At 35.3% G+C, this 72,089-nt stretch overlaps 1 protein-coding gene and 3 long non-coding RNA genes across 5 annotated transcripts; 2 read left to right on the top strand and 2 right to left on the bottom strand.

Moving 5' to 3' along the window:
* The first annotated feature begins 12,605 nt into the window (after positions 1-12,605).
* On the top strand, positions 12,606-14,938 carry LOC125280682. Its single transcript, XR_007187694.1, has 4 exons — positions 12,606-13,080; positions 13,553-13,624; positions 13,962-14,066; positions 14,854-14,938. It is a non-coding gene; the product is annotated as an uncharacterized LOC125280682 (long non-coding RNA).
* A 25,042-nt stretch (positions 14,939-39,980) lies between these two features.
* On the top strand, positions 39,981-40,980 carry LOC125280240. Its single transcript, XR_007187561.1, has 2 exons — positions 39,981-40,117; positions 40,814-40,980. It is a non-coding gene; the product is annotated as an uncharacterized LOC125280240 (long non-coding RNA).
* Positions 40,209-42,553, bottom strand: LOC125280239. Of its 2 annotated transcripts, none has more exons than XM_048210627.1 (2): positions 41,322-42,553; positions 40,209-40,915 (listed from the first exon to the last, which is right to left on the bottom strand). In XM_048210627.1, exon 1 carries the CDS (start codon positions 42,510-42,512, stop codon positions 41,847-41,849), a length of 666 nt encoding a protein of 221 aa, XP_048066584.1. In that variant the 5' UTR covers positions 42,513-42,553; the 3' UTR covers positions 40,209-40,915; positions 41,322-41,846. The 2 variants fall into 2 exon arrangements, with proteins under 2 accessions (XP_048066584.1, XP_048066585.1); XM_048210628.1 differs by having other exon boundaries at positions 40,209-40,891.
* Positions 42,554-48,761: 6,208 nt separating this feature from the next.
* Positions 48,762-50,357, bottom strand: LOC125280237. Its single transcript, XR_007187560.1, has 2 exons — positions 49,875-50,357; positions 48,762-49,468 (listed from the first exon to the last, which is right to left on the bottom strand). It is a non-coding gene; the product is annotated as an uncharacterized LOC125280237 (long non-coding RNA).
* Positions 50,358-72,089: the final 21,732 nt, after the last annotated feature.

Genomic DNA, 72,089 nt, shown 5'->3' with positions numbered 1-72,089 from the left:
ATGCCGACTAAACTACTGAAAGAAATGCTTCCAGAGGTCGTAGGTCCACTTCTTGATATAATTAATTCATCCTTAACACTAGGATACGTGCCAAAAACCTTTAAGCAGGCTATTATTAAACCTCTTATTAAAAAAACCTCAACTAGATCCGAGAGATTTAGTAAATTACAGGCCAATCTCGAATCTACCTTTTCTGTCAAAGATACTAGAAAAGGCAGTTTCAACACAACTGTGCTCCTTTTTAGAAAGAAATGGAATCTGTGAGGATTTCCAGTCAGGATTTAGACCATACCATAGTACTGAGACTGCTCTCGTTAGAGTTACAAACGATCTACTCTTATCATCCGATCGTGGCTGTATTTCTCTATTAGTGTTATTAGATCTCAGTGCTGCTTTTGACACTATCGATCACAACATTCTTTTAAAAAGACTTGAAAACTATATTGGCATTAGTGGAATTGCTTTGGCATGGTTCAAATCGTACTTATCTGACCGTTATCAGTCTGTAGTAGTTAATGAAGAGATGTCGTATCGATCACAAGTTCAATATGGAGTACCACAAGGCTCAGTACTAGGACCGTTGCTTTTCACTCTGTACATGCTGCCCTTAGGAGAGATAATTAGGAAGCATGGTGTTAGTTTTCACTGCTACGCTGATGATACTCAGCTCTATATTTCCTCGCGCCCTGACGAAACCTACAAATTCACAAAACTAACAGAATGCATAGCTGACATTAAAAACTGGATGACAAGAAATTTCTTATTATTAAATTCAGAAAAAAACTGATATCCTAATCTTTGGACCAAAAACTTCCTCACGAAAAAACCTTGAATACTCTCTAACACTTGACGGGTGCTCCATTAAACCTTCGTCCTCAGTTAGGAACCTGGGTGTGCTCTTCGATACCAATCTTTCATTTGAAAGTCATGTTTCTAGTATCTGTAAAACCGCCTTCTTCCATCTAAAAAATATATCTAAATTACGACATATGCTCTCAATGACAAATGCGGAACAGTTGGTTCATGCATTCATGACCTCAAGACTAGATTATTGTAACGCTCTACTGGGTGGTTGTTCTGCTCGGCTTTTAAACAGACTACAGTTGGTCCAAAATGCGGCAGCTAGAGTTCTTACTAGAACCAGAAAGTATGACCATATTAGCCCAGTTCTGTCAACATTACATTGGCTCCCTATTAAACATCGTATAGATTTTAAAATCTTGCTACTTACTTATAAAGCTCTAAATGGTTTAGCTCCCCAGTACCTAAGTGAGCTCTTAATGCATTATAGTCCTTCACGTTTATTGCGATCTCAGAATTCAGGCCAGTTGATAATACCCAGAATATCAAAATCAACTGAAGGCGGCAGATCCTTTTCCTATTTAGCACCTAAACTCTGGAACAATCTTCCTAGCATTGTTCGGGAAGCAGACACACTCTGTCAGTTTAAATCTAGACTAAAAACACATCTCTTTGCTCTTGCATACACATAACACATTATCAATACATTAACATTTTTCAAATCCGTTAAAGGATTGTTACGCTGCAATAATTAGGTCGGCCGGAACCGAGAACATTTCCTATAACACTAGATATACCTGTACATCAGAATAAGAATGGCATCTACGCTAATATCGGTCTCTCTGCTTATCCTGAGGTTTGCCGGGTGCTGGATCCAGGCCGTATCCAGATCAGATGGAGAACCTGTGTCTGGACCTGACTACAACGTAGCCCAGGAGACAATGGGCCTACAGATCCAGTTCTGGCTGCATCTATAATTCAGATTTTTAATCCCCGTATCCGCTTACATATATTTATATATAATCTATTTTTAATCTCTATAATAAAAATGTATAATTCAGATTTTGATCTCCATACCCATTTACATATATTATATATATCTTCCAAGGGGTTTTTTCCCTCCTAGGACTTTTTTCCCAGTGTTAGCACGCTGGGTTTTTCTCCTAGGGGGTTTTTTCCACCCCTGGGAGTCAGCCGACATTGGCTTAATGTAGCACCATCTTGTATATGTTACATATTACCACGCTTGTTTGTACAGCTTATTTTTAACCACTTCCCTTTTTTCTGTGCTTCTAATATGTAAAGCTGCTTTGAAACAATTACCAATTGTAAAAGCGCTATATAAATAAATTTGACTTGACTTGACTTGACTTGGAGCGGATTCAGGAACGGACTCACTGACTGGAGTGGACTCAACGGCTGGAACGACCCCTTTGTTCACTGACTCTGCAGGGGCGGCCATCTTGTCCATCGCGTCCAGGGCGCTTGAGTGAGTTGCGACCGGTGAATTTAAATGCGTTGCCCTTGGCAACTTTGAGTGCATTGCAACCGCTGAATTTGTGTGCGTTGCTACCAGTGAGCTCACGTGCGAAGCGGCCGGCGGGCTTGGGAGCGTAGCGGCCGGCGGGCTGGGGAGCGAAGCGGCCGGCGGGATGGAGAGCGTAGCGGCCGGCGGGTTTGAGAGCGAAGCGGCCGGTTGATGCCTTGGAATGCCAGCCGCTCGCGCTGAAATCAGCGGTGGATCAACCACACTGGAATGTAATCCTCTCCGCTCTCGGATGGGACCAGTAACGTGACGTGACTCTGAGCGATCAGCGGAGACATGAACTGGTGTTGTTGTTGTTGTCGCCGCCATCTGGTGCGTGTTCCTTGGCGCGGCGGCCATTACGTGATCTACCAGGGTGTCGCATTCCTCCGCGACTCCCACAGTAAATGGAGAACCAACTGACAACAGAGCATAGTCCATAAAACCGCAGAGTGATGAACGCGGTCCCTCTCGTTTTAATCTACTCTGGAGAGGTTGGTTGACGCCATCACAAAAGAAGTCAATCAGAGCATAGTCCGGTAGATCAGAGAGGTAAGCAATGTCCAAGTATTCCTGCACATATTCCTCCAAAGATCGTGTACCCTGTGTACTCCACAATAATAACTGTGTAATGTCCATACCGTGTAAACGTTTTCCGGGAAAGCTGCTGGATCGTTGTTGTGGCGAAGTCTTCTGTAACGTAGCGGGACTGAGGCAGAGATCCATATGCAAGCTTTTATTTACAGTGAGCATAGTTGTGCAGGCTGGGTCGATCAGGGGCAAACAGGAACAGTAAGGAACAGGCAGAAACGTAGTCAGGGTACAGGCAGTAGATCGAGGCAGGCGGATATCATTCACAGAACAGTATACAAGGCAAGAGTCAGGACAGGCAGCTAGTGATGACCGTCTGACACCGATGCTCCGACACAAGCTTCGAACTCGGAGCAGCATTTTTCTTGAACTACTGCTTCGGAGCTTGCTTTGGTGCGGAAAAACACACGTGACCGATGACGTCCGAAGCAGCAACTGCTTCAGTTCTCTAAGTGAATCATGTGAGTGGTTCAGACCAGTCGATACTGCTTCGCATCGCGAGAGGCTTCATGACGCGAGACTTTGCTGCGCGCACGCTTCAGCAGCTTTTTAGGTGCGTAATAGGACTATATAGACACCCAAAATGATGCACAAGATGTGGGTTTGTTGTATTAGGAGTTTGCATAGTTGTTATTATCACTGCATTGTTTGATCATCATCATGGAGCCAGCTAGGAAGAGAACCTGTTCTCCAATGTGGGAACATTTTTATCTGATCAGTCCTAATAAGGTGCTTTATTATACCTTGGTTATCCTACTGCACCTGGCTTATTTATTTTGTGGCTGGTTTATTTACATCATTCACACAAACCCTAGTTACACTTATACAGACATTATATTGCTATCTACAATTTCGCCACTAGATGTCACTGAAACGAAGCTTTGAATGAATGAACCCATTTTCAAAACAATTGATGAAGTGGTTCAATACTGATTCGTTGCTTCATTTGGACATCACTACAGGCAGCAACGGGTCGATAAACAGGCACGATCAAACACAGGCACGATCAAACACAGGCACGATCAAACACAGGCACGATCAAACACAGGCACGATCAAACACAGGCAGACAGGAAACAAGGAAACGCTCAGAAATGACACACTGGGTAATCAAGACTTCGCAAACTGGTGGTGTGAGTGTGAGTCCTTTATAGTCCTGATAATGAGCTGCCAGCTGGGTGTGGTGATCAGTGTGGTGTGCTAGGGTGGATGTGGCAACAGGTGATAGGTGGAGTGAGTGCATGTGATTGACAGGGGGGATGATGGGAAATGTAGTCCGGAACTGACAGGATTCATAACAGTAGTGTTTTGCATCAATATATTACAAACTTTGTTCAATGATTCCACTGTGTCTGTAGTATTCTCTCTACTACTGCAGTACTTTTACAGAGATGTATTTACTGTACATGTAGTACCATAATGAAACCTGTATCACCTATTTTGTTCTACAATATATGATTGTACGAACAATGACACAGTGAAACTATCGGTTGCTTGTGTGTGGGTGATCTATAGTTATGTTTCAATGGTATTTCACAGTAAATTTGTATTTTGAACCAATGATTGTGCAAGTGCAAGATTTCTTTAAAGATGTGAATGCACAATGCAATGTTTTGAACATTACAGCAGGTTGACAGTGCAGAATAAAGTACAGCGCATTACCTGACAGGATATCAAGGTGTTTTACAGTGGATTTACAGTATGTGGTATTATTGTCTGAATATTAGACAGCCTGTGTTACAGGTGATAACCGTTGTGAGTTTTGTGTCTAGAGTTTTGAAAAATGACATCAAGGTTCTGAAAATAGTAGCAAAGTGATTGTAAAAAACTGTAATAAAGAATATCAATTCATTGAATGCAACTTTCTTTGTCTTTTAATGAAATATTAGTAGGTTTGCAAATTTTATGAACAAAAACAACTCAACTTAAAAAGAATAGGGAAATTGTAAATAAGAAAAGAAAAAAACACTTTGAATTATTATTCAATATAAATCAACTTTGAAAACAAATAGCAAAACAAATATACAAACATCAGGAAAAAAATAATGCTGTGTATATGTGTTCGAGAGACAGAGGGAGAGAGATGAAAGAAAAAATGTAGCACCAAGCAGACGAATTTTAGGAATATAGTACAACTCTCCAGTCAAGTTCCCAAACTTGATGAAGAGCATTCACCGGCCGACGACAACGCCCGCTAGAGACAGGCTAAACAGGTAACGTTAGCACCCCACCTCCTCGCCATGATTCCCGGAAACGTAAAATCCACTCGCAAGGACTGCCTCCAGAGATTGTATATAATGGGGAGATAAGAGGGTCTGTATCTCTTACCATTGGAGAAAGCGTAACGGCTAACTTAATCACATGCGGCACCTCTCAGCCTATTGTGTAATGGCAGTGAACGTCAGTCGCAACATTCCCTAGTCTGCCTTCTCTTAAAAAAATACATTTTTATCAAGCTAAAATCTACATATAGTTCCCAACGAAAGTATTGTTTAGTGTAAAACATTCGGAAGATTGGCAAACAGGCTGTGGATTAATTAAAAGTTTAGCTATTTCCCCACAAAAGCTGTTTAATCAGCACAGTGAAGCCTCTCGTCCATTGACTTCCATTCAAAAAAACAGCCTCTGGTCTCGTTCCCTGCGTACTGCGGGGGGCGGAGCGTTAGCTTTAGCCGTTACACTTTTTTGGCTAAAGGTTGCAGGCTTGCCTTCCAGTGGCTTTGACTGCCTCCAAAGGAAACGCAACGTCTCTGGTCAGTTGAACCTGCCTCCAGTCTCTAAACCTAGCCCATATATACCTTCACGCTTCCCCTTAATTAGTCCTTTCCTCCAATCCTGATGCTTATAGTTTAGGTGACAGGCGGTGGCAAAGAACATGAAATAAACAGAAGCAGTACAGAAAATATCTATACTGCCACAAGCTTCACAGTGATATCTGGCAAATAATTTTGGCTGCACAGTAGCTCTAGAAGAAAATGGTGTCATTGTCCAGCTTAAATAAATTCTGTATTGATTCATTCCTGTGTAAAAAATCATTACTTATTAATTTAGTTCATTTATCTATTTTTTTTTTTTTTTTTTATTGCAAAACAAGAACAATATACATACAGAGGATCACAATGTGTTCAACTATTATGTATTACATTCATAATAGCATCAAAGGAAACAACAGAAAGAAGAAACAAACTAAGTAAAAAAATCTTTTAGGGCCTCAATATAATGCTTCAATTCAATTTTAAACAATATAATGTTAGGTTTATTATTATTCCATTTCTGTGTATGTGATATTTTCCATACATAATTATTAAGTTAATCATCAAATTTTGCTCCAAAATCTTATTTTTATATAACAAAAATATATCTTTACCAGATAGTTGAATCTTTAATTTTGTTAATTTGAATATTAGATATTCAATATCAATCCAAAATGACTGGGCAAATACACTTTCAAAAAATAAGTGTTTTATGGATTCTTCTTCTGAATGACAAAAGACACATGTAGTCTCCATGTCTCTGAAAAATCTTGAGACTACTTGTCTCGCTGGATAAATCAAATGAATAACCTTATATGTAATTTCTTTAACTTTATTGGTGAGGCAGTATTTACTAGGTAAACTCCAGACTTCTTTCCATTCAACCTGATTATATATCAATTTCCAAAAGGGTTTGCATTTAGGCAATAATGTACATCTACATAATTTTTTTATATAAAAATTATTCAATTTTTTATCTATAATTTTCACACCATTAATACTTAACTGATCTGTATATAAGGGAAAAGGCTCAGAAGATATATTGCCTGATAAAAGTTGAATAAGACCACTAGGAATAGCATCAAATACTATACTGCAAACTCCTTAGCAGTTACAGGGATCTTATAATGATTCAGGAATTCACAGTAATTAAAGAGCTGTCCGTTATTCTTAAATAGCTGCCTCACCAAAATTATACCATTATCGTACCAATTTCTGTAAAATAAAGATTTATTTTTAAACTTAATATATTTGTTGTTCCAAATCACAGAATTGTGTGGAGAAAAGTTATGCTTAAAAATGAGCATCCATAATTAAAAAACCTGTTTATGAAAAGAAGAAAGCTTTATCGGAACCTTGTTTACATCAAAATTACACCTCAAAAAAAATTCTAAACCCCCCAATTTATCAAAAATTAATTCAGGGATGACATTCCAGATCTTATCTTTAGAGTTCAAGTAGTTCTTTATCCATTTGTTTTTAAATACACAGTTAGCAGTATTAAAGTCAAGTACATTTAGACCACCATCTTCAATTGGGTTACACATAACTGTTCTCTTTAAATAATGTGGTCTGTTCTTCCAGATGAAATTAAACAAAATAGTATCTACCTCTTTTATAACAGATTGTGGAACATCTAAAGCAAGAGATGTATACACTAAGCGTGACAACCCTTCAGTTTTAGATAATAATATTCTTCCTTTTAATGATAGATCTCTCATTAACCAGGAGTTTAATTTTTGTTTAACTTTCTTAATAATTGGTGTAAAATTTAAATTATTTCTCTCCTTTTGGTCCTTACTGATCTTAATACCTAAATAATCTACAATCTCTTTTACTGGAATACCAAGTATGTTATTATGAATACATGTTTTCAAAGGAAATAACACACATTTTTTAATGTTTAAACATAAACCGGAAACAGACGAGAAAATATTAAGGCACTCAATAGCTTTTTTAATTTCAGTTTCATTTTTTTTTTAAATGACAGTGTCGTCCGCTAATTGAGAACACTTTAACTCTTTCTCCAAAATTCTAATGCCACAAAATGTATCTTTTTTAATATGAATGGCCATGGTTTGTGTTACAAGAAAAGGAATGGAGAAATGGGGCAGCCCTGACGTATACCTCTACTAATTTCAAACCTGGATGATGTTCCATGTGATAATTTAATTGAGCTGTTACAGCCATTGTATAGTGTTTGAATAGCTTTTTTTTAAAATATTCTCCAAAACCAAACAAATTTAGGGTCTCTAACATAAAGTTATGATCAATAGTATCAAACGCTTTTTAAAAAAATCAACAAATAAAACAAAACTATTATCTATAATAAATTCGTTATAATCAATTAAATCTAAAATGAGCCTAATATTATTGCAAATGTACCGACCTTTCATAAATCCTGATTGACAATCATCAATTAAAGGATCAAGATATTTCTTCCATCTTTCAGCAAATATACGAGCAAAAATTTTTTGCATCATTATTAATTAGTGTAATCGGACGCCAATTTTCTAGAAATAATAAATCCTTATTGGGCTTTGGTAATAAGGTTATTAAGCCTTGTTTCAGTGAACTGGATAAATAACCTTGTTGTATAGCTTCACTGAATACACTTAACAAAAAAGGTGACAATTCTTCTTGAAAATATTTATAAAATTCACTAATTAATCCATCATTTCCTGGTGACTTATTGTCTTTTAGTTTGTTAATACAGTGAAATACTTCATTTAAAGAAATCTCTTGGTCGCACAATTTACTAGAAGATTCACTTATCTTTTGAATGTCATTTTTAATAGATTCTAAAAAAGACTGTGGCTTACTCAATTTGTTATCACATGAATATAATTTCTCATAAAACTGGGCTGTATATTTTGATATTTCTTTAGATTTTTCTGTTAAATGTCCATTAATATTCAATTTGACCATAGATGTAAGTTCTACCTTCCTTTTTTCCTTGCTAAAAAAGTACTTTGTATTTTTTTCTCCTTCCTCTAACCATTTCTTTCTTGATCTTATGAAAGCACCCTTTGCTTTATATTCATAAATTTTATCCAGCTCTAACTGCAGTTGTAGTAATTTATTTTTATTTTCTTGATCAATATTACAATTTCCAGAAAGGCTTATAATTTTTTGTATAATTTTTTCTTCATTCTCTCGTCTATGTTTTGCTATTTCTTTTCCTCTCCTTATGGCTAAAGTTCTGATGTTATATTTCATGAATTCCCAATTTGCACCAAAAGAGTTAGTTAGCTTTGCCTTCTTCCAGGATTCTGTGATAACCTTTTTTGCTTCATTTCTAAACTGCACATCTGTCAATATATTCTGGTTCATTTTCCAATAAGTAAATTTTTTTATATCTTTGGATTTAGTTGTATTTAACGAGAGAAAAATAGCTTTATGATCTGTAAGAACAGATGGTTCTATAGAAACCTCATTAACATAATTCATTAAATTCCTTGAAATTAACCAATAGTCTATACGTGACTGTTGAGAAAGATTTTTTTTACACCATGTAAACTGAATTTTTTCTGGACACTTATGTCTCCATATATCAATCAAATCAAAAGTAGAACATAAATTATATAATTCTGGAAGAACAGACTTGTTACTTGGACGGGGTGGATAACAATCCTTTTCAGAATCCCATATTGTATTGAAATTCCCTCCAAGTACTAATTTTGCATTGCTATATCGTTCCACTGTTTTTTCAATTTGTTCTTCAAAGTTCAAAAATAAATGTATATTTTGTGTAGTAAAATTACTTGCATAGATATTCCCCAAAATAAACAATTAAGTATTCTTTTCAATTACCAATATTACCCATCGACCCGAATCGTGCATTTTAGTTTTAATTATTTTCCCCTTAAATGTACCTTTTAAGATCGCAACACCAGCTGCTCGATTACTCCCATATGACATCCATAAATCATTCCCCCATTGACTCTTCCAAAAACTATAATCTGACAAAGATGAATGTGTTTCCTGAATATAATAGAAGTCACATTTAAATTTCCTGCAAAACAAAAATACTGCTTTCCTTTTCAGCAAATCACGAATTCCCCTGACATTTAACGATAAAACTGACAAAGATACCAATGTGCTATATTAGCAACCTTAGGCTTAACAAATGTGAAACAAAACATGTTCCTAACACCTCAACAGTATAACTTCAACCCAAATTGACCTTAATAATAATTTACTTAAATCAAAACCTCCAAAAATACTGCACAACACCACATTATAGTGATATTTCAATTAACAAAGATCTATTCAGTCTGTAAATTGAGAAAAAAACAAAAAACATACTATGTTCTAAATGTCATAACTCCAATAACGACCGCATTGACACCGACATGTCCGTATGCAGTTCCCGATCAAGACATATTCACGTATAACTTTACTCATATTTAGTATTTCCTTTCCATCAACGAAGGCTCGTACGCCTACGAAGTAAGCCTTCTTTCCTACCTGCCGAGCAGCCTCCACCTTTGGCCACAGTTGTTTACGTATATCTTTGTCCATGTTCGTTAAGTCCTCGCCAAACTGTAGTTCCTTGGACTTTAGGTAGGTGCTGTTTTTCGCCGCTTTCCAAAGCAAGTCTCGTAAGGATCTGGATACAAACTGGATAATGATGGTTCTCCCTCTTGTGGCATTTCCATCAATTTTTCTTCCAAGCCGGTGTACGATATCCACATCTTGTTGTATTTTGCTGGTAAGTTCTGGAAGAACTGCACAACAAATATCCACCACCTGTGCCTTTACGTCTTCACCCAACTGCTCCGCCAGACCGTACAATCTCAAATTCCATCTCCTTTTGTACCGTTCTACCTCGTTAAGCCTAGAGTCGATCTCAGACATTTTCTTACCATGTGCATCGCTGACTTCATGGATCACTTTCATGTCCTTTTTCAATTGTTTCATGTCATCTTTGACATCTTTTACTTCGTTGAAGAGGAATTCCGTCATTTTCTTTAAAGCTTCAATGCTCACCGTATTTACCCTTAAGAGCTCCTCTAATCCGTTGACTCTTTCATTTATGCATCGCATAATGTTTTCTTGAATTTCAGACAGGGACGGTTCATCTCTGCTTTTCTTCGGATTAGGGGTGCAGGGAGTTGAATCCGGTAAAGGAACTATGGCGCCGCCGGCGCCTTGCACTACATATGCGTGCATTGTTTCAATGTCATTGCCATAAATGTGCACTTCGTCGTCTTTGTTCTTCATCTTTGTCAGCGGATTTGTTAGGCTATATTTCCTTGCTTTTACTCTCTCTCTCTCTTCGTTTTTCCGCCATTCGATGCAGTCTCACTGGGTCAGATTCAACGTTCAAATGCAATTTACAGCAACTATCCGGGTTATTTGGTTGTTAAAAAATAAGATATTACATTTAAACATACGATTGATCAATTTATTCAACAAAAAAGAACGATATGAGGTGAAGGAACAAACTTTTCTCCTCAGCTTCTGAGTGCAGTGCATGATTATGATTCAGGCAGTGTTACAGGTCATAAGTCAAAATATTTAATCCAGTTACATCTATTTGAAGATCGCATTCATCACGCCGGTATAGAAACCCAGATAGCACACGTACGTCTGCAAGACGTCTGTTAAAGATCACTTCATCTGGAAAGCATCTGCTGTTTACAAACATCTGATAGACGTCTTTAAGATGTCAGTTTTACATACATTCTAAATCATAAACATCTTAAAGACATCTTCTAAACGTCTATTTGACATCTGACAGGATACCCCTTGTGAAAAAGAAGTGCACTTAATTGTATTGAAAGTGTACTTTGTGTGTACTTAGTATACTTTTTAAAAATTGCACTTGCAGATAATACAATATAAATAAAATTAAAGGCCACTTAAGTGTACTTAAATAGAATATACTTTAATGACAATATTTATTATCATGCTTAAGTGCACTTTTTAAAAATGCACTTTGTAATAATGTCAAATTAAGTTGTACTTAAAGAAAGTACACTTAAATGACAATATTTACTAACATGCTTGAGTGCACTTTTTAAAAATACACTTTGTAATAATGTCTAATTAAGTTGTACTTAAATAAAGTACACTTTAATGACAATATTTATTATCATGCTTAAGTGCACTTTTTAAAAATGCACTTTGTAATAATGTCAAATTAAGCTGTACTTAAAGAAAGTACACTTAAATGACAATATTTACTAACACGCTTGAGTGCACTTTTTAAAAATACACTTTGTAATAATGACTTATTAATTGTACTTACAGAAAGTAAACTTTAATGACAATATTTATTAACACACTTGAGTGCACTTTTTAAAAATGCACTTTGTAATAATGACTTATTAAGTTGTACTTAAAAAAAGTACACTTTAATAGCAATATTTATTAACACGCTTAAGTGCAGTTTTTAAAAATGCACTTTGTAATAATGACTTATTAAGTTGTACTTAAAGAAAGTAGACTTAAATGACAATATTTATTAACACTTTTTTAAAAATGCACTTTGTAATAATGACTTATTAAGTTGTACTTGAAGAAAGTACACTTTCATGACAATATTTCTAAACATGCTTAAGAGCACTTTTTAAAAATGCACTTAATTTTTACCTAATTATGACTTTATAGTGTTTTAAATAAGTAAACTTATTCTGATGTATTGACTTATATATTAAAGCACATGAAAAATAATTTATTTTAATTTCAACTTAAGTGTGTTGTCCAAGATGACATTTGTTAATGTATTTTAAATGTGCTTAGTCTTTAATAAATACTGTGTGCATTAATACACTTGAAATTTATTTTTCTGAATTTCAAAACACTTGCTTATACAGTGTATAATCCTGTACAACTTATTGTTGAAATTTTTATCACCAGCTCCTGCTCTAAACTCGACTAGTGTCAGTTTTCTACATAATATTTGACATAAAATGTTTTTTTTTTTTTTTACGGAGTGCTGTATTTGTGATACTTAATGCAACAGTGCTGTACTTTACATATCTGTATAATACTTATAATATCATTGTTGTTCTAAGTTGATTAAACCTATTTAATTGCAAGCAAAAGTTTAACAGATCTAAAAAATAATTTGAATTCATATTCAGTTAAAATACATTTAATTTTAATCAGACTAAACTATAAAATAATTGAATTTCAGTTAGGTGAATGAGTCAAGTTCTGTAAACTTACAGTCTAACTACAACAATGAATTAGAAAAACTTCCAACTTGAACAAATTTAATCATGCGCATGCGCCACAATACTACGTCATGACGGCGCATTACTTCACCAGAGTTTGAAAAATGCACCTTCAGCCATCTTTCTGTGATCGCGATGCGCGAGGCAACTTTGCTGATCAAAGAAGAAAACAAAGGAGCGCACGTTTGGATGACTACAGATGAGACGTTATGTATTACAAATAAGTAAGTATCTTTATATTGATATATGCTCTCTTCATTTTTATTTTTTCACCGGAACATAGCAGTTCTTATGAGTGTAACTTATTTAGTTTAATCGCAATATGGAGGTGAATTAATCATGTTTCCTGTAATTTATTTATGATTGCATTATAATAATTTCTTATACAATATGAACGTGGTCGCGTGTGTGGGCGTGTTCAAAGAATTTGGCTGCTGAAAATATATTTTAATTGAACTCTGACTTTTTAAATCATTTTAAATGACTTTAAGTTAAATTTGCAGAACTAAATTCAAAGATCTGATCTTGTAACATTTAAAGACAATTATATACATTTAATCGCTATTATAACCACCAGTAATGCTTATAATCTATTTTTCTTTTTGCATTTGAAAAGTTAGTTGTTCAATTACTGTTTGTGTTTGTAATATGTAATATGTTTGTGCTTATCTGTTGTTTTATATATTCATTTTGTAGGATCAGTACAGATTTGTTATTGGAGATACAGTGCAAGCTGTGTGGAATCAAAGACCTGTATGTATTGATGAGGTGATGTTCCATGTTTTTCCATTAATTCAGCCACCCTGATCACACACTACAAGCTAAAACACTGCCATCAACTGTCCTTATAGCTTTTAAATGCTTTGAATCTTTTCTGTTTGCAAGTAATAAATTCTCACCTGTGCACTTACAAATCCCCATCTAATCATTATATATTTATATTTACATATAATGATATTATTATATAATTATTTTCAAAGCAAAACCCCTCAATTTGCTTGGGCCTTGGGTTATTTATCTATATTTGTGTAATTGATAAAGTTATGTTTAATTCCTTGTAAAGTAGGAATAAAAATGTTTATAAAAATGTTCTCTATTTTGAAAGGCCAGTGTCAGTGAAGATGGTGTGGTCACTGGAATCCTGGTGTTTGTGGGAAATGTGAAGGAGCTTCTCCCAGGATTCTACAACAGTGTTGTCCTGATGACTGAGGTAATTCATCTTGGGTGATGCAGTTGCGGTCAAAAGTTTACTTACACCTTGCAGAATAAACTGCTTCATCAGGGAAGTACTAAATAAAGAAACAAATACAATGCTAATTTGTATGATTTGTTTGTTTTATAATAAAGTTATGATTATGTAAACTTTAGAATTACATAATCATATTTCTACTCTAAATTGTTTTTTGAAATATAAACATTTAAATTGTAGCTGTCATAAATTATGTATTCAAACATTAAATACATAAATTAATTATAAAAAAAAATATTTAAAATAAAATTATAATGAATATGTAACGTGGTGCATATAATTAGCAGAATGCTCCTCTCTATAGCTGACTAATGAGTTTATGCTGAATATGATTTTTCTGAAGTAAATGTGATGTTACGTGACATTGTTTACAAGCTGTTTCATTGACGTCTTTCCACGCGTTGAAACACTGATTGAGCGATTAAATGTGACAACTTATGGGTCAGTTGTACTGTATGTTGTAACATACCTTCAGATGTTCATTCATATTTATTTCACACTGTAACTGGTATTAAAGTGGAGGAAATTATCAGTACACAGTAAACATCTTGGCCACAGGCTTCAATCACTATCAGCAACTCTTTGCCTTTAGGGAATACCAAATGGGTTTTTATTATTTTCAAACCTACAAAGGTGGATATAAACTTTGGAGTTCTGTATATATATCTATATCTATTGATTTCATTCGATTGAACCAATTATAATAATGGACTGACTCTTACTTCTTTTTTGTTTTTTTTTCCTCCAGGTATTTATTTTTTTTACTTTCTTGCCTCTTTGGAACATGTTCATTTATGCATACTGTGTAGAGGTGGTTCGCAGCTTCATGGACATTTAAGGTTTTCTGCCGATGAAGAGCTTCTGGGACATTGACATAAACAGCACTTTTTCATACAACTTAAAAAAAGGTGGTGATGGACAATTTTGGTTTTCTTGTTTTTGTGCCTTTGGAATTCATTGTTTTTTTGTTTGTTTTGTTTTTTCTTTTCAAAATTACATTCACTGTAATGCTGGAGTAAGATTTTAGAAGAAACCTTTTTGTCCTGTTTAATGTTTGTGCTAGTAAGGGTTGCAGAGCTTATAAGTAACAAGGTTTACAAAAGGTAACACTTTACAAAAGGTCTCGCTTGTTAACATCAATTAATATATTAGATAACATTATCTAACTATGTGCATTGACTTTTTTTTACAGTATTTATCAATATTTGTTAACATTAGGCAATAAAAATGTTTTTTTTCTCAAGTTAATAAAATGTATAGTTATTGTTCATGTTAGTTTACAGTGCATTATCTATTAACATATGCAACTTTTGATTTTAATAATGCATACGTAATATTAACTAGGATTTATAAATGCTTAAAGTATTTTTCATTCATAGTTCATGTTAACTAAAGTAGTTAACTAATAGAAAATTATTGTACAGTGTTACCCAAAGTTTTGAATCTTTTCTTTTCTTTACATTTTGTTTGTATTAATTCATGGGTGTTATCTTATTTATCATCTTATACAGAATGATTTTATCTGAAAATGTAAAAATGCAGAAAGATTGTGATGGTAGGTTTAGGTACCTTTGTATGTGATGGAGAAAATTATAGTGCATATAAGCCTCACTGACCTCCAGACTCTTTCTAAATGAGAGTTAAAGTGTTGTAATTGTTTGTGATTGTGTATAGTGTTTCTTGGGTTTTTCTTGTGCATCAACAAAAAGGTTTTTGTGCATTTGTTTTAGAGATTATTTTGTCAGTAAATGTAGAGGGTTTCAATTTGCATTTGTGTTGATTGTAATATTTTGAAATATACTAAATTGTAACTTCATTATTATATGTACAAAAAATGTAATTACAAATGTATTAAATTATATAATAGTGTACATGTAAATTACATTAAAGTATATTTAAGTTCGCATTAATTGCTTGTCAGTACATTCGGAAGTATACTTTTACCATATTTTGAAGTACATAAAAAATTGTATTAAAGTCCTACTTAAGTGCTTTAAAAAAATTCACTCAGAAGTTCAACTTATTGCATTTAATATGAACTTAATCTGTGATATATTTGAAATTAATTACAAATAGAATGCACTTAAGCGGCTGAAAACATTACATTTAATTCACACTTAAGTGTATTGATAACTGATATTAAAATATATTTTAGTTCACATTAATTGCTTGTTAGTACATTGGGCAGTGCACTTTAACTATATTTTAAAGGTACTAGAAGCAATTACGAAGGTTGTCATAAAGTTGCATTAAAGTACCACTTAAGTTGTTCAAAAAAATCACTCAAAAGTTCAACTTATTGCATTTAATATTAACTTAATCTGTGATATATTTGAAATTGATTACAAATAGATTGCACTTAAGCGGATGAAACATTACATTTAATTCACACTTAAGTGTATTGATATCTGATATTAAAATATATTTTAGTTCACATTAATTGCTTGTTAGTGCATTGGGCAGTGCACTTCAACTATATTTTAAAGGTACTAGAAGCAATTACGAAGGTTGTCATAAAGTTGTATTAAAGTACCACTTAAGTTGTTCAAAAAAATCACTCTTAAGTTCAACTTATTGCATTTAATATGAACTTAATATGTGATATATTTGAAATTAAGTACAGATATAATGCACTTAAGCGATGAAAACATTACATTTAATTCACACTTAAGTGTGTTCTTTTAAAGTATATTATTTTTGCAATAAGTACACTTTATAAAAGTATACTAAAGTGCACTTTTTTTTCACAAGGGACGTCCTATAGACGTATTCCAGATGAGCAAACAACCTAAATAATACGTCTTCCAGACGTAAACACACACATCAAATAGACGTCTCCGAGATGTACGTGTGCTATCAGGGAACGGTTTGTTGGGGATCTGTGCCACTGGCTGTCGTGTCGATGAGGCCTTCACAGGGGATGGTCTAGTTGACACAATCTCTGCTGACACTTCAGGGATGCTTTGTGTTAAGCAGACTCATCACTATTTTGAGTAAGGCCAATGACTTTTGTTTCATCTGCAAATTTCAGAAGCTTGTCAGAGGGGTCTTTTGCAGTGTAGTCGTTCATATACAGGGAGAAGAGCATTGAAAAGAACACGCAACCCTGGGGGGAGGCAGTGCTGATGGTAAGAGTCCTGGATGTGAGTTTTTCTAGTCTCACTAGCTGTTGCTTGTCTGTCAGAAAGCTGGTGATCCACTGACTGATTGGGGTGGGCACGGTGAGCTGGGTCAGTTTGGTTGTGAGAAGTTCAGACATGATAGTATTGAAGGCCGAACTGAAGTCCTCAAATAAGATCCTTGCATAAGTCCCAGGTATAATGCATCCCATGTTGACTGCATCATCCACAGACCTGGTTGCTCTTTAGGCAAACTGCAAGGGGTCCAGCAGGAGACCAGTTATGTTCTTCAGGTAGGCCAACACCAGTCTTTCAAACAACTTCATGACCACAGACCTGAGAGCGACAGGTCTGTAGTAATTAAGTCCAGTAATTTTTTTTTTTTTTTTTTGTGGACAGGAATGATAGTGGAGTGTTTAAAGCAGCAGGGAACTTCACACTACTCCAGAAGATCTGTGTGAAGATTGGGGCCAGTTGGTCAGCGCACTTTTAAACAGGCAGGTGAAACACCATCTGGGCCTGAAGCTTTCCTAGTCTTCTGTTTTTTGAAGACCTGGCATACGTCCAACTCCTCCACACAGAGATTAAATCAAGTCTTTTCTGGAGTATTTTTATGGTCCCATCACAAGAAATCTCATAACTTTATTATCTGTAGATACATAGAAATGCATTACTTAATCAGGATGTGGAAGAACATTACTGGTTAGCCCAGATAAAGCCCCATTCAAGGAAAGTCTGTTCACTAGATGAAACTGGATTAAATATTTTGACTGCTGCGATCCCAATCGGACTTATGACCTGTAACGCTGCCTGAATCATAATCATGCACTGTTCGCTGTTGGCCAGAGAACTGCCCCCCCGACTGAGCCTGGTTTCTCCCAAGGTTTTTTTATCCATTTTTGTCACCGGTTGGTCACCTGATGTCACCTGTTGGAGTTTGGGTTCCTTGCCGCTGTCGCCTTTGGCTTGCTTAGTTGGGGACACTTGATATTCAACAATGTTTCTGATCTGCCTGCCACCATTGTATGCGAACAGAAATGAGCTGGACAATGACATCACTGTTTTCCCCAGTGCTGATGTATAGATAAATTACCAAAATGAATAACTATTGATTTTTACAACGGAATGAATCAATACTGAATTTATTTAAGCTGGTCAATGACACCATTTTCTTTAAGAGCTGCTGTGCAGCCAAAATTATTTGCCAGTTATCACTGTAAAGCTGCTTTGATACAGTCTGCATTGTAAAAAGCGCTATATAAATAAAGGTGACTTGACTTGACGAGTCAGCTGCCCAGAGGCACTGCAAATATGGCTGCTATTTCAGGCAGTCAAGACCAAGTCCTCTCTACTTGAATGGGGAAATCCAGAAATCTCAAAAACGACTTGCCATACTCGTGTTTAAATATTTAAAATCAGCAACAAATCTGACATGAACTGTCCAGGCTATCTGCAGGATTTTTAAAATCAAATTTAAGGCTTTTTAAGACCTGCACAAATAAAATTAATGTCATATGGGCATGGTAGAACAAGATCTATGGTAACATCCAAACCATAAAATGGCTGTTAAAAAAGTTGATTTAAACTTTACAGTTCAAATAATACAGGTTTTGACAAAAACAAAGTTTATCTCGGCCAAAATAGAAACATCCCTTTTTCAGGATACTGTATGTTAAAGAAAAATTTGTAAAATCCAAATAAGCTTTACAGAAAATTAGTGGAAAGGGTTTAAACAATGTTTTTAATGCTTGTTCAATGAACCATAAACAATTTTTGCACATGCACCTGTGGAACAGTCCATAAGACAGGTGGTAGGCTGTTAAGGTCATGGTTAAAATAATTGATGACACTTGAGAGACTCTGAAAACACCAGGAAAGATGCCCAGTGTCCATGATCACCTGCATGAACCTGCCATAGTCCTGTTACAGGGAGACAGAAGGACAGCTGATCATCCTCACAGAGCCAAACCATGTGTAACCATATGTCCCCCCAGACATGTTTGAGAACCTGCAAATGCCTTTCTGGAAGAGCGGAGTAACATCTGACAACAAGAACTGGCAGATCTGCTGCACAAATAAAATTAATGTCATATGGGTGTGGTAGAGCAAGATCTAAGGTAACATCCAAACCATTAAATAAATAACATCAAAAACATAAAACCACACCGTATACTGTTGTTACTTGACCCCCCACCTCCCACCTGGGACTCATTCTATTTCTGTTTATCAAATGTTTGTGATATTTGTTCAGATTATGTCTCAGCTGTTGAATCTTTTTATGCTAAGGGTGTCTCAGGTCACTGATTGTTTTTATGGCAACCGGAGCCTTAACGCTTCACTTATGGCCACATTACCTCTAAACCATACCAGGAATGTTGTAAGAGAACACTGTGAATGCAGTGAGAGAGTTGTCAAATAACTTTATTTTGTTTACAAAATACAAAGAAATATTACAATTAATATAGTTAAGTGTTTATAACTTTTGTGTTTACACAAAACTATTGGGCAAAAAAATGGTTCAGTAATAAATGAAAAGCATTAAACTTGATGGAAACACAGGTTACGATGTCCTCTGGCTGCTGGTACCAGCAGTACTGGCCTCTCTGAACTGCTGTGTCCAGCTCTGAGGATCCTGCTCAAAAAGCTTCAAGAGAACAGACCCATACCACAACAGTGTTACTCACTAGAACTTATTCAGATACATTAGTGTAATATATGTGCTCAACTGAAATGCATTACACTCATGAATAAAACAACATGGCTTTTCAACAGTCATTAGTTAAGGGTAAATCCTGTCAAGAACATGTCAGGGCCACATGTCAACCAAAACTAAAATTGTTTAAAAGAAATGAAGCTTATTTTAAAAACCATGTGCAAAGCAATGTGCGTTTAGTCTGTTTATTAATTAATAGCCCATGACAATAGATGCAAATCAAATATCAGGGGTGAAAAAGACCAAATGTAACATGGTTGGGACAAGACATTTGAAAAAGAGAGGTCATGGTTTATTAAGATTAATTTAATACAAGGCAGTAATATTAGGGTTAATTATACACAAGTATTTAAATTACAAACTCTGAGAAAATTGAAATAATGTATTATTTATTACTTTGTAATAAAGTAATGATAAATACAGTAACAATTTGTACTTTGAAAAGCTGTAGTCATATTTAGGATTAAAGGTAAAAGTTATCCATGGAAAAAATCTATATAAATCACTATATAGATCACCACGTTTTTTTGCAGACGGCAAGAAAGGGAGGTTATAATGGTTATTGTTAAATGGGTGCTAAAATGTCAAATATGTAAAGACAGGGGTGCCAAACTTAGATACTGAAGGACTTGATTAGGGTTGAAGCTAAACTGTGCAGGGCTCTGGCCCTCTAGAAACTGGAGAATTGCACCACTGATGTAAGGGTATAAAACATTACACAGAGGTTACACGATTTATATATTATATTTTACTACACAATTTGAATGCATGATGTGGAAGGAAAAACAAAAACAAAAAAAACACCAAAAGCAAAGTGGATGCTATGTATGTGAGATTTAAAAGCAGTGAATATGCGAATGTTATTATGTGTGTGTGTAATGTGTGTATTGAGTAGTAATTGCATGAGTGTTATATATATTCTATATCTTTATACAATACAGACTGTTTCAAAGAAGAATGTATACTGTGGAATTACAAATTTAAGAATCTGTTTAAGATCTGCGGATCCTACATCCTGACCATTTGGCAGGACAAGCTCAAGATACAGCAGTGCCTTTGTCTCTATGATAATGTAAAGGTATGGGCAATACTGTCAGACTGATTGGATTAGCACCTATGCATTTGAATGCTTTGATCTTCCAACTGGAAGTCAAACTATGTGTGAATGTTTACAAAGTCTTAGTTCTCGTGACCAGCTACTGTTTACCATTTGGGGTACTATTATCTACACAGTCGGGGGTAATTTCCTGTATTGTCTTCAGATGCTTTTGTTTTAGTGGTCACTTCTAAGGCTGTGTGTAAGGGCAACACCTTTAAGGACTGCCCACTGAATGCCTATAAACATCATGTATACACTGCATTAGTTAGATTTTGGATGACCACAGTGACGCACAGCGTGTTTCTCAATAAAGAGTAACTTCTGCTTCAAGAGATCCCAAAGTCTCCTGGTCTATGCTTCTGAGATTTCCAACAATATGTATATTTTGTGTATGTGAGAGGTGCTGTAGACGGGTATTATGACACATAAATGTGTGTATTTCACAGTTTAAGCGCAATAAGCCACCAAACTCAATTCGTGATTGCACACTGTCCGAGAGGCGGCTTTCTGTGCGCACTTCGAGTGTGTCTCACACAGAAAGCCGCCTGTCAGCATGTAAGCACTGAATTCAGTTCTCCTGCGTGGTTTATTGCACTTTTAAAGGGTCATGAAACCCCAAAACACTTTTTTTTAGATGTAAACAGATATGTATAGGCTGCACATCATTGAAAACACTAAAGGTACTCATTAATGTTATTCATAAATGAAAAATAGTTATTTTTGCATTTTTCAGAGCGATTTCTGTCTTCCAGTTTGAAAAGCTGAGTCGGAGCAACGTCACAAAATCTGACGTCATCATGTACTTTCGAACATGCTGACATAGATTCTCGACATATATATTCATGACATAAAGCTCATTCAATCCAATCACTGCACTGTAGTATGCATACGATTATAATTGCGGTATTATGCATGAGGAAGTATCACTTCTCTCGCCTCGGTCTGTTGTCATTCAGAGACATATCGTTGGTGTTCGTTTCCTCAGTGCTACAACACAATGTGTTTTCCTGCGACGCGACCAGAGCAGAGGTTTGTGTGCATGTGGATTGTTTTGCTGTAATCTACCAGCACAAATGGAAAATATGTTCGCCTGAGATCGCATTACAGCGGAGAATTCAAATGTCTCAAAAGTGCGGCTCATTCATCTCTGCCTGCTCTAGCTGCGTTCAAATACGCAAGCCGTAGGCTGTTTCCCTCAGCACAGCACGTGTGTTGTTTGTATTTTGCTCACGATGCAGTCAGAACTGGAGTTTGAATACGAACACATGAAAAATACGATTGTTTTTGTGATATACAGGCGGAGCGCGCATATGCTCGGTTTCAGCGCGGAGCTCCGCAATGAGTTTAATAACACTAGCCACGTGGCACATAGCTCATACAGAATAAAGTATCCGTGTTTAAAGTTTTTATTTCACACATTCTCCTGCACCAAACATTAACCAGCACGGTGTAGTTATGCACACATATTTCATCAAGTCTTCTTCAAATGAATTATATGTGCAAACTGGACACTGATACAGTTGTAACGCGACGACACGATTATTCTAAAATACTGATTTTGAGACTGCAGTGCTCGTAAATGTAATCAAAGTAGCCTATTATTAGCCCTATTAAATATTCTTTCACATTTCTCCCTTGTGCTTGGGAGTTTGTTGTCATTCTCTCCATGCTCATATATTGATATTCATTATTCTGTATAATGAGTGTGTTGTATGTCTGTGCTTCATTGGTTGTTCTCTCCCCTCTTCCCCCCCTCTACGCTCCCACTTTTCCAGAGCTTTACATGCCCATTTTCACAGACTTTTTGAAACTCAGAGGTGTGAACGACCAGGGTAAAACAGGGGGGTTTCATGACCCTTTAATAACAAGCATGTTCCACTTTTTATTTCTTCATTTACCCATGTGACCATAATCATAGGTGTGATTGGCAAAGGACAAAAAAGCAGGAAACTATACGGTGCACTTACCATGGGGGCGGGGCTTTGTTATGGGGAGGGGCTTATGGAGGGGCATGGCTTGCTTTTGTACTGTTTTTTTATGATAAAGTTATGTAAAATAACTGCTCAGTGCTGCAAAACAGACAACTCTGCTAATGCTAACTTAATTCTATATAAACTATTAGGGGTGTGACGAGACAGGTATCTCAAAAGACGAGACTCGAGATTGAGTTCACGAGACGAGACAAGATGGTGAAATACACGACTAGAAAAAAATAGTCTGCAGGTGTATTTGAAATGTTTTAACTAATCATCTTGTAATGAATGTCATTTCAGTTCTACTTTCTGAGTATGAATTATCATATGCAGTAAAAGACAACAATACTCAAGTAATGTAAAAGGTTTTGACACTAACTCAACTGACTGACTTCTCTTCTGTATGATTTCAGTCTCTTCAGATCTTACTGTACATGATTTATGAACTTCTACAACTTTTGACCTCCTAACTGAACTCCTTTCCACAAACTGATCATAGAAATAAAAACAGTATAAATAAAAATGGTAACACTTTACAATAAGGTCTCATTTATTAACATTAATGTATTAACCAACATCAACTAACAATGAGCAATATATGTGCTACAGTATTTATTAATCTAACATGTTAATGTTAGTTAATAAAAATAGTCATTCATTGTTAGTTCATGATAGTTCACAGTGCATTAACTAATGTTAACAAATGAAACCTTACTGTTTGTGCTTAATAAGATTAAGAGAAAACTGTTATTCATTTTTATGGTAACACTTTACAATAAATGCAACCATAATCGCACTCTCTCAATATTCAAAGTGCAAATAAGACCAATTTTTCTTTGATACAGCGCTAAGAGATGGTTACAACTACATTGCCCAGCCTAAAATAGCTTTCATATTGAGAGATATCTGTATTCATCAGGGAGCCGCTTTCAAAATGCGGGGTATTGAAATCTTGTTTGAATGCGCGCTCGCGTTTACTTTCACTTTCGTGATCGCGTGTAACTCTGTGAATATGGAGCGGAGGCGACTGTTATCCAACTGAATTAAATGTTTTTTTTTATTTAAATACAAAGCAAAAGGACAGTGGAGGCGTAATGTAAACGTAGAGGTGGCATATTCTTTCCTAATCATCCTAACACTCTGTCATGGCAACATCACAGACTACTTTTCGCCTCGACGAGAAATCTCGTCACAATTTAGTCTCGCTCGTCACACCCCTATAAACTATATAACAGCATAGGCCTATTAGTTACTAGCCTAAACTGGACGGAGACACGGAGCGCCCTGTAACTCACTGACCTGCCTGCGTTCACAATTCACACGGTGCAGATGGGAACGGCTGACTACACCGTTTATGGGAATAAATTGTGTATTTCCCTCACAATTGTCACAAAAACTCACTAGTCTGTACACTGTCTGTCTGGTCTCTCTGCGCGTTGCTTTGCGAGATCATGCGGCGCGATTTTTTTTTTCCTCGCTGCTGCACGAGTCTGTGTGAGAATATGGGGGTGTGGCGTGAGAGCGTGAGAATTGGGTCAATTGCGTGAGAGTTGGCAGCCTTGCCGTTACTTTGCTAAATTAGCCCAGAATCGTTTAACATTAATGTTATGGAATCATGACAAAAATGATCAATAGATTGGTTAAATTTTACTAGACCTGCATATAAAAATGAAAGACAATATGGATTTGCTTATCTGAATCATCAGTGTTCACTGAAGCTGTTCACGTGAGTAGATGGTTGGGCGCGGTTGTGTGCGCATTCATAACAGTGCGCGTACACTTTGAACTTCAATCGTGACAAATGATTGGACTACTTGCGGAGTGACATGACGACATGAATCAGAGGCACAAAAAACGTTGACAGCGGTGAGCGGTCATTATGTTTACCAATACTCGACCCATCGCAACCGGCGCAACCCTACGGAGCCCCTAAAGGGACATGGTGGTAGAAAAAAAAATGGGAAGGAAGGAAATTTTATGTGGTGGTGGAAAAAAATTTGGGACGGGAGAATTTTTTATTTTTTTTTCAAATCTTTTGCGTTCCCTCGCAAAGATGTTTTGCGTTCCCTCGCAAAGATTGCGTTCCCTTGCAAAGATGTTTTGCGTTCCCACGCAAAGATGTTTGCGTTCCCTCGCAAAGTTATAATCGTTCCCTTGCACTTTTCAGACGGTCCCTTCAGGCGTGTATCTCCGCCGCCTGCTCATAGAGACCAATTTATTATAAAACACATTTGAGGAAAATTGGGTTGTTGTAGCTTGTTGTCTAGGCTACTATGATTGGAAGTAGCTGCATTTGTGTTTTAACAACGTTTAGCTCACGAGTTATTAATCCGGGAAGCTTGAATCTGTGAATATATTACCAACCGAACTGCTTGACATAAGCACTGACTGCATTCATTTTTGAGTCCAACAAGTTCAAACTCTATGAGCCGCGCATTATTTGTGTGCATTATTAACGTATGTTACTAACTAAAACACTACTGCCAGCCAGCGGGACATTAAAGAGGAAGTGTTTGTCCGAGCTCACAGCAAGGGAACAATTATAACTTTGCGAGGGAACGCAAAACATCTTTGCGAGGGAATGCAAAACATCTTTGCGAGGGAACGCAAAACATCTTTGCGAGGGAACGCATTCTTTGCGAGGGAACGCAAAGATTTGAAAAAAAAAAAAAATTCCTCCCATCCCAAATTTTTTTCCACCACCAAGTAAAATTTCCTTCCTTCCCATTTTTTTTTCTACCACCTTGTCCCTTTAGGGGCTCCGTACAACCCTGACCCCCCACCCCCCAATTTTTTTTTGCATGATTTACGAGAGCATCATTTTCAGGTCGGAAAAGACGGATTTCCGGATTTTTCCGGAAGAATCACACCCCTGCATAATGTACTTGAATGGATTGTTTTGTAAAATGCATGAAATAGACAATTCTTTTCTTTCTTTATTTTTTGTTGTTGTTTGTTTTTGACCAAAAATGGACAATAAATGGATTGGAATATTTTTTATTTTTATTTTAATTTTGTTAAAGGTCCCGTTCTTCGTGATCCCATGTTTCAAACTTTAGTTAGTGTGTAATGTTGTTGTTAGAGTATAAATAAAATCTGTAAAATTTTAAAGCTCAAAGTTCAATGCCAAGCGAGATATTTTATTTAACAGAAGTCGCCTACATCGAACGGCCAGTTTGGACTACATCCCTCTACTTTCTGAAGGAGGGACTTCATAGAACAAGGAAGTCATCAGCCCGTTTTTATGACAGTGGAAACAGTGGTATACAGATAAGTAAATTATGTGAAAAATACTGTGTTTTTTTACACGCGAAACATGAACACATGTTATATTGCACACTATAAACACAATCAAAGCTTCAAAAAACCACGAAAAACGGGACCTTTAAAGAAAACAAAAACACGTCAAAACCAAGGATCTAAAAATAGGACAAACACGCGCCTACAATCACTCTAACATGTCAGTAATTTTAAGTCCTGTGCGGATACACTGATTTACATACCGCAATTATAAAATCTCTATCAAATGTAGGGATGGGTACCGAAACCCGGTATTAAATTGGCCCCCGGGGCTAAATTCTGAAAGACTGGTGTATCGATAAGCTCTGACGTTAACGGTTCTGCTATCGGTACTGGAGAAATTATGAAGAAAATACACATACATTTATTATTGCTATATAGACATTATCTTGTGAATTCTATCTCGCCAGAGTCGCCAGCTGTGTCTGTATGCAATAATATTAGGACATTTGTCTATGATGCATTTTTGCTTTTGCAATCCAGAAGAGAGATCGCGCTCATGCAGAGGAGCTACAGTGCGCGCACAACATTTAAACCCTGTTTAATGGTGACGATGGAAGAGAGAACTAAACAACTAAACGTCTGCTTACACTTTAGGACTGTGATTATTAAGCAAATTTTATTTTTGATTTCAATTTTGGCTTCCAAGGATCATAAAGAAGATATCTGAGGTAAAACTATTAAAAACTAGTTGTCTAGCACACCTTCATTCTCTTCACAGCTGTGCGTGTTCCTTCCTCCCTAAACCCAAACTTAAAGCAGAACAAGTAACTTTTTTTACCTTCATAAATAATTTTCTAAGTCCTTACAATGGTTAATTGACTTGCAGTGGTGTGTTTGANTCCAGGGTAACATTCTCTCAATCACTCTGAACTTAGTGAGTGTGTATGGCCCAAATGAAAATAAACCAAAGTTTTTTGAAGATCTATTTCTTACCGTATCCACTCTGCAAGGACTCTATATAATTGGAGGAGACTTTAACTGTACCTTGAATCCAAGTATAGATCGTTCAACAGGCTCAGATATCTATAAAGCCCAAACTAGACATTTAATAAATCAATATATATTGGATATGAACTTGGTGGAAGTGTGGAGGGAACTAAATCCTGATAAAATAGAATTTTCCTGTCACTCAGGTATACAAAAATCCCGCTCACGTATAGATTACTTTCTTGTCTCAAGAGAACTTTTATCAAGGATCAAACAATGTCAGTATGATAGCATAGTGATTAGTGATCATGCAGCTATCTCACTGAATGTTTACATGGACAACTTTACCCACAAACAGTTCCGTTGGCGGTTTCAAGCAAGATGGCTACAGAATTCAAATTTCGTTAAATTTATAGGGGAGAAAATAGATAATTATTTTGAGTTGAATACAGATCAAACTTGTGCCGCAATGAGATGGGAAGGATTTAAAGCATATATTCGAGGTGAAATTCTTAGCTATACGAGTACGAAGAATAAACAACAGCAAAAACAAATGGAAATCTTGGATAAGCAAATTAAATCTTTGGAATTAGACTTAAATGCTAGTGATGACCCAATAAAACAAAGTGAATTGTTGCATTTGAGAACTGAATATAATAAATTGTCTTCTGATGCAGCAGCAAAAAGTCTAATGTGGTTAAAGCAATCTTACTATGACCAAGATGAGAAAGCTGGAAAGCTCTTGGCATGGAGAATAAAGAAAACACAGAGTGAAAGAGCAATTCATAACATAAAGACCCCCTCGGGTAAGGTAACAGTAGACCCATCTGAAATTAACGATAGTTTTATACAATTTTATGAAAATTTGTATAAATCTGATTGTTGCCATACCTCGGAAGAACAAGACCTATTCTTGGACCAACTTCAGTTTCAGACACTCACAGAAGACACACAACAACAGCTGGACAGAAATTTAAGTATTGAAGAGATATCACAGGCCATACAAAGCATCAACAGTGGTAAAGCTCCTGGGTTAGACGGATTTACGATAGAATTCTACAAAACTTTCAAAGAAAAAATAATAGTTCCACTTTTTAACATGTATGAAGAAGCATTTAAAAATGAGGTTCTCCCACCCACTCTAAGACAGGCTATGATCACTTTGATATTAAAACCAGGTAAACCTCCTGCAGAATGCTATCAAGTTTTAGCAAAAAGATTAGACCCCTTTATCTCACATCTTCATAACGATCAAAATGGCTTTGTACCAAAACGTCAAGGGTTTCATAATATAAGAAGAGTTTTGAATATAATTCATGAGAAATTTGATGCTAAAGATACGGCTTTATTATCACTTGATGCCCGTCAGGCCTTTGACAGAATAGAGTGGTCATATTTGTTTAACGTTCTTCCGAGGTATGGATTTGGATTTAACTTTCTCAAATGGGTTAAACTTTTGTATACAGATCCTAAAGCCAGTGTCTTGACAAACAACATAGTCTCTAAACCTTTCACATTGGAACGTTCCACTCGCCAGGGATGCCCGTTATCTCCAATGTTATTTATTTTGGCTATGGAACCCTTGGCAATGATGATAAGAAAACGAACTGATATATTTGGCATCCAGTTAGGAGATCAAGAGCATAGATTGGCCCTATATGCTGATGATCTGATAGTTTTTTTGACAAGGCTGTCCATCAGTGTCCCAAACTTGATGCAACAAATAGAGCTATTTGGTCGATTTTCTGGTTATGAAATAAATGATTCTAAATCCTCTATTCTATTTTTGAATAAGGACGAGAGGCTAAATCCAGTCATACAGACCCCGTTTATCAATGCAAAAGAGGGATTTGTGTATCTTGGTGTTAAAATTACCCCAGACATTAAAACCATTGTACCAATGAATTATGATCCTTTGATTAGTGAAGTAAAGGAGTCTTTAGATAAATGGGCAGTAATGCCCATGTCAATGATTGGCAGAATAAACATGATCAAAATGAGCATATTACCAAAATTTTTATATCTGTTTCAGGCACTCCCTTTGCCTCTCTCAAAACAATTTTTTGATGAATTAAATACTGTCCTTAATAGGTTAATTTGGAATAATAAAAAATCTAGACTAAGGCTTCGCCTGCTGTACCTGCCATATGAGAGAGGGGGGTTACAACTCCCTAATTTTAAATTATATTACTGGTCTGCACACCTGCGTTCAGCCATATTCTACTTTGCAACTGAGACACCCCCAGCATGGATAAAAACTGAACAATTAGAAACAAAACTTAACTTGAATCTGTATTTATATTCTGCATGCCCCAAAAAATTGGGAAAAATGACAAAAAAACCCTTTTTTAAAAACACAATTGATATTTGGTATAGGGCTCATCAGTATATGGGAGGTATTCCTCCCATCTCTCCTTTTTCGCCTATTTGGGGCAACACAGGTTTTAAGGCAGGAAGAGCTGATGGGGGTTTCAAAATCTGGGCAGATAAAGGTGTACAGAAGCTGGCAGACCTTTATAAGGATGGCAACCTTCTTACATTTGAGCAGTTATGCCAAACATATAACATTCCAAAGAAACATTTCTATAAACACTTACAAATTAAACATTTCATTATGTCGAAATATAAACAGATTGAATCTGAACCAACACTGTCAAACCTAGAGAATATTATATTGCAAAATCTTGAAACGAGAGGTCATATTTCTTTATTTTATGCAGCTTTACTAACACATGATGAGGAATCCACCGCTGATAAGCTGGATGCATGGAGATCTGACATTCAAGAGGAGATAAAGGTGGCAGACTGGGAAGCTGCATGTTTAAAAGCCCAAAAACAGTCAATTAGTACCAGGATGAAACTCCTCCAATATAAATGGTTGATGAGAACCTACATAACTCCGGTCAAACTGAACCGTTGGTCACCTTATATCCCAGATAGCTGTAGTAAATGTTTAGATGGAAAGGGTACTCTTTTTCACTGTGTATGGGATTGTCCAAAATTACATCAATATTGGAAGTCAGTCATGCAGACTCTGTCAAAGATTGCTGGAGTAAAAATACCTGTTGAGGCAAAAATATGTGTGTTGGGTATATATCCAGAGAACTGTGTTTTTAGCTCCAGACAAATAAAACTGATTGACTTTGGACTCCTGCAGGCCAGACGGTTAATATCTTTGTACTGGAAGAAAATGGATGTACCCTCAAATCATATGTGGGTGAAGGAGATGGCATCATGTATTGTACTGGAACGACTCACTTATATTGTTAGAGGAAAGGGAGAAAATTTTGAAGAAATATGGTCACCATTAACTGAGTTCCTGAGACATGAAGGAAATTAAGAAAATAAGCTGACTGCCGAGGTTTTTTTTTTTTTTTTTTTTTTTTTATTATTTTTTTTTATTTTTATTATTATCATTTATTTATATTTACTTTGGGGATTAGGTTGTGAAATATGAAGCTTATGTCAATGTATCACTTGTTTGTTTTGTTAAAATTCAATAAATATAATGTTCAATAAAGGAACGTGAGAAAAGATTTGTTTTACGTTTTCTTTTATTCATCACACACATACACACACACACACACACATACACATTATGATACTTTTTTTTTTTCCATTATTCATTTACACAAACATCAATTAATAAGATTGAAGCATATGTCCAGACTGCACACACTGTATACATTTAAAGGTCTTATCACTACAGATAACCGGTTTAAATTTTTTCACAAAAAGAGAAACCATTTTGTCATTTTTAAATAAATCGTCATAATACATATTCATAATATCATCATAATCATATCCTTTTAATATATGATACAGAAAAAACACACAATGTTGTCCGCAGGTGTCTGCAAAGTCATTCTGCACTTGTTAGAATGCAGGATACGGGAGGAATTGTTTTTTAGGAAATCTTGGAAGGTTGGAGGCAGGGGCGGATCTAGAAAAATATTTATAGGGTGGCAAAGGGGTGGCATGAGGTCTATGAGGGGTGGCAACACCAAAGCAAGCACCCATGCATAGTTTTTGGAGATTTATGGCCTGACATACACAACTGTGTTCACAAACATTGCATTACCAAAATAAATAAGATTTCAATCCATCATGGCACCAAGTAAAGGCACTATATGAAAAACATCAACAGAATTAAAATGTGTCTGAGCTTGTATCACTAAGGGAGATGAGCAGTTTTATTAATATTCCACAGGTTACTTCGATGGTTTAACGAAGCGGGACTCATGGTAAGATCCATCTGCAAGCTTTATTCCAAAAGCAAGCGTGGTCGCACAGACAGGGTCAAAGCAGGGGCAAACAGGAAAAGCAAGGGCTAGGCAGAATCGTGGTCAGGATACAGGCAATGGGTCAGGGCTGGCAGATAACAAACGTAAATCCAAAACAGAGCAAAGGGTCCAAAGGGCTGGCAGCAGAGTATCGTAAACGAGGAACAGACAGGATCAGAAACAGGAAGACAAACAAGAAACAGGAAGACAAACAAGAAACAGGAAGACAAACAAGAAACAGGAAGACAAACAAGAAACAGGAAGACAAACAAGAAACAGGAAGACAAACAAGAAACAGGAAGACAAACAAGAAACAGGAAGACAAACAAGAAACAGGAAGACAAACAAGAAACAGGAAGACTCAGAAACGTAACAACAGTTAACAAGACCTCGCGGTGAGGTGGTGTGAGTGAAAGTCCTTTATAGTCCTGTTAATGTACTGCAGCTGGGTGTGGTGATTAGTGATAGTGATTGGTGGAGTGAGTGCAGGTGATTGGCAGAGAGGATTATGGGTAATGTAGTCCGGGAACTGACAGGAACAGACGGTGATCATAACAGATGGCATAAATCACATGTTTTAGTGCAAGTTAAAGAACAAAAACTTGTTTTTTGCAAACAAGTTTTGATTTTCTGTTGTTAACAGAGGTGGGAATGTCTGTGTGTTCACCCAGAATAGCCTATCAACTACATACTCTAGCACCACCCCAGCAATTGCAGCAAGAGCCTAGCAACCACCCAGAATCTCCTAGCAACCACCTAGCAACACTTTAGCAATCACCCAGAACATCTATATTCTGGCCTAACCGACCAGTTTTTACGTTTTTTAAACAAGACTTTAAGTTGGCTTTATGACAAGCCAACATAAATTTGTCTTTCAAACTTTTTTAATCTAGTTGAAATGAAACAATTCAACATTTTCTCACAACTATAAACACAATCTCAAAACTATGCACCAACTTGTACAAACCTCAAACTTCCATGTCAAAATAAAATGTTTTAGTCAAAAACTTATTCTTGTCTGACATCAAACTTTGGCCTCAGATGACACACAAAACTTAACAAATGCACAGACTACTGCACTGCCCAGTGAACACTAGTGAGATCAATTCATGTAACACTGTAACAAAAATACAGCTTACTGGGATTCAGGAATTATTTTACAGGTCAATGTCTACTACACTATACAAAAATAAATATACAGTAAAATACAGCAATGATTTTTTTCTTTCCTTTTTTTCATTTTACTATTGTAAATTGATCTGGCAGTAGATATGTATGAACTTGGTATGCTCCACAATACAGTATACTGTCAATTACAGTAAAACTAAATTCAGCATCCTCTGCACATTTGGCCAAATTTTATTACAGTATATAAGGTACTATAGCAGTGTATTGGTCTTCTGACACAAGACAGTCATTTCTCAGTTCTGCAAAATACAGTTTAACAAATGGCTACAGAGAAAGTTGACAATCACAAGTCTGAGGGTGTACAACGTGCTACAGTTTACTGTACATAGTGAAATTTCCCTCATCTAAAGTACTGGTACTGTGTAAGTTTAAAACCCCTGTAAATTATTCATTCAGCTCTCTCTCAGATTTTGACTGGTGTGTGTCAGATTTTGACTACATTTGGTAGCATCAGTTTTGCTACCAAATGTAGTCATTGTTAAACGTTTTGAGAAATGTGTCTTTGTTTTGAGAACTGAGCGAATGGTTTGTGAAACTGGGCCAACTGAATCACTTATAATGTGTTAGCAATCAAGAAAAGCTAAAATAGATTTAGATTCTTACCTAACTAGTTTCTGTGATCGGGATCTTCTTATTGATTTCATGTTACCGTTTCGTCGGATGGCAAAAAGACCTTTATCCATGATGAAAGTGGAGCGGGCGGTCGGTGAATCAGCTCGCAAAAAATTACGAAAATTCGAGGACTTCTGAGTTAGCCGACAAGCAGTAATTTTCGGATTCACGAACAAATGGAAAACAATTCGTAAGTGAACGTGGCTGTGCTGTGTTTTTAACTCCCAAAGAACCAGTTCATAAGAGTCATTTGTTAATGAAGCTGACTACATTGAGCGCGCTGCGTGCAACCGTCATGCACAGTTTATTGAAAGACGTGTTTTCTTGCCATTATTTTGCAATACGCTGTCTTTTTTTATGTCATCACATTGAAGCGCCGCTGCTGAAAAGCAGTAGTTCTTGAAACACTGCTAACATTTATATTTTATTCTCTGATAATTTTGGGGTGGCAGATGGGGTGGCAAAGCTTTTTCTTAGGGTGGCAGTTGCCACCCCGTGCCACCCCGGTAGATCCGCCCCTGGTTGGAGGGAAACGAATAGAGTCTGGTCTATTTCCGAAGCTGTCGAAAAAATAGCTTACACCATCTCTGTCTACGTAAATGGCGATCCAATGCATACCCGGTCTGTGTGATGGATCTGTATTCGCTATAAAAAATACGGGTAAATCCTTTATCTGTGTTTTGGGGATATGATCGCACGGGAGCACGCCTAAGAAATTAGTGTTACATACCATCTTGTCTATTATCCTCGTCAACTGCACTGTATTCATTTTCAATAATAGTAGTCCGCAAGCACTTGAGAGAGAGTATAGGGAGGCTACTGTGTCAAAATGATTGATGATGACCTTTTGACCTTACATATTTGGCATATTTTTCATATGACGTATGATTATCCTCATGGGGTTGGATTGCGGAATGATTGATATTGAACTGTCAGGTTGTATTTAAATAGTTGTTATTTGAACTCTCTCTAACCCGACTGATCTGTTGACCACATGTGTGAAAAAATGGATAATTTATAATCAGGATGATCATAATATGACAAACAATAACCATTATTAGTGCAGAGTTTGGCAGCCACTCTCTGTCTCACACACACACACACACACACACACACACAGCCAGCCATCCCACCCCTATGCACAAACAGTCTCAGATTTCACACCTCTGGTTGTAAGAAGAGAAACAGAGAGATGGAGTAAAATCAATGATCTATAAAATGGTTTAAACAATTAAAAATAATCTACTTGATCACAAATGAAATAAAACAGTGCAAAAGATTTATTATAGTTTTTACCTGAGTGTATAAAATCCTCTTACATTTTTCTCGTGGAGAAAAGAGACTTCATATACCACAAAATTTTCAAAAATTCCATTGAGTCAAGCAATTTGTTTAAAATAGTAATAAAAAAAATGCTTAAAGTTTAAAGCTCTTAAAGTTCAGCTCTTCTCACAACTTGCTGAAACTGGTTCAGAGTATAGGGAACCATGAACTTTTATAACTTAAATCATTAATGAGATCCAATCAATGTTTGATTGTCTATGACGCAAGTGATTATGCATAAATGTAACTCAAAGTATGAGATTATTCAATGGTACATGTTCAAAAAAAAACAACAAAAAAAAACCTTTTGCTGTTATATCCATACACTCTTCCCTGGGAAATCAGGCTGAAAACCGTTTTCTATCCACTTCTCACAGCAAGGTGTGAAATGTGAGACTGTCACAGTATTCAGGCTGTGGGGGTCTGTGGACACTTCCATGTTTTATGGGGCTTTCCATAGACATATGATAAAAACATTAAAAAAAACAAATAGTTTAAGTTGTATCATAAACAAAACACTCCTAGGGATAAATTCCAGTGTGAAACAAATCCTTCAGACCCTCACAGAGACGGGAGGAAGCAGACAGATGAGCCTCTGTGTCACAGCATTAGTCTGCATTCCAGGGCACATTTTTTTTTACTAAATTTATTACAAAGCATAATCTAGATATTTTAAAATGATATGGTTGTTTAAATCCAATCTATAAAGTTTTATTAAAATCATATCTTCTATTTATCTTTCTAGAAGACTACTGTATCAGGATAACATCTGATGTCCAATGGTAGAAATGATTTTACTTAAATTTAACCTAAAGTATTATTTTTATTAAACGGCATTTGTTCAAAAAAAAAAAAAAAAAAAAAAACAACTTTAAAATGTTACATCAAAAACCGCTACTTAGTTTTATTTGATCTTATTTCTCAAAGATTTAAGCAGCATTTCCATCTGGCAAATACCCACAATGCGATGAAACATATTGACAAAGTTTGTCATAATAATACAAATTAAAAAAACAAACAAACAAAAAAAAAAAACTGTTTTTAAAAATAAATATTTAAAAAAAAATTTAAAAATCCAAACGTGAAGGTGTCTGTGTGTCTGATGTCTCAAAACTCCCGTCACCTGAAACGATGACTTAACATTGCTCTTTTTAGTTTAAGTTGTATCTTTAAGAAAATCCCACATTTTCAGAGAGAGAGGGAGAGAGAGAGAGAGACCAGATGTTCCTCTGTGCTGTTCCCCCTGAAAAAAATTGTCTAGAGTGAATATTTAATTTTACTCGTCTTAATTCAAAGTATGATATTACATTAAAAATCAAATAAAAAGTGGTCATATGTTGTCATACTATTATGGTGTGCCTGAACTCAACATCTGACATTCTGCAGTATCTAATATTGCACTTATAAGTTGTATATGGTTTTACTTTTCTTGTAGCTTCTTAACTGGTCACTATCAATGTGGAAACATACCCTTTACTAAAAATATACTATTGGTTATCTACTCAAAAATACAATGAGTATTTTCAAACGTTACCATATGTTGTGGTAACTGTTGTCTGTTGGCCTTATGAACAGACTTTAGGGAGCACTGATGACAATGCCCTTTGACTTCCAACGATTTTGCAGGGTGTTAAAGAGCCTACAAGGTAAAACATAATTTTTCAACTAAGTGAATCCCCACATGTGAGGTCTTTCAGAAGATGTGACTTCCAGGGGACAATGGATCTCTTGAGAATATTTAATTGTGCTTAAAAACCAAAGATTAGGCCAAATCCCCTACCTGGCATGTCCGCATTAAATATCTTCGCTGTTAAAACCTAGTGTATCTGTTAAATATGTTTGTGTTTAAAAAACTTTACATTTAAGGTGAGGTATGTCTCATAGATTTATATAATTTTACTTTCTTCTTTTTTTTTTTTTTATTTCAATAAAGTTTCAATTCCTAGTAAATATAAGGTAAAACTATGGTAAACCAAAAGAATAATGTTGACAAATATGTTTGCTGCAATGTTTTTAACAAATAGATATTACCTTGCTCCAAATCAGTTTCTCACACAATGAAACCATTAAGGATAGCCAAAGGTTCAGGACAATGGGTGAAAACACATTACTATGTAAGATAGTTTTACCCCAAAATCAAATACTGTATTACACTTTTTCAAAATGATAATCTTGCTTTAAAGTTTGAATAAAAATTAGAAGCAAATGTATCTTCATACCGTGTGTTCTGACACAAGGCCATTAATTGTTTCTTTTTGTTTTATAAAAATTTACGTTTCTTGGCTCATGCTACTATTTATCAGCCTGATAAATATGAAGTTAGAGTAATACATGATGAAACAAAAGAATCATGCTACCAAATACGTTTGACACAAGGAAAAAGGGGTGATTTTAAAAATACAACATAACCAGACTATTTTTTTCTTTTCACAAACTATTAGGCAAAACTTACTCCCCCAAAACTAACTTACTTGTTAATAGGTCTTATTTTTTAAAGTTTCAGGCATGTTACAATCATGCGATACAAGTATCCAAGTGAAGCTTCATATTAAACAAAGAAAAGAATATATCATTTTCACTTGTGAACATGAATTATACACACTTCCAACATGTATTATACAATATTTGTACTCTAGTATCAAGTGCTCACGCCATTTTTAAAAAAAACGTTTTAATAATGATTTAGATAAGAATCCAGATTTTAGCATCCAACATGACATTTAAGAATTGCATCGGCTGTCTATTAAAATATTTGACTCAAAAAATAGATATTGAATATAGCTTACTGGCTTTCCTTTTTCCCTACAGATAAAAGTCAAACGTCCTTTGTAGGAATTATCTGAGTACAAAACTCAAATGCGAATTCAAGGGTCTAGTTACTAAGAAAGTAAATTGATAGTTCTTGTAGTGCAATTATCCATCTCTTCGATGTGGGATTGCATGAAGCGTTGACACCAAAACTAAGTCTGGTTGTTTGCACTTGAAACGATTACAACTGAGACATAATCTAACCGTAGCACTAAAAGCTATGCATTCATTAAAGTTTGAGGACGGTAAGCTACACACTGTAGTAAAGCTACAGATAAATCTCAACCGTGATCTTTTTCCGTGAATTACGAGTGCAATCAATTTTTCAATTCAAGAGGCCTAGTAACTAAGAAAACAGTGACATCATGTTGTTAGAGTCTATGCCACGCTGTTGCAATGCAAGCTCATTTAAGAAGAATAACATTGCAAGCCCTTGTGAAAGCTGTAGATGAAATTCAGACAATCTTTATACAGGTATTATATGTACACATTTTACTACAACCATATATAAGAGACATTTAGCTATAATGAAAATGTATATATATATATATATATATATATATATATATATATATATATATATATATATATATATATATATATATATACACACAAATAGAAATCCTCTCTTCTGATCTATTGTGAAAGATTGTGATTTGTAAATGCCATTTTTCCGCTAGCAGATGACCCCGTTTACAACTTTTGTTAGTTTATGTACAGTTCAAACATACTCGCAGGGAATAATGATGCTCCTACTACACAAGAGTGTTGAAACTAAAACTGTAATGTTCTTTTAGGTCATCTTTTCTGGTCTGTGTATGAAGCGGTCACAAGTCACATAATGCATCAACATGAAAAGTGAGTCTTGCTGTTTTTGTGTAACATTTACAACTATTGAGAGCTTAAAACAAGTCTATCTATTACACTTAGTTACAGCATGTTACAGTCATGGAATCATATTTTCTTTGTACTCAGGACTTCAATAAAAAGTAACTTGATGAGTAGTTATTTTAAGTGAAAGGTTAGTTGATTCAGGCCGCTCCAATACTGTCTTTTTAGGTGTCAGCCTTTTAGGTTTGATCCAGGAAACAGGCACAACAGTGTGTTGTCATATTTGTCTCGATTTGTTCTTCTTTCAGGATGCCATTATGGTAAGTGGTATACGAACAAAAAATGTTTAACATCTCTTAAATGTTTTTTTATAATTTTAAATATTTGTTTAGCTTAAGACAAACTCAGTAAAAACAGTATATTCGTAAATAGAATTAAATAAATGTAACCATACAAATATTGACTATGAATAAATAAAACAAAACCTAACAACATGCACAAATGATGGTTCTAACTCTTTCACAAGCCAGACTGATCCCAGGTAAGTTTACCTCAAATACCTGACTCACAATAGTTAGATATCTTGACTTTATCCACACATAAATTTTATGTTTCTTGATTTTTTTCTTTTTTTTTTTCTGAAACACAGTGTTTTACCAAGGCTTCATTTTTTAACATCACCATTCTTTATTTTTTTCCTCTGAATTTGTAACAAATTAATTAAAAATTATTTAACAGCATGATACTTCAAGCTGTTGACTGCAGCGGTTATAATTTTTCCATATTTGAATGTGTGTTTTCTACACATTGCATGCTGGGATGCATTCCAGTACCTTCAGACCATTTTCTCCATGTTCTGCTTTTTTTTTTTTTTAGTTTCAAATGTCTCAGTATAGGATTTCTCTCACCTACTCCAAATAAAGAAAAAAAAAATAATGCATATTCTGATTAGATAACATAAAACCAATACTTTAAAATGGCTGTATATATGCCATGTGTGTGTTTGTGAAAGTTGATTGGTGGATTTTGGGGTGTTTTTCAGCTTGTAAAGAATATGTGTGCTTTTTTTCATCTCTATTCACAATAAAATTTGTAAAGACATTCGAATCAACTGGTGCGTGGGCAAAGGCCTGAAAGTTTAAATCTGGTGAGCAGTGCAGCTTTGTACACTTTAAAAACAGACTATGCATTGTTTGATAATTAGATTGCATAGTTCGCTATATTTGTATCCAGAATTACAGAGTTTGAATGTAAAAAATACCAATGACATTTACTTTAAAATTGCAAAGATGTTACATTGTTACAGATGTTACAGGGATATCACCCTTTAATATAATGAGCCACATGTTTAATTACAGATTATGATCATTCATGTAATTTTACATTAATTTTTAGGCTTTGTAATGTAATTTAAACATACTAAAAAAAAGTAATTTTCCTGTTTAAAAAAAGAGAATTACTGTAATTTGCTATCAATACTTAAAATAGCAGTCAAGTTGATAAATTACAGATATTGTTTGTAATTTTACATGATTCTGTATGTAATTTAAGAAAACAGAAAACTACTGTAAAAAATGTAGCTATTTTCCATAAAATGTGTAAAACATTACAGTGTATAGAGGTTAAAAACAAATGAAATTGTTTTGAATATAATTTACAATATCATGATCATAAAGTTAAGTGACTCAGTGAAGTGTAACGCGGTCCTACTAGTGTGTAGCACTCCTCTGACTAACTCTAGGTCACTGCATAAAACACTTGTGGAACACGTTAACCGCTGGGGATTCCTTTGGACCAGAATCAGAAGATAAGGATCGTCTCACAGGAGCAAAGGTAAGTAATAAGTATAATAGTATAATCTAGTAATAGTCTGTAATCAATTAATCACACAGAATAAAGTAGAATAAAGAATAAAGTCAATCAATATGGAAGAGAATGTAGTATATTGTTTTGATTGATTATTTTTTGTCTTCAATCCTTCTCTTTAAATTGCAATGAAATAACAAGTGAATTGAATAATAAAACCCAAAATAACAAAAGGGTATACAAATTCAAAAACCCAAATCAAGGTTCAGATTCAGAATAAAAATAAACAAAACAGTAAAATAATAAATTTCACACACAATTTCAAAATCAGTGTCTCAGTTTTGAGACGTTCAGATTTGAAATATTTTTGAAATCTGTTTCACAATGAGCTTCAGTTTTTGCATTCAACTCAGTCTAAATGTCCAGTTGAGTTTAAGTTCAGTGTCTCAATTTCAAATTCAAGAGTATAAAGCAATGTTCATCAAAAAGTGGAAGAAGAAATTTAATCCAGGAGAGAGAAAAAACAATGTTTCTATCCACCGAAGATCCAGATAGAAAAAACTCGGGAGAAATAACAGAAAAATCAAAGCAAAAATAGTTTGATCCTACCAGTTCGGCAGGCTTCACGCTCTTTTGTTTGATCCTACCAGTTCGGCAGACTTCGCGCTCTTTTGTTTGATCCTACCAGTTCGGCAGACTTCACGCTCTTTTCTCTGTTTCCAGGTACGAGAGGATGGAATGGCTCGCCAGTCCCGACCGGAATGCGAATATTCAGCAAGGACAGGATTCAGGAACACAATTCTCACAAAGAAAAAAAAACCCAGCCTTGTAACAACAAAGCCAAAATGAAACATTAATGTCATTGTCCAAATAAATCATTTCAAATTAAATCAAACTCTCTGTATAAATCATTTGCACATACATGAGAACATACATGCTAATTCACCATGTGCTCAATCCAACACTAGGGCCTATGCACAGTGTTAGCACCCTAGCACCGCATGGCGCGCATTTCACGTTAAGAAATTCCTTCCGTCTAACACGTAAAACATCTTATAAACCTTTAAACACGACTATATACAATCATATATCATATTGACACACTTTTAAAGCATTTTTGAAAACTTTTACATCACTTTTTACCCGTTATAATTCCTTTTTCACATTACAATTCACAGTACTCACAATCAAAATAACTAAATACACTTTTTATAACGAAGTTTGTACTCACCAAGGAGAAGTATAAATCAGAAAACAAAAATAAAGTTGTTTCTCCCCGGAAAAGATGTATATTATATCTTATTGCGTCAGTCTCATCATGTCCGGTTCAAACGTCGTCACACAATACTATTCTCAAACAGTCGAGTTTCTAAAAGTTATATAATCACAGATATAAATTCAACTTGTTAATAATCTATCGCTGGATTATTAAACAAAGGATTTTAATCACAATTTGTGCAACTGCGTCTTCTCTCGTTCAAGTTCACTCTCGTTCTGCCTGCTTGTCCGCTAACTTTCGGCAAGGGGCGGGACTAACTTTTCACCTCACCAATGAGCAATCGGCTCAAGAGCATTTCTAAATTTAATTTATAAAGCAATTTTACTGCATTTTTCTTCTTTCTTTTTTTATATATTTATATATTTTATGACAATAATAGTTATATAAAATTGCAAATAAATGCTAGTGACCTAGGTTAATGACCTGGGTTACACTCTCCCCTCCTGAATGTATGCAGGTCCCTCTGCATTCTGGAATTCAGATGATTTCAACAGGAGAGTAAGTTCTATGGGGATTCAGATCTTCCAAAGTAGTAGTAATGGCTGTACTCAGACTGGAGAACAGGGATTGAACGACTAAACTGAGAGGATTACCCAGTTGCGGGTAATGAAGTCTTTTTGGAGCATCACATTGTCTGCTTGAACGTCTGAGAAGTTCAGTTTCAGTTTCCTCACTCTGGTTCTCTTGAGAGTCTTTGAGAGTGGTGCTTTCTCTTTGAGTGGAAGTGCTACTTTCATCTCCTCTATTTGTATTTTCAGGTGATTCACTATTAGCATCTGGTTGCTCTTGATCTGTAACCTGTGCCATTTCTCTTCCAGATTCCACAACCGAGCTTTCATCAAGAACTTCAACTTCAGGCTGACCTGATAGGCTCTCCTCTACCGGTTGCCTTGGAGTAGGATGATCGTCTTTCTCAGCATTGGTGGATTCCACATCAGGTAAGTCTCTAGGTAAGTCTCTATCCACAGGATCTTTCGGGATAAGATGTTCTTCATCCTTTTCCATCACATGTTCAGCACCAGGTAAGTGGACTGTTCTTTTTCTGTTAGACAGAATTCTGGTTTCAATCTCGAAAGACTTTCCAGGATCATAATAGTCCACTGGATTACAGTCTGACTCTGAATGCTCACTCATGCTTTCCATCTCCTCAGGTTCCTCAGCACATCTGGCTCTAGTTCTGGGTTTCGGCACCACTTTTCTTTCGAACAGGTTCATCAGACGCACTTTTCGACAGGAATCCACAAGGCAGCAGAAGATCCCTGTGCAGAGTTCTCAGAGGTCCATCCTTTCTTTCTGGTTTTACTGTGTAAACTGGTAAGTCACCTGCTTTCTTTGTTACCACGTAAACATCAGGTTCCCACTTATCTGCAAGCTTGTGTTTGCCTTTCAGACGTACATTCTTCACAAGTACACGATCACCGACTTCAAGTGTGGAGGCAACAACACGTTTGTCATACCTCTTCTTGTTTCGTTCTGCTACCTTTGCAGCGTTTCTGGTTGCAACCTTGTAGCTTTCTTCTAGTCGGTTCTTGAGACCTTGGACGTACTTGGAGTGGGATTCAGACTGTCCATTCACAGGTAAACCAAATGCAAGGTCAATCGGTAGTCGTGGTTGTCTCCCGAACATTAGTTCATATGGGGAGAATCCTGTCACATCACTCTTAGTGCAATTGTATGCGTGCACTAGAGGTTTGACATACTCTTTCCATCTTGATTTTTCCTTGTTGTTCAAGGTTCCCAACATCTGTAGAAGTGTTCGATTAAAGCGTTCTACCGGATTGCCTCTCGGATGGTAGGGAGTGGTTCTGATCTTGGATATTCCAGCACATTTGCACAGCTCTTTAATTGTGCGTGACTCAAAGTCTGTACCTTGATCGCTATGGAGCTTTTCTGGGAATCCATAGTGCACCAGAAAATTGTCCCATAGACACTTGGCTACTGTCTGGGCTTTCTGATTCCGTGTTGGTACAGCAACAGCGTACTTGGTGAAATGATCAGTTATCACCAGTATGTCTTTGGTGTTACTTTGGTCAGGCTCTAGTGACAGGAAATCCATACAAACAAGCTCTAGCGGTCTGCTGGTTCTGATGTTCACCAAAGGAGCGGCTTTCTCTGGCAGAGTCTTTCGTCGAACACAACGCTCACAGGTTTTGACCTTCCTTTCTACTGCTGAGGCCATCTTAGGCCAGAAGAATCTTGTTCGAACAAGGTCAAGAGTACGCTCGATGCCCATGTGACCCATTTCATTATGGAGTTCCTTCAAGACTGTAGCATGAAGATCAGCAGGTAAAGCCAGTTGGTATGACGAATCTCCTTGCTCTTGTCTTCTCCTCAACAGTATACCATTTCTCAATTCCAGACGATTCCATTCTTTGAACCATGGAATTAATTCAGGTGGAACGGACTTGAGACAGGGCTTTTCCTTGGATTCCAGTTGTTGGATGACAATTTTGATTTCTGGATCCGTTCTCTGTCTTTCCCGCAGGTCTCCCTCAGACAGTTTGGGAATCTCGGTGAACTGATAAGTATCTTCTTGTTGGAAGGCTTTCGGTAAAGCATCCACATCAACAGCAAGGGATTCCACTAACGTCACAGAGGGGTGTAAAGAAATAGGATAATCACAGGACTGATCAATTTGATGACGTTCACAGATAGCTGTTATGACTTCTGCAGGAACAACCATTGATGAGTCTTCTGCCAGGTGATGGTAAGTAAACTGTCTAATTCTTTCCCTTTCTTTCTGTGTTTCCAGATCATCAGGAACTTCCTCTTGTGGACGCCTCGACAATCCATCCGCATCCTGATTCCTACTTCCAGCCCGGTATTGGATTTTGAAGGTAAAGGTCGACAGACTCGACAACCACCTGTAGCTGGTAGCATCCAGTTTTGCGGAGGTTAAGATGTATGTCAGCGGGTTACTGTCAGTTACCACGGTGAAGTCAGCTCCATACAAGTAATCATTAAATTTGGCAGTAACGGCCCACTTCAACGCCAGAAATTCTAACTTGTGTGCTGGATATTTTGCTTCACTCCTGGTAAGTCCACGGCTTGCAAAAGCAATGACTCTCATCTGTCCATCTTGTTCCTGATACAGTGCTGCACCAAGGCCGCTGGTACTGGCATCAGTGTGTAAGACATAAGGCAGTTTGGGGTTGGCAAATCCTAACACTGGAGCAGATGTAAGTTTTGCAATGACAGTGTCAAATGCTTGCTGACACTCTTTGGACCATCTTTCTCCAAATTGTCCCTTTGGATCGAAGTAGTGCTTACTCTCATCCATCTTCTTTCTGCGATCCTTTTGCAGTGGAGGATATCCAGCCGTAAGATCGTTAAGAGGCTTCACAATCTTTGAATAGTCCTGTACGAACCTCCTGTAGTAACCTGAGAATCCGAGGAAAGATCTTAACTCCTTTAGATTCTTCGGTCTTGGCCAGGTTTTCAGGGCTTCTACTTTCGAAGGGTCAGTCTCCACTCCATTCTGGGATACAATATGGCCCAAGTATCTGACAGCTGTTTGACAGAACTTACACTTTTCTGGTGAAAGTTTTAACCCAAACTCTCTGAGTCTTTTGAGCACTTGCATCAGTCTTGTCTCATGTTCCTCTAAAGTTTTCGAGAAAACTATGAGGTCATCAATAAACACAAGTACTTCCTTCCGGTTCAGGTCTCCCATACAACGCTCCATTAGCCGTTGAAAAGTGCTAGGTGCATTGGTGATTCCTTGCGGCATCCGGTTAAATTCCCAGAAACCTAATGGGCATACGAAGGCTGTTTTTTGCTTATCAGACTCTTCCATCTCAATTTGATAATATCCGGACTTCAAGTCAAGGACTGAGAACCATTTTGATCCGGTCAAGACTGAGAAAGCTTCTTCTAAGTTAGGAAGGGCATAGGCATCCTTTATGGTCTGGGAGTTTAATTTCCGGAAGTCAATGCACAGACGCACAGAGTTATTCTTCTTCCGAACAACGACTATTGGAGACGAAAATGGAGATTCTGACTCCCTGATGACACCTGCTTCCAGAAGCTCTTGAAGATGTTTCCTGACTGCGTCCACATCTTGGGGGTGAATTGGTCGAGCTCTGTGCTTGAATGGTGTCTCATCACTGAGCTTAATTCGGTGCTTCACTTTGTCAGTGTGACCATAATCCAGATCATGTAACGCAAAGACGTCAGACATGGAGTTCAACAGGGATGTTATCTTATTTTTCCACTCTTCCGACAGAGGAGAATCTCCAAAGTCAATTGGAATGTTTGATTGAAGTTCTTTCATTTTTTCACTTTCAGCATGAACTTTGGGTAACTGTTTCTCCATCACTCGCTGAACTGCATGGACTTCAGCTATTACAGTCTTTGGGGAAATCACTAGGTCGGTTTGAGTGTCATTCCTGACTACAACTGGCAACTGAGCAAAGCGTTGCCCTGATGGTAGACTGTGCAGAGAGCTTGCTACTAATAGACCACTAGGTAAGGATGTTGTGGTAGGTTGTTCCACTGACACCCACTTTTCAAAGAGAGGGGCTTTCACTTGAATAAGTCCATTCAGAACTACAGTGCACCCTGCTGGTACAACCTCTTGTTTGTTCCCCTTCAGCTTTACACACGCCACAGTTCCACTGGAAGCTTGTCGTTTCCTCTTCTCAAGTACATTTATCACAGCTTGATAACCATAGCAAATTGACTTGAGGGTGGTTGTGTTCTCTTGAGTGCAGTTGGTGTATAACACATCAAGTGAATTGGTACCAATTAGGATCTGTGGTATGTTCGTCAAGTCAGGGACTACCAGAGCTAAGGTTGGGACTTCTGCTTCCACCCCAAGGAAATTTTCGGGAAACTTCAGGTTAAGCTCGACATAACCCAAATAGGGTACAACTTGTCCATTGGCTCCCTCTACTTCTAGAAGATGATCCAAGGATTTCATGGGGTGCTTGCATAAGTATTTATCATAGTAGGACTTCGGAATGGTTGTCACCTGCGATCCGGTGTCTAGGAGGCAGTTCACTTCTCTTCCTTCAATTTGGATTCTAGCAGTGCACCTTGTTCCTACTAAGCCGGTAGGTAATCCATGATATGGGGACTCATGAGCATGCTGGTGAAACAGATATCCATTCTTCGTAGGGCATTGTTCTCTTCTAGTCTCTGTCCGCCCTGCAACAGAGACAGACTTCAGTTTAAAGACTTAGAGTTGAAAGCATTCTGAAGGTCCCATTTGGCCTGTCGCTCTCTTAACTCACGGCGCTTCTCATCCACTTTGCGAGGGTTTGCATCATTCTCACAGTTAACAGCAAGATGTCCATCTTCTCCACAATGGAAGCAATAACCAGGACGGGGTCTGTTGTGCGACTGCCAGGTGGGTCTTGGGTTCTTGTTCAGCTCAGGTTCTCTAGGTTTGGGTCGGTATTCCACAGGGAAAGTGCTCAAAGCTGGAGACTTCTCTTGACGCTCCCCTTGAAATCTTGGGACAAGATGAGCTTGAAGCTCAGCTATCTTCTGTCTTAACTCAGAAATTTCATCCACCTTGGGGCTCTTTTCTTTGCGAACAGGCTCGGTCTTCATCATGGTAATTTGTGCTTGAAGTTTTGCGACTTCTTTCTTCAGACTTTCAACTTCAGACTTTTCAGCTTTGCTTTTAGGCTTAACTGATTTCTGCTTTGCACTTAACTGACTTTGTAATTCATCATTGGGCTCACCAGGTATGTCGGTGCAGTATACAGACTGTTGGTGAGTCGCTGGCCGTAGTTTAAGTGGAACAGGAGCATGTCTGTTTAATCCAAGATGCTTCCTCATCCTTTCTTCTTTCAGTGACTGCTTGTCTTCTGCAGTACGAATAAGTACTACAAATTCAGCGAAAGAAGGGGGTGCATCTTTCTTTCCTTCCAGCTGCAGATCAGCGATCAAGCTGTTGTCCCAGCAACCCCTGCAAAATTGCTTGAGGAGACAACGGTTCCGTTCAGCTTCAGCAATTCCACCTCGTCTAATTGCAGTGCTCAACATCACATGAAGACGGTGAAGGTAGGTGGAAGGTTTTTCACCTTGATTTTGCAGGGCACCAATGAACTTTGCGAACAGTTCATCTCCGTCCTCCACTGAGCCATAGACAGATTCCATCACCTTTAAGCAATGTGATGGCAGAGCATGTGGACTAATGTGCTTGACGACATCCGAAGCTGGAGGCAGCAAACTGTCAAGAATTTTGCCCGTCTTGTGTAAATCAGAAAGAGACTGATCATTCAATAGGAAATCCACACTGGCACGCCAGGTGTCGAAGTCAGGTTCGTGGCTGGGCCGAGGAATTCGTCCAGAGAAGACTTTGAGACGAACAGCAACATGTGAAGAAGACATGGAATCACTGGTCCTTACTACGTGCTCCATAACTACTCGTTGAATTCCTGGTGGATTCAAGGTACTGGTTGGTATGTTCAAGGACATGGTTTCGGAAACACTGGCATCAGGACTCCTCATATGGTAATATGACGGTGCCGATGCACTCTCCTTGGCAGGGTTTTCAGCTTCTCTTGTATGCATATTGCTGTCATTCACCGGCTGTTCCAATTCTGGCTCAGATACAGAAGATTCTTTTTCTGGGAACATTAATGTGGAAATCTTTTGCAACTCACATTGAAGTACTTCCTGCAGTGTTTTTCCGCTGGCTCGGGCAATGGCTTTCAGGTTCTCCAAATAACCTTCAGTAACACTGCTATCTGCTGCAGGTGTGTACACACTTCCCAAGCTGCGCACATGAAAGACAATGTTAGCATCAACAGTGCTTGTGATAGTCATAGGCAGTGCAGACTCCAAATTGTGCATAGCAGAGTCATAAGAAAATTCCACAATGGCACTTTGGTGGTGCTCTGAGTTGGGATCGTCAATAATTATGTTGCGTTTGATGGATCCATATTTCATTAAGCAGGCTTCTAATTCTTGATCAGGATCTGAGAGAGTTAAGCCACTTACAATGACTGATTTCTTGACGTCAATGTTCTCACGTTTCACAGCTTCCATTTTTGCTTGTAGAACTGATTTTCTTTGAAGAGAAGGGGGGGCTTATTTATTTAATTTTTTTTTATTTTTCTTTATTGACTGTTGTGGTTATCAAGTTGACTAATAACTATTACACTATGCTGTTATTTTGCTCCTGGCTGGTGGCTCGCCAAGTTTTTCGTGTAACGCGGTCCTACTAGTGTGTAGCACTTCTCTGACTAACTCTAGGTCACTGCATAAAACACTTGTGGAACACGTTAACCGCTGGGGATTCCTTTGGACCAGAATCAGAAGATAAGGATCGTCTCACAGGAGCAAAGGTAAGTAATAAGTATAATAGTATAATCTAGTAATAGTCTGTAATCAATTAATCACACAGAATAAAGTAGAATAAAGAATAAAGTCAATCAATATGGAAGAGAATGTAGTATATTGTTTTGATTGATTATTTTTTGTCTTCAATCCTTCTCTTTAAATTGCAATGAAATAACAAGTGAATTGAATAATAAAACCCAAAATAACAAAAGGGTATACAAATTCAAAAACCCAAATCAAGGTTCAGATTCAGAATAAAAATAAACAAAACAGTAAAATAATAAATTTCACACACAATTTCAAAATCAGTGTCTCAGTTTTGAGACGTTCAGATTTGAAATATTTTTGAAATCTGTTTCACAATGAGCTTCAGTTTTTGCATTCAACTCAGTCTAAATGTCCAGTTGAGTTTAAGTTCAGTGTCTCAATTTCAAATTCAAGAGTATAAAGCAATGTTCATCAAAAAGTGGAAGAAGAAATTTAATCCAGGAGAGAGAAAAAACAATGTTTCTATCCACCGAAGATCCAGATAGAAAAAACTCGGGAGAAATAACAGAAAAATCAAAGCAAAAATAGTTTGATCCTACCAGTTCGGCAGGCTTCACGCTCTTTTGTTTGATCCTACCAGTTCGGCAGACTTCGCGCTCTTTTGTTTGATCCTACCAGTTCGGCAGACTTCACGCTCTTTTCTCTGTTTCCAGGTACGAGAGGATGGAATGGCTCGCCAGTCCCGACCGGAATGCGAATATTCAGCAAGGACAGGATTCAGGAACACAATTCTCACAAAGAAAAAAAAACCCAGCCTTGTAACAACAAAGCCAAAATGAAACATTAATGTCATTGTCCAAATAAATCATTTCAAATTAAATCAAACTCTCTGTATAAATCATTTGCACATACATGAGAACATACATGCTAATTCACCATGTGCTCAATCCAACACTAGGGCCTATGCACAGTGTTAGCACCCTAGCACCGCATGGCGCGCATTTCACGTTAAGAAATTCCTTCCGTCTAACACGTAAAACATCTTATAAACCTTTAAACACGACTATATACAATCATATATCATATTGACACACTTTTAAAGCATTTTTGAAAACTTTTACATCACTTTTTACCCGTTATAATTCCTTTTTCACATTACAATTCACAGTACTCACAATCAAAATAACTAAATACACTTTTTATAACGAAGTTTGTACTCACCAAGGAGAAGTATAAATCAGAAAACAAAAATAAAGTTGTTTCTCCCCGGAAAAGATGTATATTATATCTTATTGCGTCAGTCTCATCATGTCCGGTTCAAACGTCGTCACACAATACTATTCTCAAACAGTCGAGTTTCTAAAAGTTATATAATCACAGATATAAATTCAACTTGTTAATAATCTATCGCTGGATTATTAAACAAAGGATTTTAATCACAATTTGTGCAACTGCGTCTTCTCTCGTTCAAGTTCACTCTCGTTCTGCCTGCTTGTCCGCTAACTTTCGGCAAGGGGCGGGACTAACTTTTCACCTCACCAATGAGCAATCGGCTCAAGAGCATTTCTAAATTTAATTTATAAAGCAATTTTACTGCATTTTTCTTCTTTCTTTTTTTATATATTTATATATTTTATGACAATAATAGTTATATAAAATTGCAAATAAATGCTAGTGACCTAGGTTAATGACCTGGGTTACAGAAGTGACGCTTTTTATTTCAACTTTGTTGTATACACATAGTAGTGTAGATGATAAAATGGCATTACATACATAAAGTAAAACAATCATGACATTACAGGTGGTCTATCAGAAAAAGAAAATCTCTGGAGGCTACCATGTTTTGGTCTAGGGCGTAGTTGACCACCGTTTTAATGATTCCGTCGATGGTGGTATCATCAGCATTTTTTGAAAACAGTGACACACATAGATCTGTTACATACAGTATGTACACATACAAAGAACCTCAGTAACTGCAAACTCGTCGCTACATTCAGACGTCACATCCAGAACTTTTAGATTGGCTATTTGCTGTTAATACACAAACTTGTAATATGAGTGTTTGTATCAAACCATGAATTGTTCAGGCCTTTTATGATGTCCATTATATTTTTGAGATTTGTTACATATTTGGTATCCTTCTCACAATCATTATCTGGATCGCATACATCTTCAAGGATCTTATGCATTAATCTGCTCATCTGTCTTCTGAAATAATCTTTAAACATAGTCATATGAAGTATGAACATATGAAGTTCTTTCAGCTACATTCAGTCCCCATGTTACTGACATCTGGTTACTCTTCATTAGTTTCTGCATAGTCATTTCATTAATGTTTAGATGTTTAAAATTTAATTTTGCACGTTATCAACTTTGTCTTTGATATAAACTTTCTGGAATCTCATTGTGCTTTAACACATTGAAGTTAGGGTTTTTTGATCACACGCCCCAAAGGGGCATGTTGAAGAAGCGTGCATCAGGCTCAGACAATCAGGAAAGTGACTTTGGCGGTCATTATATAAACCAGACAATGTTACTTCAACTTTTGAATGACGTGATGGTTGCAGTACGTAGCACAGCGGTCCACGCTGGTACAGTTGTCAAAAATCTGTTGTACTATCTAGCGCTAGATCCTCCTTTGGTTAGGAAACCCAGATTACTTGCGATAACCAAGATCTGCGTAGAGTTTATCAGGACAGTCGATTGGGGTCTGACCCCTGCTGTGCGGGGTGTACAGGGAGTTGCCATCAGGAAGTCATAAACATAACAGTCACAATGAAACATAAGTAGAGAAGTCTACATATGTCGCCAGTTTATTATTATTTATATATATATATATATATATATATATATATATATATATATATATATATATATATATTTTTTTTTTTTTTTTTTTTTTTTTTTTTTTTTTTTTTTTGACTTCTTTGTTAACAAAACAAATACAGGGGTTGAACAAAAGAAACCAAAGACACAGCTGAAGCTGATGGGTATAGAAACAAATAATGACATAATCTGTAGCCAAAGAAACTTTCCTATATAAAACTTGTATACTTAAATGTTTATCTCTCTATGAGGTTTTTTATATAAATGAATGGGTTAAAATGTTTCAAAAACTAAAGCCAATGAAATAAAAAAAGAGTATGATGACTGTTGCTTCCCACTCCTCTACTGAAAGACTCAAGTTGCCTTCCCGCTCCCATGTCTCCTTTATGTATAATATGTCTATCATCTTAGCTTGTTGTAGCCCACTATACAACTTTGAGATCACATTTTTACAGACATCTAATTAATAGGCTAGAAGAAAAACTTTTAATAACCTATGTTCTACTTTCCTTGATACATCTCCTAAAGCATGCTCTGCATAGTGCCGCAATTGGAGATACCTATAAAAGTCTTGGTTCTCTAGCCCATGATTTCCTTTAAGCATATGAAAGCTCTGAAGTTTCCCTTTATTCATAAATGTCCAATAGGCAGTTAAGCCGTTAGGTGTCCAACTTTTAAACCTACTATGTGTTTTGTTGGGAACAAACTCAGTACCATAGGCACACCAGCGCAGCAATATCATGGAATCTTTCAAATTACATAATTTCACTACTTTCTTCCAAATGTTTAGGGATACATTTAACCAAGGGTTATCTATAGTTAATAATATATTTATCAGTCCAACATCTCCCAGTGTTGCCTGAATTGGAACATCGTGAGATATAACACTTTCTATTTCCTTCCATCTAGATTGATATACTGGATTACCAAAGGTTTAATCTGGGCAGCATAATAATGATCTCGAAAACAAGGCAGTGCCATTCCCCCCTTTCCCTTTGACAGCTGAAGTGTTTTATATCTAATTCTGGGTTTCCTCCCTTTCCAGATAAATCTTGAAAATAATTTATCCAGTTTACTATTTTCAATCAATCCAGTTATAATATTTTCATCATCACAGTTATAATATTTTCACTTTCACAGGTTACGAGGTATAAAAAAAAAAAAGATCATAATAATGGTCCATAACATGTAGAAATAGGTTGGAATTTCATTTGTTTTTAACCTCTATACACTGTAATTTTTTACACATTTTATGGAAAATAGCTACATTTTTTACAGTAGTTTTCTGTTTTCTTAAATTACATAAAGAATCATGTAAAATTACAAACAATATCTGTAATTTATCAACTTGACTGCTATTTTAAGTATTGATAACAAATTACAGTAATTCTCTTTTTTTAAACAAGAAAATTACTTCTTTTTAGTATGTTTAAATTACATTACAAAGCCTAAAAATTAATGTAAAATTACATGAATGATCATAATCTGTAATTAAACATGTGGCTCATTATATTAAAGGGTGATATCCCTGTAACATCTGTAACAATGTAACATCTTTGTAATTTTAAAGTAAATGTCATTGGTATTTTTTACATTCAAACTCTGTAATTCTGGATACAAATATAGCGAACTATGCAATCTAATTATCAAACAATGCATAGTCTGTTTTTAAAGTGTACAAAGCTGCACTGCTCACCAGATTTAAACTTTCAGGCCTTTGCCCACGCACCAGTTGATTCGAATGTCTTTACAAATTTTATTGTGAATAGAGATGAAAAAAAGCACACATATTCTTTACAAGCTGAAACACCCCAAAATCCACCAATCAACTTTCACAAACACACACATGGCATATATACAGCCATTTTAAAGTATTGGTTTTATGTTATCTGATCAGAATATGCATTTTTTTTCTTTATTTGGAGTAGGTGAGAGAAATCCTATACTGAGACATTTGAAACTAAAAAAAAAAAAAAAACAGAACATGGAGAAAATGGTCTGAAGGTACTGGAATGCATCCCAGCATGCAATGTGTAGAAAACACACATTCAAATATGGAAAAATTATAACCGCTGCAGTCAACAGCTTGAAGTATCATGCTGTTAAATAATTTTTAATTAATTTGTTACAAATTCAGAGGAAAAAAATAAAGAATGGTGATGTTAAATTTGAGGTAATAATTTGAGGTAAACTTACATGGGATCAGTCTGGCTTGTGAAAGAGTTAGAACCATCATTTGTGTATGTTGTTAGGTTTTATTTATTCATAGTCAATATTTGTATGGTTGCATTTATTTAATTCTATTTACGAATATACTGTTTTTACTGAGTTTGTCTTAAGCTAAACAAATATTTAAAATTGTAAAAAACATTTAAGAGATGTTAAAAATTTTTTGTTCGTATGCCACTTACCATAATGGCATCCTGAAAGAAGAACAAATCGAGACAAATATGACAACACACTGTCGTGCCTGTTTCCTGGATCAAACCTAAAAGGCTGACACCTAAAAAGACAGTATTGGAGCGGCCTGAATCAACTAACCTTTCACTTAAAATAACTACTCATCAAGTTACTTTTTATTGAAGTCCTGAGTACAAAGAAAATATGATTCCATGACTGTAACATGCTGTAACTAAGTGTAATAGATAGACTTGTTTTAAGCTCTCAATAGTTGTAAATGTTACACAAAAACAGCAAGACTCACTTTTCATGTTGATGCATTATGTGACTTGTAACCGCTTCATACACAGACCAGAAAAGATGACCTAAAAGAACATTACAGTTTTAGTTTCAACACTCTTGTGTAGTAGGAGCATCATTATTCCCTGCGAGTATGTTTGAACTGTACATAAACTAACAAAAGTTGTAAACGGGGTCATCTGCTAGCGGAAAAATGGCATTTACAAATCACAATCTTTCACAATAGATCAGAAGAGAGGATTTCTATATGTGTATATATATATATATATATATATATATATATATATATATATATATATATATATATATATATATATATATATATATATATATATACATTTTCATTATAGCTAAATGTCTCTTATATATGGTTGTAGTAAATTGTGTACATATAATACCTGTATAAAGATTGTCTGAATTTCATCTACAGCTTTCACAAGGGCTTGCAATGTTATTCTTCTTAAATGAGCTTGCATTGCAACAGCGTGGCATAGACTCTAACAACATGATGTCACTGTTTTCTTAGTTACTAGGCCTCTTGAATTGAAAAATTGATTGCACTCGTAATTCACGGAAAAAGATCACGGTTGAGATTTATCTGTAGCTTTACTACAGTGTGTAGCTTACCGTCCTCAAACTTTAATGAATGCATAGCTTTTAGTGCTACGGTTAGATTATGTCTCAGTTGTAATCGTTTCAAGTGCAAACAACCAGACTTAGTTTTGGTGTCAACGCTTCATGCAATCCCACATCGAAGAGATGGATAATTGCACTACAAGAACTATCAATTTACTTTCTTAGTAACTAGACCCTTGAATTCGCATTTGAGTTTTGTACTCAGATAATTCCTACAAAGGACGTTTGACTTTTATCTGTAGGGAAAAAGGAAAGCCAGTAAGCTATATTCAATATCTATTTTTTGAGTCAAATATTTTAATAGACAGCCGATGCAATTCTTAAATGTCATGTTGGATGCTAAAATCTGGATTCTTATCTAAATCATTATTAAAACGTTTTTTTAAAAAATGGCGTGAGCACTTGATACTAGAGTACAAATATTGTATAATACATGTTGGAAGTGTGTATAATTCATGTTCACAAGTGAAAATGATATATTCTTTTCTTTGTTTAATATGAAGCTTCACTTGGATACTTGTATCGCATGATTGTAACATGCCTGAAACTTTAAAAAATAAGACCTATTAACAAGTAAGTTAGTTTTGGGGGAGTAAGTTTTGCCTAATAGTTTGTGAAAAGAAAAAAATAGTCTGGTTATGTTGTATTTTTAAAATCACCCCTTTTTCCTTGTGTCAAACGTATTTGGTAGCATGATTCTTTTGTTTCATCATGTATTACTCTAACTTCATATTTATCAGGCTGATAAATAGTAGCATGAGCCAAGAAACGTAAATTTTTATAAAACAAAAAGAAACAATTAATGGCCTTGTGTCAGAACACACGGTATGAAGATACATTTGCTTCTAATTTTTATTCAAACTTTAAAGCAAGATTATCATTTTGAAAAAGTGTAATACAGTATTTGATTTTGGGGTAAAACTATCTTACATAGTAATGTGTTTTCACCCATTGTCCTGAACCTTTGGCTATCCTTAATGGTTTCATTGTGTGAGAAACTGATTTGGAGCAAGGTAATATCTATTTGTTAAAAACATTGCAGCAAACATATTTGTCAACATTATTCTTTTGGTTTACCATAGTTTTACCTTATATTTACTAGGAATTGAAACTTTATTGAAATAAAAAAAAAAAAAGAAAGTAAAATTATATAAATCTATGAGACATACCTCACCTTAAATGTAAAGTTTTTTAAACACAAACATATTTAACAGATACACTAGGTTTTAACAGCGAAGATATTTAATGCGGACATGCCAGGTAGGGGATTTGGCCTAATCTTTGGTTTTTAAGCACAATTAAATATTCTCAAGAGATCCATTGTCCCCTGGAAGTCACATCTTCTGAAAGACCTCACATGTGGGGATTCACTTAGTTGAAAAATTATGTTTTACCTTGTAGGCTCTTTAACACCCTGCAAAATCGTTTGAAGTCAAAGGGCATTGTCATCAGTGCTCCCTAAAGTCTGTTCATAAGGCCAACAGACAACAGTTACCACAACATATGGTAACGTTTGAAAATACTCATTGTATTTTTGAGTAGATAACCAATAGTATATTTTTAGTAAAGGGTATGTTTCCACATTGATAGTGACCAGTTAAGAAGCTACAAGAAAAGTAAAACCATATACAACTTATAAGTGCAATATTAGATACTGCAGAATGTCAGATGTTGAGTTCAGGCACACCATAATAGTATGACAACATATGACCACTTTTTATTTGATTTTTAATGTAATATCATACTTTGAATTAAATGTGAGATTTTCTTAAAGATACAACTTAAACTAAAAAGAGCAATGTTAAGTCATCGTTTCAGGTGACGGGAGTTTTGAGACATCAGACACACAGACACCTTCACGTTTGGATTTTTTAATTTTTTTTTAAATCAAAATTGAATATTCATTTTTAAAAACAGTTTTTTTTTTGTTTGTTTGTTTTTTTAATTTGTATTATTATGACAAACTTTGTCAATATGTTTCATCGCATTGGTGGGTATTTGCCAGATGGAAATGCTGCTTAAATCTTTGAGAAATAAGATCAAATAAAACTAAGTAGCGGTTTTTGATGTAACATTTTAAAGTTGTTGTTTTTTTTTTTGTTTTTTTTTGAACAAATGCCGTTTAATAAAAATAATACTTTAGGTTAAATTTAAGTAAAATCATTTCTACCATTGGACATCAGATGTTATCCTGATACAGTAGTCTTCTAGAAAGATAAATAGAAGATATGATTTTAATAAAACTTTATAGATTGGATTTAAACAACCATATCATTTTAAAATATCTAGATTATGCTTTGTAATAAATTTAGTACAAAAAAATGTGCCCTGGAATGCAGACTAATGCTGTAACACAGAGGCTCATCTGTCTGCTTCCTCCCGTCTCTGTGAGGGTCTGAAGGATTTGTTTCACACTGGAATTTATCCCTAGGAGTGTTTTGTTTATGATACAACTTAAACTATTTGTTTTTTTAATGTTTTTATCATATGTCTATGGAAAGCCCCATAAAACATGGAAGTGTCCACAGACCCCCACAGCCTGAATACTGTGACATTTCACACCTTGCTGTGAGAAGTGGATAGAAAACGGTTTTCAGCCAGTAGTCATTACCCTGGGGCATGTGTCAAAAAGTGATTTATGGCCCATTTGATTGATGACTTGACAGGTGTGACCTTTTGTCCTTCCGTTTCCGGACTGTGTTTATGACGGGAAGTGTGACCTTATGCCCTTCCGTTTCCGGACTTTGTTTATAGCAGGAAGTGTGACCATCTGTTTCTGGACTGTGTTTATGAGTGTCATATGTTTTTATGTTCAGGAAGTGGAAATGGTGTTTATACAGGTGTGGTGGGCAATCTGATGATTGCATTGGATGTGAAATGGTGTGGGAATGTTTATAACAGGCAGTGGGAATTTGATGATTGAACGTATGAACTTTGACACGATGATATCCGCATTCCGGCACATGTCTGTAAATGAAACAATACAAACAAGATTTATAAATTAGAAGCGCTGTTGTTAAATGAATCACATGAAAGTGTTTATATGAAACAGTATTAAAGAAAGCATTGAAAAAGAGACTATAGTCTCAATATGACTTCTCCTTAAATAAAGGAATAATAAAATATGAAATAGTCTTTATATGAAATAAGATGAAATCAACTGAAATTATTATTATTAAACCTTTATTTAACCAGGAAATAAAACTCTTGAGATATAAAATCTCTTTTACAAGAGGGCCAAGAGGCAGTACATTTAGTTCAACATATAGCAAATACAATAATTTACCAAAATACACAAAATCACTCAAAAACAATTACAATCAAATGACTCAGAAACTAGATCCTTTAAAATACCCTTAAAATCATTTAGTGATACCAACCCTTTTAAACGTAAAAGAAATAGAAATTATATGAAAAAAGTATTTTGAAAGCTTTGAGAAGTTTGTTTTCCAGCTTAAAACAGTACTGATGTTAAATAATGCAGTTGAAATATCAATTTTATCAATTAAGATAAAATAATGTTTTTGAAGCTTTAAGAGATTTTTAACTTTAAGAAAAGTATGACGATAAATGAAACATATGAAAGGGTTTATATGAAACAGTATTAAAGCATATGAAATAGTGTTTATATGAAATCAACTGAAATTATTATTATTAAACCTTTATTTAACCAGGAAATAAAACTCTTGAGATATAAAATCTCTTTTACAAGAGGGCCAAGAGGCAGTACATTTAGTTCAACATATAGCAAATACAATAATTTACAGAAATACATAAAATCACTCAAAACAATTACAATCAAATGACTCAGAAACTAGATCCTTTAAAATACACTTAAAATCATTTAGTGATACCAACTCTTTTAAATGTAAAATAAATAGAAATTATTTGAAAAAATATATGTATTTTGAAAGCTTTAAGAAGTTTGTTTTCCACCTTAAAAAAGTACTGATGTTAAATAACGCAGTTGAAATTTTATGAATTAAGATAAAATAATATTTTTGAAGCTTTAAGATATTTTTAACTTTAAGAAAAGTATGATGATAAATGAAACATATGAAAGGGTTTATATGAAACCGTATTAAATAGTACTGATGTTAAGTAACGCAGTTGAAATAGTAATTTTATGTAATAAGCTGAAATAGTATTTTTAAGGGAACTTACTAGTTGAGTTGAGATGCATGCAGTCCATTTGCTAAACTGAAAATGAGTTTGTTTCCCATATTGCTGTGGGCCGGTCCAACTCTGTCTGCGGATGTGATTGGTTTGCAGTGTGTCAAACTATTAAAAGTGAGTTAGGGTGGATATAACACCTCCTATGGTTTATTATCGAGGGATGAAAGCTAAATCTTCCTTCCTTCCTTCCTTCCTTCCTTCCTTCCTTCCTTCCTGGCTCCCCTGACACTTGACAACCTGGGAGACCCCCCAAAAATGACACCTCATTTCTGAGGCCTACTGAAGATATTCCATTTGTTTTATTTTGTTTTTATTAAGACTTTTACTCTCTTTTTCTATTGCATTGCATATTTGTAGTTTACATGACAGAGATCTTACCAAACATTTTAATCTTACAGTTTTTAAAATGTTTACACACTAAAAGTGTTACTCTAGGCCTGCTCAATGAATCTTGTCAATACCTTCTCTCTATGTTCCATAAGAGATATTGTGGTCATGTCCAGACATGTAGGGGTTTCCATGTTTCCACATTTCAAGTAATAAATAGTTCAAATAAATAAATATATTTTATAAGCTGTTTCGCTCATGAGACAAATTTCGCTCACTTAGCACAAACACACACACACAATTGGTTCTATATAAAGGAATTTCTCTCTAGTTTAAATTAAATGAATATAAATAAAATATATAAGACAATGAATAATAACAAATATGGTACTGAACATTTATTTAAACCATTTTAGTTATAGTTTTACCTAAATTAATCATATAAACATATTTTATAAACATATAAATATGAAAACAACTTACATTTTCAGAGAGCTGACAAAGTAGTCCTTTATGCAAAGATAAAAAATAAAATAAAATAAAATAAAATAAAATAAAATAAAAGTGAAATAAATAGTTGTATCATAAACAAGACACTCCCAGATCCTCCCATGCAGGGATAAACACCAGTGTGAAATGATGCTTCAGACCCTCACATGGACGGGTGGAGTCAGACTACATGAGCCTCTGTGTCACAGCATATGTTAAGACCGCCAACTCCTTTCCAGTGAATGTTTTTGTACTAAATTTATTTCAAAGCACAATCTTAAATATGATCTTTTAATTGTAAAAGGTTGTTTAAATCCAGTCTTTAAAGTTTTAATTGAATTCAAATATTCTTCCTAGAAGTCTGCTGTATAAAGATAACAACTGACGAACGATGGTAATAACGATTTGCTTAAATTTTACCTAAAGTATTATTTTTATTTTTATTAATCAAGAACTGTAAAATGTTGAAATCATAAACCTGTACTTAGTTGTCTTAGATCTTATTTCTCAAAGATTGAAACAGTATTTTCGTCCATGCAACACACAAAGTTTTTGAAAAATCTGTATGTTTTTAAGATAAACTGTGAATGTTTAATTCGATTTTTAAAAATCCAAATGTGAAGGTGTCTGTGTGTTTGATGCCTCACAACTCTCACGTAACCTCGAACGAGGGCTTAACATTGCTCTTGTTTAGCTTAAGTTGTATCTTTAAGAAATTCACACATATTCAAACAGAGACCAGGTGTTCCTCTGTGCTGTTCCCATGAAAAAATTTGTCTTGAGTGAATATTTAATTTTACTCGTCTTAATTCGAAGCATTATATTATTTTAAACTTCAAATAAAAAAAGTGGTCATATGTTGTCATATTCTTATGGTGTGCCTGAACTCAGCATCTGACATAAGTGCAATACTAGATCATGGCTACTGCAAAATAAGTTACATTCAAAAATTAACTTTCACTGTTGTTAATTTCACTCAATCCATCCCTGTTCACATTACTAAAAAAACAAAACAAAAAAAACATGCAACTACATGAACTTAATTTAACTGAGTTGTTTTTACTAAAAATGAATATTGTCAGGTTTACTTAATAAGTGTTTGTTCAGTCAACTTAACATTGCTGAGTGAAACACACAAATTAATGTAGACATAACTAACTGGGCAGTGGATCCATAGTTCCCGGCATGCTTTGCAAGGGTCTGCATTAGGAGAGAAAATTTTCCATTTTTCAGTAAAGGGAAATATGTTGGCTGTTTATGATAGTGTTTAATGCTCAGTTATTTTGGACATTTAGAGAAGTTTCTGTAATGTTTTTGAATTTTGTGGATACCATTATGCAGAAGAGTGTCGCCTGTGTTTAGGATGTGTGCACTTGTATATGCATGTTTAGGATGGAATTCTTGCTCGCAGTTCAAACGAGTTTGATCAATGAGTTAATTTTGGGTGCGTTTTGTATAAAAAACAGGTAACTCACCTTACACAATAAATTCACCTTACACAATAAACATGACATAACAATAAACTGCACATATATATTATGTAACTGACAAATTCAAATGATTTGTATTTACGTTATGTCACCTTTAAATTGTTATTTGTACAAATTACTCAATATAGTTGCGACACTTTATTTTTATTTATTTATTTTATTTTTGTAAGTAAAACCAGCAGTTCAGTTTTTGAATGAGGTCTTTATCAGTGTGGAAACATACCCTTTACTGAAAATATACAAAGATGTATAATATCGGTTATCTACTCAAAAATAGATGTAGAATTTTAAAAATGTTGATGCGACAGTTTGTCTGTTGGTCGCAGTGATGACTCTAGCAGGAAGAATGCCCTTTGACACCCAACGCTTTTGAAGGGTGTTAAACACCCTACAAGGTAGTCATTCATTTCAGTTGTTTATTTATTTATTTTTCAACTGAGTGAATTCACACATGTGAGGTCTTTCAGAAGAGTTCCTGAGAGAAAATTTAATTGTGCTTAAAAACCAAACATTAGGCCAAATCACTACCTGGCATGTTCGCATTAGACCCTGATGTACAGCGATAGAATATTATATTATATATATATATATATATATATATATATATATACTGTTAAATACTAGTGTATGATGTCTGTTAAATATGTTTATTTGTGTTTAAAAACCTTACATTTAAAATTACATTTCAAGGTGACACAGGTCACACAAAGCCATCTGATTTTACTTTTCTTATTTCTACAAAGTTTCAATTCCTAGTAAAATATTAATTAAACATATGATAAAACAAGATGATAATGTTGATAAATATGTTTTTAAAGAAATAGGGATTACCATATTCCAAACAGTTCCTCATATAATGACACCATTAAGGAAGCTCGACACATCTACTGTCTCTGTCTGTGTGTGTGTGTGTGTGTGTGTGTGTGTGTGTGTGTGTGTGTGTGTGTGTGTGTGTGTGTGTGTGTGTGTGTGTGTGTGTGTGTGTGTGTGTGTGTGTGTGTGTGTGTGTGAATGGACATGCTGGCCAGATGAACTGCCGCTGTCCATGAGTAGCTAGATTTACCCCAAATCAAATATTGTATTACACTTTTTCTTTATACCTGTGTTCTGACAAAATGTCATTAATTAGTGCTTTTTGTTTTATAAAATGTTCACACTACTTTTATCAGCCTGATAAATATGGAGTTAATACATGATGAAACAAGAGAATCATACTACCAAGTTCTTTTGACACAATGTTTTTAAGAATAAAACACAACTAAACCAGATAGCACGTCATTTTTCTTTTTGACAAACCCCCATTTCAGATGCAACCGTGAAGTGGAATAGGTCTTATTCTCAAAGTTTTGGAATTGATGAAAACATGCGATACAGGTATCTGGCTAAAACCTCGTACTAAACAAAGAAGGGAATATGCCTCAGCATGTATAATACAATATTTTTACACAAAGTATCATGGTTTCAGACCATTTTTAAAAGGTTTTAGTACGATGTCTACATTTGGTCTCTTTGTAGTTTTTAGATGAAGACTACTCTTTGAGCATGGTAAAACATGCATAGGCATTAATGAACAAATACAGCATAAGAAAATTGAATGGCAGTCCTTATACATTAGACACCTTATACATTTTGTTTTGTTTACATATATGACTTTTACACAAGTTACAAATTACAAGTCAATGATGTCACGGACATACAATTTGACATGTTTGTCTTAATAACTTGTTCTTCATTAAGAAAACCAAAATGTTTTAACATATCGTAATTTCAATAGTTAGCCAGCAAATGCAAGTGAACTGTTTATTACTGAGATCATTTAAAGTTATATGTGAAACAAGCTCTGTCACATCAGAGTTGAATTCTAGTTGAACATTGTTATTTCCCCCACATGTTTAACAATGCAAGTGTTCTTGGTCACAAAGTTCTTATTGTAGCATACTGGCTCTGAACCCAGACCAAATATTAGCATGTAACAGTTTGCAGACATTTGTGTTTTTTATGTTTCTTTGATTTTGTTTACATTTTTCTGAAACACACTGTTTTACCACGGGTTCATTTTTAACATCACCATTCTTCTTTCGTCTGTAATTGTTTTCCTTTATCGTTTTACCCATTCCATTTTGACCGAAAAACTGTTTCCTAGAATCTGTTGTAATGTTAGTGAACTTTAGGTGTTCTCTGCATCTCTTTGTTCGTAGCATTTGGTTGATTTAATAAAATGACGGTTTAAATCATCGTCTTGGGTCATTTTACATACTATGTTATATTTTGGGTAATAGAATGCAGAGCAAAGAAAGAAGACATTTTATTTTGAAAAACATTAAAATAAGGCATTATCGATGTGTAGTGTTTTATACAATATGTAGGCCCTACATTGTGTTTAAATTTTACATGTGGGGGAAATAACAATGTTCAACTAGAATTCAACTCTGATGTGACAGAGCTTGTTTCACATATAACTTTAAATGATCTCAGTAATAAACAGTTCACTTGCATTGCTGCTGGCTAACTATTGAAATTACGATATGTTAAAACATTTTGGTTTTCTTAATGACTCAGAACAAGTTATTAAGACAAACATGTCAAATTGTATGTCCGTGACATCATTGACTTGTAATTTGTAACTTGTGTAAAAGTCATATATGTAAACAAAATGATTTAAACAAAATGTATAAGGTGTCTAATGTAAAACGATAAAGGAAAACAATTACAGCGAAAGAAGAAGGTGATGTTAAAAATGAACCCGTGGTAAAACAGTTGTTTCAAAAAATTAAACAAAATCAAAGAAACATAAAAAACACAAATGTCTGCAAACTGTTACATGCTATATTTGGTCTGGGTTCAGAGCCAGTATGCTACAATAAGAACTTTGTGACCAAGAACACTTGCATTGTTAAACATGTGGGGGAAATAACAATGTTCAACTAGAATTCAACTCTGATGTGACAGAGCTTGTTTCACATATAACTTTAAATGATCTCAGTAATAAACAGTTCACTTGCATTTGCTGGCTAACTATTGAAATTACGATATGTTAAAACATTTTGGTTTTCTTAATGAAGAACAAGTTATTAAGACAAACATGTCAAATTGTATGTCCGTGACATCATTGACTTGTAATTTGTAACTTGTGTAAAAGTCATATATGTAAACAAAACAAAATGTATAAGGTGTCTAATGTATAAGGACTGCCATTCAATTTTCTTATGCTGTATTTGTTCATTAATGCCTATGCATGTTTTACCATGCTCAAAGAGTAGTCTTCATCTAAAAACTACAAAGAGACCAAATGTAGACATCGTACTAAAACCTTTTAAAAATGGTCTGAAACCATGATACTTTGTGTAAAAATATTGTATTATACATGCTGAGGCATATTCCCTTCTTTGTTTAGTACGAGGTTTTAGCCAGATACCTGTATCGCATGTTTTCATCAATTCCAAAACTTTGAGAATAAGACCTATTCCACTTCACGGTTGCATCTGAAATGGGGGTTTGTCAAAAAGAAAAATGACGTGCTATCTGGTTTAGTTGTGTTTTATTCTTAAAAACATTGTGTCAAAAGAACTTGGTAGTATGATTCTCTTGTTTCATCATGTATTAACTCCATATTTATCAGGCTGATAAAAGTAGTGTGAACATTTTATAAAACAAAAAGCACTAATTAATGACATGTTGTCAGAACACAGGTATAAAGAAAAAGTGTAATACAATATTTGATTTGGGGTAAATCTAGCTACTCATGGACAGCGGCAGTTCATCTGGCCAGCATGTCCATTCACACACACACACACACACACACACACACACACACACACACACACAGACAGAGACAGTAGATGTGTCGAGCTTCCTTAATGGTGTCATTATATGAGGAACTGTTTGGAATATGGTAATCCCTATTTCTTTAAAAACATATTTATCAACATTATCATCTTGTTTTATCATATGTTTAATTAATTTTTACTAGGAATTGAAACTTTGTAGAAATAAGTAAAGTAAAATCAGATGGCTTTGTGTGACCTGTGTCACCTTGAAATGTAATTTTAAATGTAAGGTTTTTAAACACAAATAAACATATTTAACAGACATCATACACTAGTATTTAACAGTATATATATATATATATATATATATATATATATATATAATATTCTATCGCTGTACATCAGGGTCTAATGCGAACATGCCAGGTAGTGATTTGGCCTAATGTTTGGTTTTTAAGCACAATTAAATTTTCTCTCAGGAACTCTTCTGAAAGACCTCACATGTGTGAATTCACTCAGTTGAAAAATAAATAAATAAACAACTGAAATGAATGACTACCTTGTAGGGTGTTTAACACCCTTCAAAAGCGTTGGGTGTCAAAGGGCATTCTTCCTGCTAGAGTCATCACTGCGACCAACAGACAAACTGTCGCATCAACATTTTTAAAATTCTACATCTATTTTTGAGTAGATAACCGATATTATACATCTTTGTATATTTTCAGTAAAGGGTATGTTTCCACACTGATAAAGACCTCATTCAAAAACTGAACTGCTGGTTTTACTTACAAAAATAAAATAAATAAATAAAAATAAAGTGTCGCAACTATATTGAGTAATTTGTACAAATAACAATTTAAAGGTGACATAACGTAAATACAAATCATTTGAATTTGTCAGTTACATAATATATATGTGCAGTTTATTGTTATGTCATGTTTATTGTGTAAGGTGAATTTATTGTGTAAGGTGAGTTACCTGTTTTTTATACAAAACGCACCCAAAATTAACTCATTGATCAAACTCGTTTGAACTGCGAGCAAGAATTCCATCCTAAACATGCATATACAAGTGCACACATCCTAAACACAGGCGACACTCTTCTGCATAATGGTATCCACAAAATTCAAAAACATTACAGAAACTTCTCTAAATGTCCAAAATAACTGAGCATTAAACACTATCATAAACAGCCAACATATTTCCCTTTACTGAAAAATGGAAAATTTTCTCTCCTAATGCAGACCCTTGCAAAGCATGCCGGGAACTATGGATCCACTGCCCAGTTAGTTATGTCTACATTAATTTGTGTGTTTCACTCAGCAATGTTAAGTTGACTGAACAAACACTTATTAAGTAAACCTGACAATATTCATTTTTAGTAAAAACAACTCAGTTAAATTAAGTTCATGTAGTTGCATGTTTTTTTTGTTTTGTTTTTTTAGTAATGTGAACAGGGATGGATTGAGTGAAATTAACAACAGTGAAAGTTAATTTTTGAATGTAACTTATTTTGCAGTAGCCATGATCTAGTATTGCACTTATGTCAGATGCTGAGTTCAGGCACACCATAAGAATATGACAACATATGACCACTTTTTTTATTTGAAGTTTAAAATAATATAATGCTTCGAATTAAGACGAGTAAAATTAAATATTCACTCAAGACAAATTTTTTCATGGGAACAGCACAGAGGAACACCTGGTCTCTGTTTGAATATGTGTGAATTTCTTAAAGATACAACTTAAGCTAAACAAGAGCAATGTTAAGCCCTCGTTCGAGGTTACGTGAGAGTTGTGAGGCATCAAACACACAGACACCTTCACATTTGGATTTTTAAAAATCGAATTAAACATTCACAGTTTATCTTAAAAACATACAGATTTTTCAAAAACTTTGTGTGTTGCATGGACGAAAATACTGTTTCAATCTTTGAGAAATAAGATCTAAGACAACTAAGTACAGGTTTATGATTTCAACATTTTACAGTTCTTGATTAATAAAAATAAAAATAATACTTTAGGTAAAATTTAAGCAAATCGTTATTACCATCGTTCGTCAGTTGTTATCTTTATACAGCAGACTTCTAGGAAGAATATTTGAATTCAATTAAAACTTTAAAGACTGGATTTAAACAACCTTTTACAATTAAAAGATCATATTTAAGATTGTGCTTTGAAATAAATTTAGTACAAAAACATTCACTGGAAAGGAGTTGGCGGTCTTAACATATGCTGTGACACAGAGGCTCATGTAGTCTGACTCCACCCGTCCATGTGAGGGTCTGAAGCATCATTTCACACTGGAGTTTATCCCTGCATGGGAGGATCTGGGAGTGTCTTGTTTATGATACAACTATTTATTTCACTTTTATTTTATTTTATTTTATTTTATTTTATTTTATTTTATTTTATTTTATTTTATTTTTTATCTTTGCATAAAGGACTACTTTGTCAGCTCTCTGAAAATGTAAGTTGTTTTCATATTTATATGTTTATAAAATATGTTTATATGTTTAATTTAGGTAAAACTATAACTAAAATGGTTTAAATAAATGTTAGTACCATATTTGTTATTATTCATTGTCTTATATATTTTATTTATATTCATTTAATTTAAACTAGAGAGAAATTCCTTTATATAGAACCAATTGTGTGTGTGTGTTTGTGCTAAGTGAGCGAAATTTGTCTCATGAGCGAAACAGCTTATAAAATATATTTATTTATTTGAACTATTTATTACTTGAAATGTGGAAACATGGAAACCCCTACATGTCTGGACATGACCACAATATCTCTTATGGAACATAGAGAGAAGGTATTGACAAGATTCATTGAGCAGGCCTAGAGTAACACTTTTAGTGTGTAAACATTTTAAAAACTGTAAGATTAAAATGTTTGGTAAGATCTCTGTCATGTAAACTACAAATATGCAATGCAATAGAAAAAGAGAGTAAAAGTCTTAATAAAAACAAAATAAAACAAATGGAATATCTTCAGTAGGCCTCAGAAATGAGGTGTCATTTTTGGGGGGTCTCCCAGGTTGTCAGTGTCAGGGGAGCCAGGAAGGAAGGAAGGAAGGAAGGAAGGAAGGAAGGAAGATTTAGCTTTCATCCCTCGATAATAAACCATAGGAGGTGTTATATCCACCCTAACTCACTTTTAATAGTTTGACACACTGCAAACCAATCACATCCGCAGACAGAGTTGGACCGGCCCACAGCAATATGGGAAACAAACTCATTTTCAGTTTAGCAAATGGACTGCATGCATCTCAACTCAACTAGTAAGTTCCCTTAAAAATACTATTTCAGCTTATTACATAAAATTACTATTTCAACTGCGTTACTTAACATCAGTACTATTTAATACGGTTTCATATAAACCCTTTCATATGTTTCATTTATCATCATACTTTTCTTAAAGTTAAAAATATCTTAAAGCTTCAAAAATATTATTTTATCTTAATTCATAAAATTTCAACTGCGTTATTTAACATCAGTACTTTTTTAAGGTGGAAAACAAACTTCTTAAAGCTTTCAAAATACATATATTTTTTCAAATAATTTCTATTTATTTTACATTTAAAAGAGTTGGTATCACTAAATGATTTTAAGTGTATTTTAAAGGATCTAGTTTCTGAGTCATTTGATTGTAATTGTTTTGAGTGATTTTATGTATTTCTGTAAATTATTGTATTTGCTATATGTTGAACTAAATGTACTGCCTCTTGGCCCTCTTGTAAAAGAGATTTTATATCTCAAGAGTTTTATTTCCTGGTTAAATAAAGGTTTAATAATAATAATTTCAGTTGATTTCATCTTATTTCATATAAAGACTATTTCATATTTTATTATTCCTTTATTTAAGGAGAAGTCATATTGAGACTATAGTCTCTTTTTCAATGCTTTCTTTAATACTGTTTCATATAAACACTTTCATGTGATTCATTTAACAACAGCGCTTCTAATTTATAAATCTTGTTTGTATTGTTTCATTTACAGACATGTGCCGGAATGCGGATATCATCGTGTCAAAGTTCATACGTTCAATCATCAAATTCCCACTGCCTGTTATAAACATTCCCACACCATTTCACATCCAATGCAATCATCAGATTGCCCACCACACCTGTATAAACACCATTCCACTTCCTGAACATAAAAACATATGACACTCATAAACACAGTCCAGAAACAGATGGTCACACTTCCTGCTATAAACAAAGTCCGGAAACGGAAGGGCATAAGGTCACACTTCCCGTCATAAACACAGTCCGGAAACGGAAGGACAAAAGGTCACACCTGTCAAGTCATCAATCAAAGGGGCCATAAATCACTTTTTGACACATGCCCCAGGGTAATGACTACTTCAGCCTGATTTCCCAGGGAAGAGTGTATGGATATAACAGCAAAAGTTTTTTTTTTTTTTTTTTTTTGAACATGTACCATTGAATAATCTCATACTTTGAGTTACATTTATGCATAATCACTTGCGTCATAGACAATCAAACACTGATTGGATCTCATTAATGATTTAAGTTATAAAAGTTCATGGTTCCCTATACTCTGAACCAGTTTCAGCAAGTTGTGAGAAGAGCTGAACTTTAAGAGCTTTAAACTTTAAGCATTTTTTTTATTACTATTTTAAACAAATTGCTTGACTCAATGGAATTTTTGAAAATTTTGTGCTATATGAAGTCTCTTTTCTCCACGAGAAAAATGTAAGAGGATTTTATACACTCAGGTAAAAACTATAATAAATCTTTTGCACTGTTTTATTTCATTTGTGATCAAGTAGATTATTTTTAATTGTTTAAACCATTTTATAGATCATTGATTTTACTCCATCTCTCTGTTTCTCTTCTTACAACCAGAGGTGTGAAATCTGAGACTGATTGTGCATGGGGGTGGGATGGCTGGCTGTGTGTGTGTGTGTGTGTGTGTGTGTGTGTGTGTGTGTGTGTGTGTGTGTGTGTGTGTGTGTGTGTGTGTGTGTGTGTGTGTGTGTGAGACAGAGAGTGGCTGCCAAACTCTTGCACTAATAATGGTTATTGTCATATTATGATCATCCTGATTATAAATTATCCATTTTTTCACACATGTGGTCAACAGATCAGTCGGGTTAGAGAGAGTTCAAATAACAACTATTTAAATACAACCTGACAGTTCAATATCAATCATTCCGCAATCCAACCCCATGAGGATAATCATACGTCATATGAAAAATATGCCAAATATGTAAGGTCAAAAGGTCATCATCAATCATTTTGACACAGTAGCCTCCCTATACTCTCTCTCACTTGTCTCAGGTTAGAAATTTCAATAACAGAATCATAAATAGCATAAGCTATAATAGTTATGGTATGTCTGAGGGGCTCTCTGAAGCGTGCTTCCAGACGGATGTTGCCCGTTCTGATTAGGGAGACGTGATGACCGCATTCTTCATCAGGAGTCAAGTTAAATGCATAGAGGGTGTATCCATGAAGGAAATCCTCTCTGTCTATAGCCAGGGACTGATTTTTAAGATGCTTCCCTGTAGCTAAAGCCAGCTGATAAAATTCTCTTACTGCTGATCCGTTGTCGAATTGCGGTTGAAAGGGATGCGATGGAATCTGTACCCCGTCCTGACAAAGTGCCAGGAACTCTAAATTAAAATTTTTAAAAGCAAAAGGATTTCTGTCGTATGCCCCTGAAAAAGCAGCGTTGTCCATCATGGCCAGAATGATAGATTTTGGTAATGTACCTAGGAATAGATTCTCATGATTAGAGACGCGCGCACCAGCCGGTATAGACAGATTCTTAACGGCAACCCTCTCAATCGCGTATTTCGCAGTTGCAGATAAAAGGGCCTGAGCGTGACCCAGGCGAACAGGTGGCGAGACGGTGACCTTTTTTACAAAAAGGGACGCTGATACTATATCGAGTTTATAAGCTACGTCATTACCGGCCATCAGACAAAATTCATCTTTTGCACGGGTCATTTGCATTTTAAGTCGTACATCGATCCCAGAAATGAGTAACTTCGGTTGGAAAAATATATCTGAATGAATCGGAGCTAATAATTCTACAACGTTGCTTGCATTGGTGAATGCGGCCCTCTTTGTCAAGCCGGCATTCTGGCCTCCCGGATCGGTGGCGTCCATGGATCAGGCTGTGTCTTTGTAAAAGAGCCCCGCTGTGAAGGTGCTCTCCAAAGTATCTTTACCAAAATTCATAAGAGCTTCGATGATGCACCTGTACGGATAAGTATTGGAGCTCTGTGAGACTAGACGATCTCCTAAAGACACATCAACCTGCGAAAAAATACATGCTTGACTCTGATGTTACTTCAGCCATAGAGTATTGTATATTTGACTTAATGGACATATTTTTCACAAATTAGCCCTCGATCATGAATTTACTATACATACTCATTGATATTATCTGATGTACCATCGGCTAGACAATAGTCAGTGTTTGACCTTCTGAACATAGTTCTGTCCAATGAGTATTCATTATTGAGTTTTATACTCATTGATGCCTTCAATCACAATAGCCTTACTGTAGTACATATTTGACCTACTGAATATATTTTTGGCCCAAGAGCTCTTGATCTTGAACTTTCTATACGTACTCATTGACTCCTTCTAATGTTACTTCAGCAGTATACCAATCCACATTTGACCTACTGAACATATTTCTGACCCAAGGGTATTCGATCATGAACTTTATATACATGCCTCTCTCTGAGGTTACTTCAGCCATAGAGTATTGCATATTTGACCCAATGGGCATATTTATGGCCAAAGAGTTCTCGATTTGGTACTTTTTATACATTATCATTGACTCATTCTGATGTTGCTTCACCCACACAGAATCCATATTAGACCTACTGGACATATTTCTGGCAAATTAGTCCTCGAACATGAGCTTTCTTTACTGACTCGTTGACTCCTTCTGATGTTTCATCAGACGGACAGTAGGCCATATTTGACCTACTGAACATATTTCTGGCAAATTAGTCCTTGATGATGAAACCTCTAT

Source organism: Megalobrama amblycephala, linkage group LG12 (genome assembly GCF_018812025.1).
Source record: "Megalobrama amblycephala isolate DHTTF-2021 linkage group LG12, ASM1881202v1, whole genome shotgun sequence".
NCBI lineage: Eukaryota > Metazoa > Chordata > Actinopteri > Cypriniformes > Xenocyprididae > Megalobrama > Megalobrama amblycephala.
The sequence above is the reverse complement of the archived record's forward strand: the minus strand, read 5'-3'. Positions and strand labels throughout refer to the sequence as shown.

Bases quoted from the DNA above. Each gene is read 5' to 3' on its own strand.
- LOC125280239 (XM_048210627.1), bottom strand. From the start codon at position 42,512: ATGGAAAGCATGAGTGAGCATTCAGAGTCAGACTGTAATCCAGTGGAC.